Raw genomic sequence first — 72,089 nt, 5'->3', positions numbered from 1 at the left:
AGTCGGCCTGGGGACTTCATTAACCCAGCAAGCGGTTGTTGACTCCAACCCGCCGCCTCCCAGCCCAACTGCCCTCGTCCAAGTTGCAGTTCTGCAGGTCAAAGAAATAGCAGCACCCTCATGGGCCCAGCCCATCCTCAAATTCCTAGTGAACAAAGAGCTGCCGACTGATGAGACCTCAGCTCGGCAAATACAACGCCGGGCAGCAGCCTACACCATAGTCAACAGAGAGCTGGTCAGGCGCAGTGTCACTGGTGTCTACCAGCGCTGCGTAGAGCGAGAGCAAGGCCAAGCGATTCTCAAAGACATCCATCAAGGCGAGTGCGGACACCATGCGGCTTCAAGAGCACTCGTCGCCAAAGCCTTTCGACACGGTTTCTTCTGGCCAACTACCTTGGAAGAGGCCAAAGAGTTGGTCCAAAAATGCAAAGGGTGCCAGAAGTTCAGCTCCAAGCCACACCAGCCGGCTTTTGCACTCAAGACCATCCCCATTCCCTGGCCTTTTGCAGTTTGGGGTCTAGACATGGTGGGACCATTCAAGACAGCACGAGGTGGCTTAAATCACTTACTTGTCGCAGTGGACAAGTTCACCAAGTGGATAGAAGCGAAGCCAATCAAGAAGCTGAACGGTCTGACTACCATGACTTTCATAGCCGATATCACAATTCGGTACGGCATACCACACAGCATCATCACCAACAACGGCACAAATTTCGCCAAAGGTGCCTTGGCCCGTTTCTGCGCAACACAGGGCATCCGATTGGACCTAGCGTCCATCGCCCATCCACAGTCAAATGGCCAGGTGGAGCGAGCAAACGGCCTCATCCTGTCCGGCATCAAGCCCCGGCTGATCGAGCCTCTGGAGCGCTCGGCTGGCTGCTGGCTTGATGAGCTACCAGCCGTCCTCTGGAGTCTGCGCACGACTCCAAACAAGTCAACCGGCTTCACATCTTTCTTCCTCGTCTATGGTGCTGAAGCCGTCATCCCAACGGACATAGAGTTCAACTCCCCACGAGTCACCATGTACACCGAGGAGGAAGCAGAAGAAGCACGACAAGACGGCGTCGATCTGCTGGAAGAGGGCCGGCTGTTGGCACTCAGCCGGTCCAGCATCTACCAGCAGAGCCTGCGCCGATACCACAACAGGAAGGTCAGGCCAAGATCTTTCCAAGAAGGCGACCTTGTGATCCGGCTGATCCAGCGAACAGCCGGCCAGCAAAAGCTGTCGGCGCCTTGGGAAGTCCCTTTCATCATCAGCAAAGTACTGGGCAACGACTCCTACTACCTGATTGATGCTCAAAAGCCCCGAGCACGCAAGAGGGACGACTCCGGCAAGGAGACAGAGCGGCCATGGAATGCAAATCTCCTCCGAAGATTTTACAGTTGATGCAGTATGTACCATGCTACCTTTTGTATTAAAGTACCAAGACTTCGGGCCCCCCGAGATGAGCTCGGGGACTGCCCTCTTTTGTCTGTATGATAAAAATTATGCCTGCAAGTGTGTTACTCCTTTTTATGCCATTTGGCACCGGGCTCGACAAGTCGGCCCGAGGACTTGCCGCCTTGCACTATGAAATGCTTCCTGCAGTCGGACAAGTAGTGTGTAAACGCCTAAACCGTCTCCTGTCAGAAGCCGCAGCTCGCAGAGCGACTGTACGGTGGGCAGAAGTAAGGTAGAATGGGCATTCGCATGAAAAATGGCTAAGGACTCAAAGCATAAAACATAGCTCAAGACGGCTTCCAGCCTTTTTGCAAACCGACTCTCGAGTAGTCGGATTGCCGCCTCCTATTCAACTTGCTCAAAAACTCTTAAAAATGGCTAAGTACTTGCCATCCCAAAGTAGCCAAGCATTTGATCCAGCGGCAGTCCGCAGAGCGGCTGTCCGATTGGCAAGGCAGGCAACTAAGAGAAAGCAGCAAAGGAAAAAAGCCAAAAGAGCAATGAGCAAGAAAAGATAGAACTCAGATAAATATATTTACATAGCATAGGCCCTTGGCCGAATCTTCGAGCAGAAGTTCAAAATACACCCTGCGGGTGGAATTGTGCGAATTAACAAGTTCTTCAAAGACTACTGAAGCAGATAAAATAAAGGTAAAGCGGCAGCTTAGGAAGCAGCTGACGGATTCGGAGGGTCGGACGAGGCGGCAGCATCAGGCATCGGGGCGGCTGGCTGGCTAGTCTCGGCTTGACCGCCTCCGCAGTCGGGTCGGTTGCACACGGCTCGTTGCTGGAGGCGCGATCGAGCTGAGGCTGGCCGTCTGCACCGTCTTCCGGTGCCTCCGTCTCGCCTCCGTCCTCCGCCTCACCTTCCTCCTCGACGCTGGAGCCAATCACCTCCGCTGAGTCCTCGCCGTAGTCTGGGTTCATCCCAAACCACTCCGGCGGTACCTCCTCGCCGTCTTCAGACCGCTCGGGGACGAAGATGCTGGTGTCGGTGTACTCGGCGATCGCCGCAGCATGCTTGACGAGGGCGTCTTCCGCAGCTGCCAACTCCGGTTGGGCCTCCGACCGAAGCGTGGCCAGCCGGTCTAGATCCAGCCCCAAATACCATGCCTTGACGAACTCCAAGGCCCGGCGCGCTCCAGCTCGGGCCGAAGAGCCCTTCCAAACCTCAAGACGACCAGCCGCGACCTCTAGCCAGTCGGTCGTCAAGCTGGGGGTGCACGGAGCCTGCATATCCGGCCACAGGGCGGCAATCGCCTGGGCACCGACATGCTGAAGCCGGTGCAGCATCCGGTGACCCGGCCGAAGGCGAGCCTCGATGCTCAGGATGTGCTCGTCAAGAGTTCGGGGGGCGTCGGCGGCATTCTCTACGCCCTCCGCCCTCCGACCTTCACGGTCAGCCTCGATGGCTTGGATGGCGGCCTGCGAGTGCCCAGGAAAGAAGTCTGCAAAGACAGGAAGAAACGAAGAAGCAAGTCAAAAACCAGGAGTCGGCACGACTTATAATCGGCAGCTCGAAGAAAGAAAGTAAAGAAACTCACCATCAACGATGTCTTCAATCTCATGGAAACCGGAGGCCAGCATCGCCTCCTTGTCAGACCAGGAGGAGCGCTCGCTCGCGAACTTGGCCAGGAGGGCGGTCTCCGTCTCTTCCGCCTCCCTCTGCGTCTTCACAAGCAGTGCCTTCTGCTCTGCCAGTTGAGTGGCCAGCAGATCGCGCTCCGTGGCAAGCTTGCTGCACTCCTCCCCTTTGGCGCGCAATGCGGAGTTGGCTTCGCTCAACTGCTGTTGAAGAGCAGCATTGGCTCCTGAAAAGAAGAAAGAAAGAAGGCGTTAAGTCATCAATAAAGAAGATCGTCGGGGAGATCCGGCCTGACTGCTCAGCAGTCGGCCCGATTCTTGGGGACTACAGCCCGCGGGTGCGCCAGCGCGCCCCCGCAAAGAAGGAAAAAGACTTACTCCGGCTCTCCGTCAAATCGGCGGTCCGCTTGCCCAGCTCTTCAATGTTACGGTTGAAGGCGGTGACGCGGAGGTTGTGGTAATCCTGCGTCAAGCATTTCAGAGAAAAAATTAATACCCAGAGTTCATCAATTGGAGTTCCGGGCCGCCTGCTCAGTAGCCATCCCGAAACTCGGGGACTACACCCAGTGGGTGCGCTGGCGCGCCCCCACAGAGAGGAACAAGGACCAAAGGAAAAAACATACCCGGACGGCTGCCCATGACGCCAGGTGCGCCTTCGTGCAATTCTGGAGAGCGTCGCCCTCGGCACGAAGCTTCGCCTGGACGTCCAGAAGAGCCTGGTTCAGCGGCCCTGTGACGCCTCCTCACACCCACCCAATGGGCGCGGCGCTTGTCGCTTCGGCGTCTGGGATCGCCGAGTTGGCGGTGCCGGCTTCCAGGGGGCGGGGTGCCGAAGTCGCCTTCTCCAGACGGCGGCGCGTTGGCGAGCCGACTTGGAGGAGTAGCCTCGCCACGGCCTCATCTTCGGTCGGCGGCACCAGAGGGTCCGCTGGCTGCTTGCCTTGCGCACCTTCAGACGGCGGCGGAGGCGGCGGCGGAACGTTCACGTCCGGCGTAGAGGGGTCGCCGCCTTCCCTCTCCATGACGGGGTTCTCCCCGCCGGCTTCCCCAGTCTGCCCCATGAACTCCGGAGGCGGTGGCGCAGAGTTCAACGGGGTGACGAACACCGCCAATTGGCGGCGTGCGGCTTCCTCAGCCTGCCGCTTCGTCGCGGCGGCGGCTTCGGCCTCCGCCAGTTTTTTCTTGGCGGAGGCCTCCACCCTGTCGGCCTCCGCCTTCTCCAGGCGAACGGCCTCTTCTTCGTTGCGCTTCTCCTGCGCATTCTGCTCTGTCGCCTCCCGGAGGTCAGCAACGGGGTCAATCCGCCGAGTGATGGCGGACGTCTCTGCTAACCCCATGACGGAGGCGGCGGTGACCCTCTCAAGAGTGAGGGGAGCCCTGAAGTAAGGGAGGCAAGCAAAGACTCAGACAAAGTCACAAAGAAAGAATAAAGCATTAAGACAGAATACTCACGCGGAGACCAATGGCGGCTTCTTCACTTCCTTACGGAAGCGGATGGCCTTCGCGGCCGCCTCGTCCCGCCGGGTCGCCGCAGCCGATCCCTTGGGTTTCTTTGGCCGACTGCCGAATAAGGTCGGCATGGCCCTGCGTTTCTTCCCGCCGCCTGGAGCACCCGGCGCGGCAGAAGAGCCTGCGCCAGGCTGGCTGGCTCCTGGCCGATGGCGGGGAGTGACTTCCCCCTCGGCGTCGTCGTCAGGCCAGTCGGCAAAAGTGGCCGAAGGCCTGAAGTCGCCCGTTGTTCCTCCTCCTCCCTCGGCGTCGTCCTCCAGAGCCGCCGCCCCCATATCGGGGTCATCGACGTCGCTCTCCGCCCGGTCGGCGAGGAACTTGCGGGCCGGCCCCGAGGTGCCAACTGGTGGGTGAAGGAGGGGATTCTGGCCAAAGCCGACTGGTCAAAACAAATTCGGTGAGAAAGAAGACAATCCAAAGAAAGAAACGAAAGGCAACTCACCACAGGCGGGGGGTTGGCCCGGGAGTACGGCACCTTGCCGAACCGCCAATCCTCCAGGAGCTTGCTGTCCGAGAGGTAGCGCACCATGTCCTTGGTGCACATCCGACTCGGGTCGCGGTGCCTGCTCATCTGGCATATCATGTGGGGGCGGCCTTGGAGTGGGAGAACTCAGCGTGCCACAAAGGCGGCCAGCAGGTCTGGACCGGTCAAACCCTCCGACTGCGTCAGCACTCGGAGTCGCGCGATGGCACCGGCTCCCGCAGGCGTCAGCGACTTGGCCCGATACGACCAGTTGGGCAGTCGCCCAGCCGGCGGGCCGGCTTCGAAAGCCGGCAGGTTGACCCAGTCCCCCCTCACGGAGACGCTCCTGACGTAAAAGTAGGATCTCTGCCACATCTTCACCGACTTTATCAGCGAGATGGAGGGGAAGGGATTGTCGGTCCCCGACCTTCGCACGGCGATGAAAGTGCCACACTGAGCCGGCACGCCCGTAGCCTGGGTGCCAAGCTTGGAAAAGAAGAACTCCCCCCAGAGCTCGAGGGTGGGGAGGACTTCGAGGAAGCCTTCGCACAAAGCCACGAAGGCGGACAACAGCACCACTATGTTGGGGGTAAGGTGGTGCGGCTGGAGGCCGTAGAACTCCAGGAAAGATCGGAAGAAACTGCTCACCGGCATCCCCAACCCGCGCAAGCAGTGCGAGCGGAAGATGACCCGCTCGCCCTCCGGCGGCGCGGGGGAAATCTCCCCCTTCGGCGCAAGGCGCACCCGCACGTGATCCTCGCCGAGGAGCCGACGAGTCCGGAAAAGGAACTCGATGTGGTCGTCGTGAACTTCGGAACCGTCCCAAGTGCTGGAGCGCACCGGGGGAGGCGCGGCGGCGGAGGAAGAACTCATCGCGAGCTGATCGCCGCGGTGTTCGCCAGAGCTTGGGCGCGCGGCGGAGCGAAGAAGAAGAAGAAGGAGGAGAGCGAGGAGCAGTGAGAAGGAAGAGAACGAGGAGTGGTGGGAAGGAGGGGCGCGCGTGCCCCCCTCTTCCCCCTACTTATAGCCCCGTGGGCTGCGAAGCCGAGGCGGCGGTCGTGGGGATTTACTGCGCCAACGGCCCCACGACCCCCACGTTCCACGATAAAGTTACTGCGCACAGTAACTCCACGGGAATCCCAACCGTCCGCCGGGGACGCAGCGGATCCGCTCGGGCGCCGAGGCGCAGTAGTGGCGGGCCCCGCCTATGGGCATGTCCCGTCGTGCGCGTAGGCTGGCAGGATAGCCCAGCCACATGTCATCACGTGACAGGCCTAGAACGGGTGGCGGCCTAGAGGCTTAGCTAGCACGCCACTTGGATCCCGCCGCGAGTTCGAAATGTTGTGCGAGTCAGAATTGAGTGAGTCCGAATCGAGCGAGTCCGACTCCTCCTAGTAGGCCCGGCAGAAGTCAATCAAAGACCATGTGTTGAGCACCCGGAAAGAGAAACTGCTGAGGCTTCTCGACCGATCGTCCGCAGCGCCTCACCAGCTTCGGGGACTACTGTCGGAGTAATGGGCCACGGGTAGGCCAACCCGAGCCCCAAAACCTTTCAAGACATCGGGGCAGGCTGCGCCCCTCAAGACCCCAGGACGAAGAGCCGCCTTGAGGAAGTCAACGGCAAGACGGCCGACTGACCACTCACGGCCGAGTCCCAGGGACAACTTCAGGGAAAGCCGACTCCTGACTGGCAACTTCCAGAGAAGCCGGCTTTGGGGAGTCGGCCTGCAACTCCAACACCCCTCACGACCTCATCAAGTGGGACGGGGCAGGGGAGTGGCAACAATGAAGCCCGCTCCTGCCCCTTACCAAGGGCAGGCATGGCCACAGCACGCAGTACCCCGGAAGATCTCCGTGCGGCGTGGCACTGTTGCCATGCCGGCCCTGACATCAGCACCGCAGGACCGAATCCTGCACCCAGGACGGCTTGTCTGTACGGCCTAGAGGCAGTAGGTCCCACCAGTCGGTGAGACCCCAGGAGACGGCAAGAGGACCACCAGTCGGACCCGTCGGGAGTCGGCCCGGGGGAGTCGGCCGAGCCCTCCCCCGGGGCCCACGCGCCATTAATCAAGATGTGATGGGGAGTGGCGACAAAGATCGCCCGCCAGGCGGCGGGACTGTTGCCACGACCTCATGATCAAGCACGCGCCATCAGAAGCACGGCTATAGTAATCAGCAGCCGACAAGACCCGCCCACGGCGAACGCGGCCTGTCGGCTCCGTACCAGGCCAGTCGGCAGGGCCCGCCAGTTGGCGGGCCCCAGCGGTCGGCAGAGAAGACGGAGGCCAGAGGCACTGACGGCTGGGCCTGCGTCCAGCCAGATTACCATTGTACCCCTGGGGGTAGGCCTATATAAACCCCCCAGGGCACCCATGCAAAGGGTTGGAACCCATTAGCTCTAGACCAGATCATATAGAAGGGAGAGAGCTAGCCTCGCCCTCTCCTACCACCAGAAAACAGCTCAAGGAGCAATCGTGTAGACACTTTGCCATAGTGACCAGGCGGAGACCCCGCAGAGCAGCAGTAGGGGTATTATCTCCCCGGAGAGCCCTGGAGCTGGGTAAGATTCGCCGGCGTGCATGTCTTCGCCTCATCCCGTTTCCAGGCACCGGCGACGTTCTACTCGCCCCCACCTTGATAAGCCATCCTTTGGCATATGTCGCACCTAACCCCCGACAGATTCCTTGACGGAGTCGGTACCTTCGTGCATATCAATCAAAGTATCCCAAATTTCCTTTGCATTCTCAAGACGGCTGATTTTGTTGAATTCTTCGGGGCACAATCCGTTGAAGAGGATATCACAAGCTTGCGCATTGTATTGTAGCATCTTCAACTCTTCCGCGGTAGCTTCACGGTTCGGTTCTCTCCCATCAAAGAATTCACCTTGCAAGACAACACACACAATACCCCCAACCGGCGGGGTTATGTCCAAGAATATGCATTTTCATCTTATTCTTCCAACTACAAAATTAGTGCCATCAAAGTACGGACCTCTATGGTGGTAATTTCCCTCGCTAGACGACATACTCTCCTAGGTTGTGAAACCAAGGCTGTGAACACCAAAAGCTATGGAAATCAAAGCAAATGGAGACCAAGGCTCTAATACCACTTGTAGGATCGAAAGTATGTCTAGAGGGGGGTGATTAGACTACTTGACCAAATAAAAATCTAGCCTTTTCCCAATTTTAGTTCATGGCAGATTTTAGCAACTTTGGACAAGTCAAGAAATTTTAACACAATTCAAGCAAACATGCAAAGAGTATATGAGCAGCGGAAAGTAAAGCTTCAAATTTGCAAGAAAGTAAAGGGAAGGGTTTGGAGGATTCAAACGCAATTGGAGACATGGATGTTTTTGTCGTAGTTCCGATAGGTGGTGCTATCGTACATCCACGTTGATGGAGACTTCAACCCACGAAGGGTAACGGTTGCGCGAGTCCATGTAGGGCTCCACCCACGAAGGGTCCACGAAGAACCAACCTTGTTTATCCCACCATGGCCATCGCCGACGAAGGACTTGCCTCACTAGCGGTAGATCTTCACGAAGTAGGTGATCTCCTTGCCCTTACAAACTCCTTGGTTCAACTCCACAATCTTGTTGGAGGCTCCCAAGTGACACCTAGCCAATCTAGGAGACACCACTCTCCAAGAAGTAACAAATGGTGTGTTGATGATGAACTCCTTGCTCTTGTGCTTCAAATGATAGTCTCCTCAACACTCAACTCTCTCTCTCACAGGATTTGGATTTGGTGGACAGAAGATTTGAGTGGAAAGCAACTTGGGGAAGGCTAGAGATCAAGATTCATATGGTAGGAATGGAATATCTTGGTCTCAACACAAGTGTAGGTGGTTCTCTCTCAGAAAATATAGGTTGGAAGTGTAGTTTTGTTCTGATGGATCTATCCATGAATGAAGAGGTGGTGGAGGGGTATATATAGCCTCCACACAAAATCTAACCGTTACACATAACTTCCCAAACACGGTGGGACCGAATGGTTAAACTCGGTCAGACTGATTTAGCAAAGCTAGTGACCGTTAGGGTTTTCGATGGGACCGACATGCAACTCGGTAGGACCAATATGATTAGGGTTAGGGCATAACGTAATCTCGGTGAGACCGATTACACAAACTCGATGAGACCGATTTTGGTAATAAGCTAACCATAGAGTTGGTCAGGTAAACTCGGTGGGACCGATCGCTCATTTCGGTGAGACCGAAACGTTACAAATGGAAAACAGAGAGTTTACATTGCAATCTTGGTGGGACCGATCGCTCATCTCGGTGAGACCGAAATGTTACGAAGGGAAACAGAGAGATTACAACCCCATCTCGGTGAGACCGATATCCCTATCGGTGAGACCGATTTGCCTAGGGTTTGTGGCAGTGGCTATGACATTTGAAACTCGGTTGTGCCGGATAGGAAGAATCGGTGGGGCCGAGTTTGACTTTTGGTTTAGGTCATATGTGGATGTGAGAAAGTAGTTGAGGGTTTTGGAGCATATCACTAAGCATTTTGAGCAAGAACCTCATTAAGCAACACCTCATCCCTCCTTGATAGTATTGGCTTTTCCTATAGACTCAATGTGATCTTGGATCACTAAAATGGAAAATGTAGAGTCTTGAGCTTTGAGCTTGAGCCAATCCTTTATCCTTAGCATTTTGAGGGGTCCACTTTTCTCATCCATGCCATGCCAAGCATTGAGCTTTCCTGAGATATTAATCTTGAAATAGCATTAGCTCAATGAGCTATATGTTGTTAGGAATTACCAAAACCACCTACGGATAGTTGCACTTTCATATGCTCAATTCTATCAATTGCTCGACAGTAAGTCGTTTACCCATCGTAATACTTATGCTCTTGAGAGAAGCCACTAGTGAAACCTATGGCCCCCGGGTCTATCTTCCATCATATTAATCTTCCAACACTTAGCTATTTCTATTACCGTTTATTTTACTTTGCATCTTTATTTCTCTTTATCATAAAAATACCAAAAATATTATCTTATCATATCTATCAGATCTCACTCTCGTAAGTGACCGTGAAGGGTTTGACTACCCCTTTATCGCGTTGGTTGCGAGGTTCTTATTTGTTTGTGTAGGTGCGTGGGACTCGAGCGTGATCTCCTACTGGATTGATACCTTGGTTCTCAAAAACTAAGGGAAATACTTATGCTACTTTATTGCATCACCCTTTCCTCTTCAAGGGAAAACCAACGTAGTGCTCAAGAGGTAGCAGCAGGCCATAGAGAATAAATGGATCTTCAAGAAGAAGACTGACGCTGACGGTAATGTTATTGTCTACAAAGCTCGACTTGTTGCAAAAGGTTTTCGACAAGTTCAAGGAGTTGACTATGATGAGACCTTGTCACCCGTAGCGATGCTTAAGTCCGTCCGGATCATGTTAGCAATTGCCGCATTTTATGATTATGAAATTTGGCAAATGGATGTCAAAACTGCATTCCTTAATGTATATCTTAAAGAAGAGTTGTATATGATGCAACTACAAGGTTTTGTCGATCCAAAAGGTGCTAACAAAGTGTGCAAGCTCTAGCGATCCATTTATGGACTGGTGCAAGCCTCTCGGAGTTGGAATATGTGCTTTGATAGTGTGATCAAAGCATATGATTTTATACAGACTTCTGGAGAAGCCTGTATTTACAAGAAAGTGAGTGGGAGCTCCGTAGCATTTCTGATATTATATGTAGATGACATATTGTTGATCGGAAATGATACTGAATTTCTGAATAGCATAAAAGGATAATTGAATAAGAATTTTTCAATGAAAGACCTCGGTGAAGCTGCTTATATATTGGGCATCAAGATCTATAGAGATAGATCAAGATGCTTAATTGGACTTTCACAAAGCAATACATTGATAGAGTTTTGAAGAAGTTCAAAATGGATCAGGCAAAGAAAGGGTTCTTGCCTGTATTACAAGGTGTGAAGTTGAGTCAGACTCAATGCCCGACCACTGCAGAAGATAGAGAGAAAATGAAAGGTGTTCCCTATGCTTCAGCCATAGGCTCTATCATGTATGCAATGCTGTGTACCAGACCTGATGTGTGCCTTGTTATCAGTTTAGCAGGGAGGTACCAAAGTAATCCAGGAGTGTATCACTGGACAGCGGTCAAGAACATCCTGAAATACCTGAAAAGGACTAAGGATATGTTTCTCTTATATGGAGGTGACAAAGAGCTCGTCATAAACGGTTACATCGATGCAAGCTTTGACACTGATCCGGATGACTCTAAGTCAAAAACCGGATATGTGTTTTTAAATGGTGGAGCTGTCAGTTGGTGCAGTTCCAAGCAGAGCGTCATGGCGGGATCTACATGTGAAGCGGAGTACATAGTTGTTTCAGAAGCAGTGAATGAAGGAGTCTGGATGAAGGAGTTCATATCCGATCTAGGTGTCATACCTAGTGCATCGGGTCCAATGAAAATATTTTGTGACAATACTGGTGTAATTGCCTTGGCAAAGGAATCCAGATTTCACAAGAGAACCAAGCACATCAAGAGACGCTTCAATTCATCCGCGATCAAGTCAAGGAGGGAGACATAGAGATTTGCAACATACATACGGATCTGAATGTTGCAGACCCGTTGACTAAGCCTCTCTCACGAGGAAAACATGATCAGCACCAAGACTCCATGGGTGTTAGAATCATTACGATGTAATCTAGATTATTGACTCTAGTGCAAGTGGGAGACTTAAGGAAATATGCCCTAGAGGCAATAATAAAGTTGTTATTTATATTTCCTTATATCATGATAAATGTTTATTATTCAAGCTAGAATTGTATTAACCGGAAACTTAGTACATGTGTGAATACATAGACAAACAGAATGTCCCTAGTATGCATCTACTTAACTAGCTCGTTGAATCAATGATGGTTATGTTTCCTAACCATAGACATGAGTTGTCATTTGATTAACGGGATCACAACATTAGAGAATGATGTGATTGACTTGACCCATCTGTTAGCTTAGCACGATGATCGTTTAGTTTGTTGCTATTGCTTTCTCCATAACTTATACATGTTCCTATGACTATGAGATCTCGCAACTCCCGAATACCGGAGGAACACTTTGTGTGCTACCAAACATCACAATGTAACTGGGTGATTATAAAGGTGCTCTACAGGTGTCTCCGATGGTGTTTGTTGAGTTGGCATAGATCGATATTAGCATTTGTCACTCCGGTTGTTGGAGAGGTATCTCTGGGCCCTCTCGGTAATGTACATCACTATAAGCCTTGCAAGCAATGTAGCTAATGAGTTAGTTACAGGATGTAGCATTACAGAACGAGTAAACAGACTTTTTGATAACGAGATTGAACTAGGTATTGAGATACCGAGGATCGAATCTCGGGCAAGTAGCATACCGATGACAAAGGGAACAACGTATATCGTTATGCGGTTTGACCGATAAATATATTCATAGAATATGTGGGAGCCAATATGAACATCAAGGTTCCACTATTGGTTATTGACCAGAGATGTGTCTCGGTCATGTCTACATAGTTCTCGAACCCGTAGGGTCCGCACGCTTAACGATCGGTATTATGAGTTTATATGTTTTGATGTACCGAAGGTTGTTCGGAGTCCCGGATATGATCACGGACATGACGAGGAGTCTCGAAATGGTCGAGACATAAAGATCGATATATTGGATGACTATGTTTGGACATCGAAATGGTTCCTGGTGAGTTCAGGCATTAACTGGAGTACCGGGGGTTACCCGACCCCCCCCCCCCGGGGGGAGTATATGGGCCCTAATGGGCTTTAGGGGAGAGAGGGAGGGGCTTCCTAGGGCAGCCCCCCCCCAAGGCCTAGTCCGAATTAGACTATGGGGGAGGGGCGGCGCCCCCTCCTTCCTTCCGTTCTCTCTTCCCTTTCCTTCTCTCCTACTCCTACTACATGGAAGGGGGGAATCCTACTCCCGGTGGGAGTAGGACTCCCCAGGGCGCGCCATAGTAGACGTCTAGCCCTCCCCCTCCTCCACTCCTTTATATACGGGGGAGAAGGGCACCCCATAGACACACAAGTTGATCATTGATCTCTTAGCCGTGTGCGATGCCCCCCTCCACCATAATCCACATCGGTCATATTGTAGCGGTGCTTAGGCGAAGCCCTGTTCCGGTAGCATCATCATCACCGTCATCACGCCGTCGTGCTGATGAAGCTCTCCCTCGACACTCTGCTGGATCGTGAGTTTGTGGGATGTCACTAAGCCGAACATGTGCAGATCGCGGAGGTGCCGTACTTTCGGTACTAGGATCGGTCGACCGTGAAGACGTATGACTACATCAACCACGTTGTCATAACGCTTCCGCTTACAATCTATGAGGGTAAGTGGACAACAATCACTAGTGCAGAACCGGGCAATAGCACCGGTTCGTAAGGCCCTTTAGTGCCGGTTCGGTAACCGGCACTAAAGTGTGGGCTACAGGTCCCCCCCTTTAGTACCGGTTCAGCACGAACCGTTGCTAAAGGGCAACCACATGGCACAAGCCAGCTCCGGGGGCAGGGAGCCCTTTAGTACCGGTTGATGACACCAACCGGTATTAAAAGGTTGGGGGTTTTGGGTTTATGATTTCTTTTTCATTTAATTTTGTGTTTTCCATTTAATTCTTTTTCGTTTGCTGGTACTTTACGATACTACATATTGTACACGTTATGCATATATATAAATAGAATTTCTAGTAGAACTGATCATATATATACATATATATCATCGAATGTCTCACAACCACCATTAATTAATTCACACATATATACACACATGTATATATATACAATTAGCTAGCTATATACAATTTCTCCTAATTGGTGCCTTCGGAGCCAGTGGCATTAGCCTAATTGGTGCCTTCGGAGCACGATAACAATTGAAAGTGGTTCATGGGGGTGATAGCGGGTAAAAGTATTCTCCTTTGGGATCTATGACCTGGTCGAGCAAAAATCCCTCTATTTCCTCTTGAATTGCTTCTATGCGGTCCTCTGGTAGGAGCTTCTCCCGCACCTCTTTGAACTGTTAAGAAGGAGATCAATATGCATGTGTATTAGTTGTGTGACTAGATATCGATAATGGTGTAAAAATTGTGAATAGTGTTCTGACAAACGTACCCAGTCCTGTCTTTGAGATCTGCTCCTTTCGGACGCCATCATGCGAATGTTCTCGCAAATGTAGTATGCACATAGATTATTCCCCGGCGCCTGCTTCAGGGCCTTTACGAGAATGGAATTTGATCAGATAATAATTAATCAAGCATGATAATTAAAGAGATGGCAGCTAGCTAGTACTACTTAATTACTTACCATGGGTCGATACCATTTCAGATTTTTTTTCCATTGGCCTGGAGTGACGTTGATGAACTTTGCCCAAGCCCTGCCCGCCGACAAAGAAAATGAATAAATGGTTTATTAAATAGTTGTTATCAGGAAATGACGAACTAATTAAACATGCCGAGATATAGTTAATAATGATTGAAATTGCCTGTTGACTATCCCCTTCACGATGGTGTAGTCAGTTGGTTTCTTAAGTAGTGAGTCTAGAACTTCAACTGTTCCTTCATCAAATTTAATGATTAACAAGATCCAGTGAAATGTGCATGCACACACGTTTGCATGTCTTAATTAAGTGGGCATATGTAAGCAAAAACATGTAGCTAGCTAGTAGGCAAAAATAGAATTTGTAGTACAAGACAGTGTGACTCACTCGAAGTTGTAAGGAAGTAGTATATCATCATTGTATTTGAGGCGCTTGAAGAACTCTAGCATGCTTTCCTCTACACTTTTTTCGTAATATGGATCTAATTTCCATGTGTATTCATTAATGATATTTGGGTCAACGAACCCAATGCCATAGCGTCCACCTTTTTTCATTTCATAAATCTTCATCCTGCATAATACCACGGAAAAGAATATAGTGAGGATAATTACAGGTAATGATTGATCAAAATGATCAGCTAGCTTGAGACTTAAATTACAGAAAGAAATCACTTACAGACAATAGCAACTGATGATAGATTTGTCGAGTGCGTCTTTATTGTATAGCTGAAAAAGTTCTGAATACTCAACGGTCACAACTTTCTTATGGTAGTAATGCTCCTCGTTGACATTCACCATGAGGGACTCTCGATTGGAAATCTTGGTAATGTCCATGTACCATTGATGCAATGCATACATTCTCGTTGGGAGCTTATTGACCTCCTCTGGCTCGACCAAAGGTTGGCCCCGGGCATATTTCCGTTTTATTTCCTCCTCTCTAGTCGGAGACATGGGCTCGATATCGAGGAGTTGTCCAACAGTGATCCCGATCGATTCAGCCTACGCAATATGCTCCTCGGTTATTACCACATCGCCCACCCCGGGAACGTTAACGGTTTGCCCACAATAATATTGGGCGCGCCCACTCTCATGTGTTGTTGGCACAACAAGCGGGGGGATTGATTGCGCCGCCTGTTCTCCCAGGTTGGGAACGGTTTTACCACAAAAAAGAATATAGTGAGGATAATTATAGGTAATGATTGATCAAAATGATCACTACAGCTAGCTTGAGACTTAAATTATAGAAAGAAATCACTTACAAACAATAGCAACTGACGATAGATTTGTCGAGTGCGTCTTGATTGTATAACTGAAATAGTTCTGAATACTCAACGGACACAGCTTTCTCATGGTAGTAATGATCCTTCTTGACATTCACCATGAGGGACTCTCGATTGGAATTCTTGGTAATGTCCATGTACCATTGATGCAATTCATACATTCTCGTTGGGAGCTTCTTGACCTCGTCTGGCTCGACCAAAGGTTGGCCCCGGACATATTTCCATTTTATTTCCTCCTCTCTAGTTGGAGACATGGGCTCGATATCGAGGAGTTGTCCAACAGTGATCATGACGCTTTTAGCCTGCTCAATATGCTCCTCGGTTATTACCATATCGCCCAGCCCGGGAACGTTAACGGTTTTCCCACAATAATATTGGGCATGCCTACTCTCATGTGTTGTTGGCACAACAAGCGGGGGGATTGATTGCGCCGCCTGTTCTCCCAGCTGGGGAACGGTTTTACCGCATGTTTTGCCAGCTGATTTGCTTGAGCTCGAGCTCGCCTCTTTCTGTAGATGTGCTCGATTTAACTTCCTGAGGTGGCGCTCATAGTCTGTGTCAACAGGCTTGGGAGCTGGTGCTCTAGCCATACGAATGAAGTGGTCAATCTTTTCCTCAGGCACTTTCTCCCTTGGCGGCAGTGGCGGTTTCGGTGCAAAATGGGCTTCCACCTCGGCCTTCGATATGGCTGCGTTTTCCTCCTAGGACTTGTCGTAAGGCCTCTATGGAAGAGGCGCGAGGCTTGGACCATATTGAAATCACTTGCCTCTGCCTGTACCTCTAGTACTACCTCGACTTGTAACGCTATGCACCATAGCTGAGGCGGCTCTCTTCCATGATTGCTGAGGCGGCGAAGACGGTTGACGTGGCTGAGTTGGAGGAGGAGTGGCCTGAAGCTATGCCGGACTTGGAGGAGGAGTGGCCTGACGCTTTGCCGGACTTGCAGGAGGAGTGGCCTGAAGCTGTGCCGGACTTGGAGGAGTGGCCTGACGCGTTGGTGGACTTGGAGGAGCGGGAGTCTGCTAACTCGATGGCGGACTTCGCCGAGGAGTCGGATGACGCAGTGTCGGTGGCCTTCGAAAGATGATGCAATCCTTTCTCCATAGGATGATACGATGGTTGGCCTCTCCTAGTGTGTGCTCCTCGTCACCTCCAGGAATGTCAAGCTCTAGCCCCGAATATTGGTCCACCACCTCATCAACCAAGACACGAGCATAGCCCGCTGGAATCGGGTTGCAATGGAAGGTTGCCTCAGGGGGATTTGTAAAAGCAAGGGCGTCCGCCACCTTCATGGATATGTTGTTCATTTTGAAGTGTAGCTCGCAGTTAGTGTTCTCCATGATGTCATCCACTGGATAGCTATCCATCAATGCGTCGCCCGGGGCGGAACCCACGCTGCTTCTCGGCATGGATGGGACGGTGCTATCCAATGCTGGATCGTCCGCTAGCTGCTGCAGCTGCTGAGACCCCCTTTGCTGGCTAAGTGAGTCGATCTGCTCCAGCTGCCGCTGGAATTTGACTGCCAAGTCCGCGTGCGCTGATTCTAGGCCTTGAAGGCGTTCATAGTCCAGCTTCCTCTGCTCCTCCTCCATCTTCCTCTTCTTCTCCTCCGCAATCTTCTTTCTCGCACGGGTTCTGTAGTCGGCGTTCCAATCCGAAAACCCCTCGTACCATGGAATAGCGCCCATGCCTCGTGTTCTTCCCGGGTGTTCAGGATTTCCAAGGGCACGCATAAGCTCGTCGTTCTCTCTGTTGGGCTGGAACACCCTCGATCGAGCCTCTTCTATTGCAACAAGTAGCTTATCTTCGGCTCCATCCAGACATGCCTTCTTTGAAACTTTGCCTATCTTCGGGTCCAACTCCCCCCCATGCGCATAGAACCAAGTCCTGCACCTAGGGGGCCAGCTCAATGTTTCTGGAGTGACACCTGCATCCTCCATCTCTTTCTCAGACTTATCCCACTTAGGCATTCCCACCGCATAGCCACCTGGCCCTAGCTTATGGAACTTATCCTTTTTTGCGGCATTGGCCTTGTTTATTCTCGACCATTCCTTAGATAATTCCGAATCCTTGAATTTCATGAAATTGTCCCAATGAGCACTTTGCTTCTCTAGTGTTCCCTCGAATACTAGAGTCTTCCTTCCTCCCTTGACGTACTTGGCCCATTCACGATTCTTGTGGTTGTTGAATGCAACCGCCATCTTTCTAAGAGCAGCGTCCTTGACTTTCTCCACATCTGCATCTGTGAAATGATCTGGTAGGGTGAAATGTTCCATGAGCGTTTCCCAAAGCAGAAGTTTTTGTCTATCGTCGACAAAAGTAACTCCTGGACATGGCTTTGTTGGCTCTCTCCATTCTTGAAGGGAGATCGGGAGTTGGTCCTTCACAAGAACTCCGCACTGACGAATGAACTTGTCTGCAATCTTCTTAGGCGCTAATGGTTCGCCATTAGGTTTGATGGCCTCGATATTGTACTTTACGCCCTCCTTCAACTTTTTGTTCGGGCCTCGTTTCCTATTGCCTAAAGATTTGCTCGATCCGGATGGCTGAAAGAAGAAAGATCGATTCGTTAATATATCTTCAAGTCATTTAAAACATGTGATGATCACCAGATGCCTGCTTATATAAATATATATACCTCGCCGGTCTTTGTTGTTTCAAGATCAACATTTTCTTCATCATGTTCATAGTTCATGACTTCATCAATTCGGTCGTCGCGGTCGAATATCATATCACCCTCCCCGGTGTTGTTTAGATATTCGGAGCCGTCATAATCTTCTTCATTCTGATCATCATTTGGCCCGCGAGGATTGCGTATGATATTGAACAGGGCCTCTTCTCCCTCTCTGCCGGTATTGTCCGCCATAGGTTTTATTTAACTAATCCAAAAGAAATATATTCAAATTACAATGCATGGATGCAATCAATTAATAAGGAAAAACTGAATCAATCATAGTACATAATAAGCATCATCGAATATAATCTCAAATACGTCGTCTCGAATAATAGATATAATCTCGAATACATCGTCTCTAATAATATATATAATCTCGAATAAATCATCTCGAATATTATATATCGAATACATCACTAGCTAGCTAGCTAGCTAATAAAGATCGAATACTAGAGAGTAATCTAGGCGGTGGACAACCAAAGTGAAGGAACCATCACTGGATCATAGCTCGGGTGATCTCCCCAAAGAACCTGCCAGGTATTGGGGAACCCGATGTCCATAGCAGCCATGTAGCGATGGACGTGCTCGTCCTCCTCCCTGACACGGCGACGTACCACCTCCGGCGGGTCCGGCTCCCTCCGCACCAAAAGTGGCCCACGCGAACGCCACCAAAGAAGATGAGGGTCGACGACGGGACCCGGGGCCGGGTTCCTCACCAAGCGTTGCGCCCCTGAAGGTAGCACCTCCCAGTGCCAGCCCGGCGGAGCCCAGTCCCATACATGGGTCCTCTGAAGCAGGACGTCGTCGTGAACGGGTCGACGGCGAGGATGCGGGCCGGCATCGTCGACAACAAATACTATATGCCGCAAAAGTAAAGTAACATTTTTTAAATGATGGATTGTGATTTCATATATGCAAATTCTAAATTTTATAACTAACACTAACATTTCTAATATTTCTATAACTAAAACTAACATTTCTAATATTTCTATAACTAAAAAACATTTCTATATAACTAACATTTCTATATAACTAACATTTCTAATATTTCTATAAAACTAACATTTCTATATAACTAACATTTCTAATAATTCTATAACTAAAAAACAGAAAGATTGCTAATAATTCTATAACAATGTGTGTGTGTGTGACTGGCGGCCGGGGCAGGAGCTCACCGGTGGGGCGCGATGACGGGGGGCGGCGATGGGGATGGGGCGGCGACGACGGGGACGGGGTGGCGATGACGGGGACGGGGCAGCGACGACGGGGACGAAGACGGGCCGGGTGGGGACGACGGGAGGACGGGGTGGGGCGCGGCGACGAGGCGCGGCGCGGCGACGGGGACGACGGGGACGGCGACGGCGACGGGGACGGCGACGGACGGCGACGGGGGCGGCGACGAGGGGCGGCGGCGACGGGGCAGAGGAGAAAGAAGTAGAGGGAGAGATGAGAAACTGACAAATTTTTTCAAGTGTTTTCTTATATAGAACCCACCTTTAGTACCGGTTGGAGCCACCAACCGGTACTAAAGGTCTGTTTTGGCCAGGCGAAGCGGCGGGAACCGCACCCCCTTTAGTACCGGGGCGTGGCTCCAACCGGTACTAAAGGCCCCCTTTAGTACCGGTTGGAGCCACGACCCGGTAGTAAAGGGTGTGCGCTGCCAGGCGAGGGGCGCAGAAGTTTAGTCCCACCTCGCTAGCCAAGAGGCACTCGCACCTGCTTATAAGCCCCGCCATCGCTGCTGTCTCGAGCTCCTCTCTTAAGCAGGCCTTCTGGGCCTACCTCTGCTGCGATGCCCTGTTGGGCCTACTGGGCTAGTGGGACTGCATCCTGGCCCAACTAGAATTTTGATTTCTAGTCGTATGCAGGCCACTGTGGCCCAGTAGGTGGGCTTTTTTTCTTTTTTTTTGCTTTATTTATTTTGTTTTATTTATTTTTGAGTTGTTTTTTGCTGTATTTAGAGTTTCTTTGTGAATATTTTTGCTTTAGGTACACAAAATTACAAACTTTCTGTTAATACAGGTAGTTTACAAATTTGAATAGTTTAAATTTTGAATTATTTGAAATTTGTGTGAATCACTAGTTTGTGAATAACTTAACTTTGAAAATAGATTTTCCAGTGATTCTTTTTTTTATGTTTAATATTAGTGTGTTTTATCATTATATTCAATTTGGTAATGCTTAGGTTATTTAAAAAAATGAAATGCCTTTGTAACGGATGAGTTTTCATCCGAAACCCTGATACTTCAAAAGAGATTGTCCATTTTGTATACGAAGTGCATCCAGTTTTTGCGGTAACCCTCTCTACTTTTTTGCACATGCTATGTGGGTGAAATTATGATACCATGCCAACTTTCAACCTTTTCTGAGTTCATTTGAAATGCTTTTCAATTTCATGGTCATTTAGCTGAAAAAATCGGTAAATGCATGAAAGAATTTGCTTGCACATAAAATTTCTTCGTGTTTCAAATGCCAAAACACATAACTAGCTACCCTAACAATTACAGAGATTCCCTCCTGGGTGTGAAACACAGAAGAAAGTGATGATAGTGAAGCCGATCACATCCCAGATCTTTGGGTGTGAAACTTTTTCTTCGCGTGTGTCCCTTTGCGCCGTAGCCATGGAAAATCTTCATCAATTAGCTGGATGCTCGGGTCAATATTCACTATGAATGGAGCAATTTCATCAAACTTTTCATAATCTCCTGACATATCTGTCTTGTCATCCACTCCCACGATGTGTCTCTTCCCTAAAAGAACTATGTGCCGCTTTGGCTCGTCGTACGATGCATTCGCTTCCTTATCTTTTCTTTTTCTCAGCTTGGTTGACATGTCCTTCACATAGCAAACTTGTGCCACATCATTGGCTAGGACGAATGGTTCGTCTGCATACGCAAGATTGTTGAGATCCACTGTTGTCGGAGTAATTGGACACGGATACCCCGAAGACGGCAAGATGATATTTCAAGACATCGGGGCTGGCAAAGCCCCTCAGTCCGACTGCCTGGCCGCTTCCGCCGGCTCCCCAGCCGGCTGCCGACTACGCCTACCAGCCGGCTGCCGACTGCGCCAACCAGCCAGCTGCCGACTGCGCCAACCAGCCGGCTGCCGACTGCATCCCGACACCGACAAGACCCCGACGTGGCGGCCATACCGCGGACGAGACGGCTGTACCTCGATGCCATCATGTATAGTGTCACTTGTCCCCTGGCACTATTTATGAAGTGACCCAGGGGACAAGCATGACACCCACCATGCCTTTGCCCATGCCACTAGCTACCTAGCTACCATACCTACATAGCTTCCATACTAAGCTACCTCACACTATAAAAGGAGGCCTCATCCATCCATCCAGGATGATGGACTCTCTCACACATGCACCCACGCATGCATACATGCCCACGGGCACACACCCATTTAGGAGGAACATGCCATTCGGCCACTGGAGCGTGCATGCTCACCCGACCACCCGCATATATACGAAGTCAGATACCCATGGTACTGATCCCAGATACAGCTCTAGGAGCGACTCTGTACTAGATATACCAGATACACTCAGACATGCAGCAGTAGGAGTATTATCTCTCCAGAGAGCTCCGAAGCTGGGTAAACTACCGCGTGCTACTCGCATACCCGCTCCCGGGCCTATCAGCAGCAGTCTTACCCACACACTAAGCCCTTGTGGCATCTGTCGACTCGCAAGCCCCCCGTAAGAAATACCACGACAGTTGGCGCCCATCGTGGGGCGGTACTTTGCTACCATGCTGCAGCTGGTTTCGTTGTCCGGGCGGGACCCCTTTTTCTTCATCGCCTCCGCCGCGGCGTCGCGCCGTCTCCCCGGTAGCGCTCGGGGGCTCGACATCGACCCGCCCCCGGAGCGGCCGTGAGGGGTGGCGCGTCCTCGCCGTCGGCCTCTTCATCTTCACCACCGCGGGGTCGCGCCGTCTCTCCGATAGCGGTCGGGGGCTCGACATTGACATGCCCCCGGAATGGCCGTGAGGGGCGGCGTGACCTCGCCATCGGCCTCGCCTTCTTCACCACCACCGTTGCGACGCCGGCTGCCCGTCCGCGCGCGCGCTGCGCGCGGGGCCTCGTCTCGGTCGACCGTGGCCGTCCACGCGCCGCTCGCGCCTGCTTTCTTCCGCATTGCGCCTTGCTCCGGCCTCCATATATCATCTACAAGCTAGCTAGATGCATCAGTCAACAATGGTCAAACCATTGGCCATGCACAAGCCTGAAAACCTCCCAGATACATGATATACATCGTATATATACTACCCAGACAATGGCTTGGTCTGTACTCTGCAGCGAGCACGCTCAACAGATGCTCGCGCCGACGGCCTCCACCGCGTTCGGCCTCCCTCGCTCGTCTCCGGGCTGCGGCTCCCCCGGCCACCCCGTACGCTGCTCCACGACCATGGTCGTGGCTACCTCAACAGTCAACGCCATGGCCCCAAGCTCCCTCCTCACCATCTTCGCCCCATCTTGCTGTTGCTGCAGTCCATGGTGTGCCTCATCCAGGTCCGCCCCGACGCGGATTGGCTCCCCTGCTTCGACTACACCCGGCCCTCGCCCGTGGCCCCCCCTCCGGCCAGCTCCCGCGTGCCCTGCCAGCTTCGCCCGCGCACCCCCGCCGGGTTCGCCGCGTCCGTCAGCCGACTTCCGCGCCCCCGCCTGCGCCGTGTCCGGCCCTCCCGCCGGGTCATCGCGCCTGGCTGGCCGACTCCGCGCGCCACCAGGCTCCGTGCCGGCTCGGCCTCGCCGCTGCATCCGGCCGTCTCGCCGGGTCCGTCCCGCCCGCTGGCTCCGCGCCCGGCCCTGCTATGCTCCTCCACGCCTGCCGGGTCGCCGCGTCCGCCAGTCGACTCCCGCACCCCGGCCGGCTCCGCCCGCCTTTGCTCCGACCTCCCGCAAGCCGGCCTCCCCCGTGCCGGCTGCTCCTCCGCCCGTCGCCGGCTGCCCCGGGCCGGCTCCGCTCGTCGCCGGCTCCCCTGACCACGCTGCCGCGCGTCCGCACCGCACCGGCTCCCGCGGTGCCGCCTGCCGCGGCCGGCTGCCCTGGCACCTCCGCCCTGCGCCGGTTCCCGCGTCGCCGCCTGCCGTCCGCCTGCTGGACACGGCCGGCTCCTGCGTCCGCCTGCTGGGCCCGGCCGGCTCCTGCCCTGTGCGCCCACCAGGTGGCCGCCCCGCGCCTCCGGTTCCTCCTACGAACGCACCCGCCTGTCGGCCCGGTGCCCCGCCTCCTTCCGGCCAGCTCTGTTCGCTGCTCCGGCCACCTCCGACTTTGCCTCGCGCGCGCCCCATGCCAGCTCCGCCTCGCCGCTGCTGGCCAGCTCCGCTTCGCCGAGCCGCTTCCTGCGCCGCCCCTACGGGTTCTCGAGCAACCGGCCTCCGCCCCACTCCGGCTGCGTCCGGCCTTCGCTGCCACCACGGTTGGCATCCGGCGCCTCCGCGCACCCGGCCCGGGCCGGCTCCGGATGGCCGGCTCGCTGCCCTGCCTTCGGCCGCGCCTGGCGCCCCAGTCGGCCCCTACTGTTCCTTGCTGCAGTCTGCTGCCGGTTGGGAGAAAGAAAAAGAAGTAAGAAGAGGTCAGCCGGGGGAGAAAGAAAAGTCAAGAGATGCTGCTGGCTGAAAAAGAAAAAGCGCGTATGGATTCACCTGGTACATGCATGCATGCTTGGCCAGGTGCGCATGCATGTCCGGTTATACCAAAGGCCGGGTACATACGCATGCACTTCCGCCTGTGTGGCCGACTTCAAAAAAAAAGGGAGAGAAGTCAGCTGAAAAGACACTGCCGGCTGCCTATCTGGGCGGACAAAGAAGACAAAGTAGTCACCGGGAGATCCGGCCCGACTGCTCAGCAGTCGGCCCGAATCTCGGGGGCTACACCCAGCAGGTGCGCTGCCGCGCCCCCGCGAGAGAAGAAGACAAAGTAGTCGCCGGGAGATCCGGCCCGACTGCTCAGCAGTCGGCCCGAATCTCGGGGGCTACACCCAGCGGGTGCGCTGACGCGCCCCCGCGAGAGAAGAAGACAAAGTAGTCGCCGGGAGATCCGGCCCGACTGCTCAGTAGTCGGCCCGAATCTCGGGGGCTACACCCAGCAGGTGCGCTGCCGTGCCCCCGCGAGAGAAGAAGACAAAGTAGTCGCCCGGAGATCCGGCCCGACTGCTCAGCAGTCGGCCCGAATCTCGGGGGCTACACCCAGCGGGTGCGCTGACGCGCCCCCGCGAGAGAAGAAGACAAAGTAGTCGCCGGGAGATCCGGCCCGACTGCTCAGCAGTCCGCCCGAATCTCGGGGGCTACACCCAGCGGGTGCGCTGACGCGCCCCCGCGAGAGAAGAAGACAAAGTAGTCGCCGGGAGATCCGGCCCGACTGCTCAGCAATCGGCCCGAATCTCGGGGGCTACACCCAGCGGGTGCGCTGACGCGCCCCCGCGAGAGAAGAAGACAAAGTAGCTGCCGGAAGATCCGGCCCGACTGCTCAGCAGTCGGCCCGAATCTCAGGGGCTACACCCAGCGGGTGCGCTGACGCGCCCCCGCGAGAGAAGAAGACAAAGTAGCTGCCGGAAGATCCGGCCCGGCTGCTCAGCAGTCGGCCTGAATCTCGGGGGCTACACCTAGCGGGTGCGCTGGCGCGCCCCCGCGAAGATTGCAGACAAGATAAAAGTTTTGTCCGGCTGCCAGCAGCCGGCAGAAGAGAAAAAGAAGAAAAAGGGCGTTGCAAGACGCCTCGCCGCCTGGCCGGTCGAGCCTGACCGGCCGGGACCCCCTTCGAGCACCCCGGGGCTCGAAGGCTGCACCCAGCGGGTGCGCCGACGCGCTTCGCGAGCGCCGAGTCGCGCCGGCTATCTCCGACGACCGCGACTACACGAAAATCAATGTGAGCTCCTCACCCGCATATTTTTGCACTACGCAAGCACGGATAACCCCGAGCGATGCTCGGGGGTTGTCTCCGCATTTTATTACAGTAGCATCACTGTTTGCCCCGGCGCCAGCCAGAGTTGGCCCGGGGGCTGGCCGCTTGGCCTGAGACGTTAGTTCCCACAGATGGCTTAGTACCGTGCGTGGTACCAAAGGCCCACTCTTAGTCACAGACCGCAGAGCGGCTGCCGACTAGCAAGAGTGAACGCTGGAGGCCACCCACGCGAAAAACGCCCGGGAAGAAAAACGTTCAGGCGACCCGGCCGTTTTCCTTTACAAGTATCTACTCGGTTGAATCTGCTCCCAGACTCTGAGTACTGTACACTCCACTTCGCGGCTCACTCTCAGCCACAGATTGCAGAGCGGCTGTCCGGCAAGCAAGAGCACAAGCCAAAGAGTGGAGGGAACATGAAAAAGATCGAAGGGGGCTCGGACGAAACCGAGTCGGCACCCTCCGCATAAAACTTGCAATACTAAAAGCAAGCATATGATATATTTGCGTGGACTAACTTTGTCCTTTTTTATGATCATTTTCATGAACATTTGCCAAAAAACCTCCGCCCAACTTTGCCAAGTTACCCGGAGGCTTGGGGGCTACTGTCGGAGTAATTGGACACGGATACCCCGAAGACAGCAAGATGATATTTCAAGACATCGGGGCTGGCAAAGCCCCTCAGTCCGACTGCCCGGCTGCTTCCGCCGGCTCCCCAGCCGGCTGCCGACTGCGCCTACCAGCCGGCTGCCGACTGCGCCAACCAGCCAGCTGCCGACTGCGCCAACCAGCCGGCTGCCGACTGCAGCCCGACACCGACAAGACCCCGACGTGGCGGCCATACCGTGGACGAGACGGCTGTACCTCGATGCCATCATGTATAGTGTCACTTGTCCCCTGGCACTATTTATGAAGTGACCCAGGGGACAAGCATGACACCCACCATGCCTTTGCCCATGCCACTAGCTACCTAGCTACCATACCTACATAGCTTACATACTAAGCTACCTCACACTATAAAAGGAGGCCTCATCCATCCATCCAGGATGATGGACTCTCTCACACATGCACCCACGCATGCATACATGCCCACGGGCACACACCCATTTAGGAGGAACATGCCATTCGGCCACTGGAGCTTGCATGCTCACCCGACCACCCGCATATATACGAAGTCAGATACCCATGGTACTGATCCCAGATACAGCTCTAGGAGCGACTCTGTACTAGATATACCAGATACACTAAGACATGCAGCAGTAGGAGTATTATCTCTCCGGAGAGCTCCGAAGCTGGGTAAACTACCGCGTGCTACTCGCATACCCGCTCCCGGGCCTATCAGCAGCAGTCTTACCCACACACTAAGCCCTTGTGGCATCTGTCGACTCGCAAGCCCCCCGTGAGAAATACCATGACAACTGTTGTCATTCCGTACTGCGGGTCTTCCATTACCCCACCTCGTGTCATATTGACCCATTTGCACCAAAACAAAGGGACCTTCAAACCACGTCGATAGTCAAGTTCCCATATGTCATGTATATAACCACAATATGTTTCCTTTCCCGTCTTGGTTTCTGCATCAAAGCGGACACCACTGTTTTGGTTGGTGCTCTTCTTATCTTGGGCGATCGTGTAAAATGTATTACCATTTATCTCGTACCCTTTGAAAGTCATTATATTCGAAGATGGTAACTGGGACAGCAAGTATAGGTCATCTTCAATAGAGGCGTCATGCATGGTACATGTCTGCAACCAGCTGGCGAAACTCCTGGTTTGTTCACGTGTAATCCAGTCATCAGACCGCTCCGGGTGTTTGGAGCGTAGAAAATTCTTGTGTTCATCCATATACGGAGCCACCAAGGCGGAATTCTGTAGAACTGTGTAGTGTGCTTCAGTGAGAGAATGTCCGTCCATACATATTATTTGTTCCCCTCCTAGCATGCCTTTTCCATCCAGTCTGCCCTTATGCCGCGATTCAGGAACACCAATTGGCTTAAGGTCAGGAATAAAGTCAATACAAAACTCAATGACCTCCTCATTTTCATGGCCCTTTGGAGATGCTTCCTTCTGGCCTAGCACGGTTATGAACATATTTCTTTAAGACTCCCATGAACCTCTCAAAGGGGAACATATTGTGTAGAAATACAGGACCCAAAACGTTAATCTCTTCGCATAGGTGAACTAGGACGTGCGTCATGATGTTGAAGAAGGATGGTGGGAACACCAACTCGAAACTGACAAGACATTGCACCAAATCATTCTCTAACCTTGGTATGACTTCTGAATCGATTACCTTCTGAGAGATTGCATTGAGGAATGCACATAGCTTCACAATGGCTAATCGAACGTTTTCCGGTAGAAGCCCCCTCAATGCAACCGGAAGCAGTTGCGTCATAATCACGTGGCAGTCATGAGAGTTTAGGTTCTGGAACTTTTTCTCTGCCATGTTTATTATTCCCTTTATATTCGATGAGAAGCCAGATGGTACCTTAATACTGAGCATGCATTCAACGAAGATTTCCTTCTCTTCTTTGGTAAGAGCGTAGCTTGCATGACCCTGATGTATGCCGTCTTTTCCGTGCATACGTTGCTGGTCCTCCCGTGCCTCAGGTGTATCTTTTGTCTTCCCATACACGCCCAAGAAGCAAAGCAGGGTCACACGAAGATTCTTCGTCATGTGCATCACGTCGATTGCGGAGCGGACCTCTAGGTCTTTCCAATAGGGTAGGTCCCAAAATATAGATTTCTTCTTCCACATGGGTGCGCGTCCGTCAGCGTCATTCGGAACAGGTTTTCCACGAGGACCCTTTCCAAAGACCACCTTCAAATCCTTGACCATATCATGTACATCAGCACCAGTATGGTGGCGAGGCTTCGTCCGGTGATCCGCCTCACCTTTGAAATGCTTGCCTTTCTTTCTTACGGGATGCCTGGTCAGAAGAAATCGACGATGTCCCGGGTACACATTCTTCTTACAATTAGCCAAATATATACAGTCGGTATCGTCCAAACAGTGCGTGCATGCGTGGTATCCCTTGTTTGTCTGTCCTGAAAGGTTACTGAGAGCAGGCGAATTATTGATGGTCATGAACAGCAACGCCTTTAGGTCAAATTCTTCCCCCATGTGCTCATCCCACGCACGTACACCTGTTCCATTCCACAGTTGTAAGAGTTCTTCAACTAATGGCCTTAGGTACACATCAATGTCGTTGCCGGGTTGCTTAGGGCCTTGGATGAGCACTGGCATCATAATGAACTTCCGCTTCATGCACAACCAAGGAGGAAGGTTATACAAACATAGAGTCACAGGCCAGGTGCTATGGTTGCTGCTCTGCTCCCCAAAAGGATTAATGCCATCTGCGCTTAGACCAAACCATACATTCCTTGCGTCATCTGCAAACTCCTTCCCATACTTTCTTTCGATTTTTCTCCACTGCGACCCATCAGCGGGTACTCTCAACTTTCCGTCTTTCTTACGGTCTTCTCTGTGCCATCGCATCGCCTTGGCATGCTCTTTGCTTTGGAACAAACGTTTCAACTGTGGTATTATAGGAGCATACCACATCACCTTGGCAGGAATCTTCTTCCTGGGGCGCTCGCCCTCGACATCACCAGGGTCATCGCGGCTGATCTTATAGCGCAGTGCACCTCATACCGGGCAAGCGTTCAAATCCTCATACTCACCGCGGTAGAGGATGCAATCATTAGGGCATGCATGTATCTTCTGCACCTCTAAGCCTAGAGGGCAGACAACCTTCTTTGCTTCGTACGTACTCTCGGGAAATTCGTTGTCCTTTGGAAGCATATTCTTTATCATTACCAGCAACTTTCCAAATCCCTTGTCAGATACACCATTCTCTGCCTTCCATTGTAGCAATTCCAGTGTGGTGCCCAGCTTTTTCTTGTCACCTACGCAATTCGGGTACAACAATTTTTTGTGATCCTCTAACATGCGCTGCAACTTCTTCTTCTCCAAATCACTTGTACGGTTTCTCTTTGCATCGGCAATGGCCCGACCTAGATCATCAACGGGCTCATCCGATGCCTCTTCTTCAGCTTCTTCCCGCATTGCCGGCTCAGCTTCTTCCCGCATTACCGGCTCAGCTTCTTCCCTCATTGTTGTATCATCGTATTCAGGGAACCCATGGCTAGGATAGCTGTCGTCGTCCTCTTCTTCTTCATTGTCTTCCATCATAACCCCTCTTTCTCCATGCTTGGTCCAAACATTATAGTGGGGCATGAAACCGGACTCAAACAGGTGGACGTGAATGGTTCTTGATGTAGAGTAATTGTGACCATTCTTATAGCCAGCACATGGGCAAGGCATAAAACCATCCGCCCGCTTGTTTGCCTCAACCGCAAGCAGAAAAGTACGCACGCCATTAATGAACTCGGGAGAGCATCGGTCATCGTACATCCATTGCCGGCTCATCTTCAATACACAGCACCGAAAACACCAAATTAATACAATACATAAAGTTCATACATAAAGATCATACAATACTTAAATGCAACAAACAAATAACTCTCTAGCTAAAGAATTTAAATGCAACAACAAATGCGATCAAGATCGCAACTAAGGTAACAATTGATCCAACAGCATAATGATACCAAGCCTCACTATGAATGGCATATTTTCTAATCTTTCTAATCTTCAAGCGCATTTTCTCAATCTTAATCTTGTGATCATCGACGACATCGGCAACATGCAACTCCAATTCCATCTTCCCCCCTCCCTCAATTCTTTTCAATTTTTCCTTCAAATCCTCGTTTTCTCTTTCAACTAAATTTAACCTCTCGACAATAGGGTCGGTTGGAATTTCCGGTTCAACTACCTCCTACATACAAATATCTATGTCAACTTGATGGGCATAATTTGTCATAAACACAAAATGCAATGAATAGTTTTAAAAGAGAATATACCACATCCGAATCATAACCCGGATGAGGGCCGATGGGGACGGATATCAAAACCATGGCACTATGTATAACAAACAATGTATGGGTAAGATAATTATACGAGTAACTATATATCCAAATCACAAAAACATCAATTTTTTATATAAAACTTCATGAACAAGAGGCTCACCACAAGGTGGTGCCGGCGACGGGACGTTGCGGGCGATCGATGGTGGTTACGACGGAGATTTAGAAGGCACTAAGTAAACCACACCTACATGTGCAAACTAAGTGTTATTTTTGACCTCAAATTGCATATAAATCAAATACTAGCACATATATATAATTCCTCCCAAATTACTAAACTCAAAAATCAATCACTATATAAAGCATTGCACGAGCTAATCTAGCAATGAGAGATGAAAGGACAAAGTTGCTAACCTTTGTGATCATTTGAATGGATGGGGGCCTTCAAATCTTGACAAATTTTGGGCAAAATGTGTGATGAGCTTGAGGGGAAGAGGGAAAAGAACAGAGAGGAGAGGGGAAAGGGGAAGAACAGAGCGAGCTCGGGTGGACGAAGGGTCTATTTAGGACGTCCTTTAGTACCGGTTCGTGATACGACCCGGTACTGAAGGTGCTGGAGGGGCCTCGGACTGACAACATCCTGCCACCACTCACTTTAGTACCGGTTCGTGGCACGAACCGGTGCTAAAGGTTCGCCATGAACCGGTACTAATGAGAGCAGCCGGCTAGCCGTTGGAACCGGCACTAATGCACACATTAGTGCCGGCTCAAATTCAAACCGGCACTAATGTGCTTCACATTTGACCCTTTTTCTACTAGTGAATCTTCCCTATCGTTGCTATGCATCACCATGATCTTGCATGTGCGTAGGAATTTTTTTGGAAATACTCCGTTCCCCAACAGGTCGGCCCTCTATGGCGCGCCCTAGGGGAGTCCTACTCCCACCGGGAGTAGGATTCCCCCCCCCCTTCCAAGTAGTAGGAGTAGGAGAGAAGGAAGGAGAGGAGAGGGGAAAGGAAGGGGGGCAGCCCCCACCCAATTCGGATTGGGCTAGGGGGCGCGCCTCCCACCTTTTCCCTTCCTCTCCTCTATTCCACTAAGGCCCAATAAGGCCCATATACTCCCCGGGGGGTTCCGGTAACCTCCCGGTACTCCAGAAAATGCCCGAACTCATCTGGAACCATTCCGATGTCCAAACATAGGCTTCCAATATATCGATCTTTACGTCTCGACCATTTCAAGACTCCTCGCCATGTTCGTGATCAAATCTGGGACTCTGAACTACCTTCGGTACATCAAAACACATAAACTCATAATACCGATCGTCACTGAACGTTAAGCGTGCGGACCCTGCAGGTTCGAGAACTATGTAGACATGACCGAGACACGTCTCTGGTCAATAACCAATAGCGAAAACTGGATGTCCATATTGGCTCCCACATATTCTACAAAGATCTTTATCGGTCAAACTGCATAACGATATACGTTGTTCCCTTTGTGATTGGTATGTTACTTGCCCAAGATTCGGTCGTCAGTAACTAAATACCTAGTTCAATCTTGTTACCAGCAAGTCTCTTTACTCGTTCCGTAATGCATCATCCCGTAACTAACTCATTAGTCACATTGCTTGCAAGGCTTATATTGATGTGCATTACCTAGAGGGCCCAGAGATACCTCTCCAACAATCGGAGTGACAAATCCTAATCTCGATCTATGCCAACTCAACAAACACCATCAAAGACACCTGTAGAGCACATTTATAATCACCCAGTTATGTTGTGACGTTTGGTAGCACACAAAGTGTTCCTCCGGTATTCGGGAGTTGCATGATCTCATAGTAATAGGAACATGTATAAGTTATGGAGAAAGCAATAGCAACAAACTAAACGATCATCGTGCTAAGCTAACGGATGGGTTAAGTCAATCACATCATTCTCTAATGCTATGATCTCGTTAATCAAATGACAACTCATGTCTATGGTCAGGAAACATAAACATCATTGATTCAACGAGCTAGTCAAGTAGAGGCATACTAGTGACACTCTGTTTGTCTATGTATTCACACATGTACTAAGTTTCCGGTTAATACAATTCTAGCATGAATAATAAACATTTATCATGATATAAGGAAATATAAATAACAACTTTATTATTGCGTCTAGGGCATATTTCCTTCACATACTACACTTGTATCACCATCTCTTCGCCGAACTAGTGCACCTATACAATTTACCATTGTATTGGGTGTGTTGGGGACATAAGAGATTTCTTGTATTCGATTGGAGGGTTGTTTGAGAGAGACCATCTTCATCATACGCCTTCAACAGATTGATAAACCTTAGGTCATCCATTTGAGGGAAATTTGTTGTCGTCCTACAAAACTCTGCACTTGGAGCCCCAATAACGTCTACAAGAATAAAAGTTGGATAGTAGACATCAACCACAAACCGGATTATCTCACATTCCTTGTCGCATAGCCATGCTTATCTTGGTCAGATCACATGAGGGGCCCAGAGTATATCTCTCCTGATTGGAGGGGCAAATCCAGTCTAGCTCGACCATCTCTCACAGCATGGGTCTGCACAAGCCCGAAACCTACATTTATAACTACCTAGTCACAAAGTAGCATTTGGTCGGCCGAAAGCAGATTTGTCACCATGTGTCGGCTCAAGTCTAAGGACATGAAACACATGTTATACTAAAGACTCATAGATGACTTATCGTTGTGTCTCATAGTAGGTTCTGCCCAACTTGGTCCTTTTCTTGACTCGGATCCGACTATGTCGAATCCAACCCGATTCTTCCTAGTCCATATTATCCGGCTAGCATTCAATGCTCCATGGATAGTGAGACCGATCCATCCACCATGTCATATGCTAGTCTAGTCGGCTGCTCGTCCACACAACCCTTTCGACTATGGACCCTTTAGGGTAGTCATCATAAAATGCATGGTCCCACAAACAGATCACGTACTTGCTGATACACATCATTGATAATGTCCATGGACTATCTTTATTCATAAACACATAGAAAATATCATCATACATGATTGCCTCTAAGCAATACCTTCAACATCAATAACTTCTAGCGACGGCGGATCCATCAAGCCATGAATGGCCAATATGGAAGAGCCCAAGTAAACGTCATCACGGTCCTGACACACAACAGCAGCCATGCCCACATTAGGATAAATGTGAATTGCAGCGTCAACATTTTTCTTTATTGAACCCTTAGCCGGTTGGATCCATTTGAAGTTCTGGCTTGCTTGTTCAGGAGCCGAAGGTTCTGGCTGCACATTTAGTTGATCCAAATCAACTTGGAAGTTGACAACAAAATTTTGTGGTGCCTAAATCTTGTTGAGTCGTCGTGCTAAGGCCCTATAGAACCAGCTGAAAGCACAAGTGCTCCCTAGGTGGTTTTGATAATTGATGACAACATATCTCTTGTTGGACTAACACTTCTATCTAGCATGTTTCAGATAAGTTCAACAATGGAGTGGCATGGACTAAAGGTTGTGGGAACTCCTTCAAGATGCTAAGGACAAGGGATTGGCTAAAGCTTCAAGCTCAAGACTCTTCACTTTTACATTTTAGTGATCCAAGATCACATTGAGTCCATAGGAAAAGCCAATACTATCAAGGAGGGATGAGGTGTTGCTTAATGAGCCTCTTGCTTCATGTGCTTAATGATATGCTCCAAAATCCTCAGCTACTTTCCCACTTCCACATATGACCTAAACCCTAAGCCAAACTCAGTCCTACTGATTCTTCCTATCCGGCGCCACCGAGTTTCACTTGTCATTAGCCACTGCCAAACCCTAGCAATTCGGTCCTACCGATAGGGATCTCGGTCTCACCGAGATGGGGTTGCAAACTCTCTGTTTCCCTTTCGTAACTTTTCGGTCTCACCGAAAGAGCAAATCGGTCCCACCGAGTTTGCCTGACCAACTCTCTGGTTAGCTAATTACCAAATTCGGTCTCACTGAGTTTGTGTAATCGGTCTCACCGAGATTACGTTATGCCCAAACCCTAACCGAATCGGTCCTACCGAGTTGCATGTCAGTCCCACCGAAATTCCTAACGGTCACTAGGTTTACTATTTCGGTCAGACCGAGTTTTCTGATTCGGTCCCACCGAGATTAGTAAATTGTGTGTAACGGTTGGATTTTGTGTGGAGGCTATATATACCCCTCCACCTCTTTCTCATTCGATGAGAGAGCTATCAGAACACACACATCATTCCAACTCATATGTTCTGAGAGAGAACCACCTACTCATGTGTTGAGACCAAGACATTCCATTCCTACCATATGAATCTTGATCTCTAGCCTTCCCAAGTTGCTTTCCACTCAAATCTTCTTTCCACCAAATCCAAATCCTATGAGAGAGAGTTGAGTGTTGGGGAGACTATCATTTGAAGCACAAGAGCAAGGAGTTCATTACCTACACACCATTTGTTACTTCTTGGAGAGTGGTGTCTCCTAGATTGGCTAGGTGTCACTTGGGAGCCTCCAACAAGATTGTGGAGTTGAACCAAGGAGTTTGTAAGGGCAAGGAGATCGCCTACTTCGTGAAGATCTACCGCTAGTGAGGCAAGTCCTTCGTGGGCGATGGCCATGGTGGGATAGACAAGGTTGCTTCTTCGTGGACCCTTTGTGGGTGGTTGCTTCTTCGTGGACCCTTCATGGGTGGAGCCCTGTGTGGACTCGCGCAACCGTTGCCCTTGGGTGGAGCCCTGTGTGGACTCGCGCAACCGTTACCCTTCGTGGGTTGAAGTCTCCATCAACGTGGATGTAGGATAGCACCACCTATCCGAACCACGGGAAAAACATCTGTGTCTCCAATTGCGTTTGATCTCTCCAAACCCTTCCCTTTACATTCTTGCAAGTTGCATGCTTTACATTCCGCTGCTCATATACTCTTTGCATGCCTGCTTGATATGTATTGTGTGTGTTGAAATTGTGCCTAAACCCCACTTAAACCGAAAAAGCTTAAAAATTGCAACTTTAGCACTAAGTGTCTAATCACCCCCCCTTTAGACACATCTACTTCTAGATCCTACAAACCAGCGCAATAGAACATTAAAGATATGTATCTTAGTTGATTGTTTTTTTTGTTGCAAGGAAACTTTCAATCTATTCATCATCAATCATGATAGTACAATGAATACTAGAATAAATAAAAATTACATCCAGACTCGTAGATCACCTAGCGATGACTACAAGCACTGAAATGAGCTGAGGGCACGCCGATATGATCGCCCCTCCCTCTCTGGAGCCGGATAAAACATGTTGTAGTAGACGTCGGGAAGTCGTCGTGCTAAGACCCTATAGGACCAGCACATCAGAACAACAACTGCCGCCGTTGTAGAAAAGCTTATGCCTTGTACAATGCAAGACGCTTAGAGAAGGTACTTAGGCCTTGTACAATGAGAGGTGCTTAGGGAGATGCTTCGTAAAATAAACCGAATTCTTCTTAAGCATTGGTGCTTATTTCTACAGGACGGACGTTTAATTAAGCGTCTACCCTCTATAAATAAGCACCGATGCTTAGAGAAAAACTGGTTTATTTCTCTAAGCACCTACCCCAAGCATCTTGCATTGTACAGGGCCTTAGAGGAATAAACCAGCATTTCTTTAAGCACCGGTGCTTATTTGTAGAGAATAGACACTTAATTAGGCGTCTCTCTTGTAGAAATATATATTGATGGTTTAGAAAACCCGGTTTATTTTTTTAAGCACCTCTCTAAGCACCTAACATTAAACAAGGCCTTATATTGGAAGGATCCAACCTGCAGGCACACGAACAAAGACCAGATCCACGTGGATCCACTAAAGATAAACGCCGACCAAATCCTGCGAGCTCCACCAGAGACAAACCTCCACATGCCCTCCAATGACTCTAGAAGCTTCACCGGAACGGGGGCTAGACGGGGCAGAATCTTATTCCATCTTTAGAGAGCATCAACTATTTCATTTCTCTAAGCAGAACATAAACCCTAAGAAATTTAAAAAAACATCCAAAAAATGAAGCCATCCCGCTGATAAGGGCTAAGATCCACTACACCTCCGTGGCCCTAAAGCCATAGGAGACGAGCTATACCGACACCAGCACCGGCGGGAGGCAGGAAGAACGCTGGCGGCGGCCAGGTATGAGTGCTCTTTCACTACCGGAATAACCTTATATGCCTACGGCCATATCTATGCCGACGGCTGCCGTAGGCATAGATGGAGCTATGCCGACGGCCTGGCGAATACCGTCGGCATAGAAAAGCCGTCGGCATAGCTTCATCTATTCCTACGGTAGCCGTAGGCATAGTAAGGCCGTCGGCATACATCGATCTATGCCTACGGCAGCCGTAGGCATAGTTAGGCTGTCGGCATAGAGGTGGCCCTGGTGGCTCGGGGACAGACGGCGGGCTGACGCCGTCAAATCTATGCCGACGGCCCTGACGGCGGCCGTCGGCATAAATATCATCTGTTTTTTTATTAGGAGCTGCCACGCGGCAGAGCTATGCCGACAGCAAAGCCGTAGGCATAGTTATCCATCTATGCCTACGGCAAGGCCGTAGGCATAGCCCCGCCACATGGCGCCTCCTGGTAGCCCCGAGAACTATGCCTAGGCATGGCCCTAGGCATAGATATCATCTGTTTTTTATTTTATATTATTTTTATTTTTTTAAAAGTTAAAATTTGAATATTTTAAATCTAACTTATCTAAACTTAAACATACACAAATTATACATCGACTTGGGGTAGAATTTTCCATAGATTATTAATATCCAGTTTTTTTTTATTTTTGAGTATGTTAGAAATGTGACCTCGTGTACTTTTGCATATATGTCCTTATACTTTGTTAAAAACATAAGTAATTGATACTTGGATCGATTTTGACAAATTTTATATAGTTTTTTATCAGAATCTTGAAAGGATTATGTTGCTATACTATGTTTCAAATTTGAACTAACTTAAATCATGTTTGCTTCAAATTTACAGGAAACACCATTTTGTTTTGATTTTTTTTGTATATTTTGAGAAAAAACCCTTCGGGGGGTAGCAATGCCACCAGAGCATCGCGTCGGGTCCTCATACATGTCTTAAGGTGTGGTGGCACGTATAAAGAGGCAATACGCGGCTCCGGTGTGAGGTCCTCCCCCTCACGGACGGCAATGAAATCGAAGTAATCCCTCTACGGTTTTGGCGTTGCATGAAATAGTTCTGAACACTCAGAGTGTGACCAATTCATGAGATTTTTACACAGTGCAGACACATGTGATATAATAGGTGTGGCAATTTCTTATATTTTTTAAAGATGCAAGAGTATGTGAAAAAAACCCCACTACGGATTGTTCTTCGCGTGTCTACGAGTGTGGCCAGGGGCCTTCGGGGGCTAGCCATGCCACCAAATCTTGCGTTGGCTCCTCTTACATGTCTGGAAGTGTGTTGTCAGGTGCAAACACCCGTCATGCGGCTCCGGAGTGTGACCCATTTCACGGAAGGCGCTGTCGCCAGCACTTGGACGGGGGAAACAGCCGTGCCGGGTCGACACGAGGGGGATCCGATGGTGGGTCGGGCCCAGACCTTGTTTTATGAAATGTTCCTATGGGCTGACCTATCACAATCAGGTGGAAAAGTCCGTTGGTCAAAGGCCGTCCGGTGTAAGTCAAAGGCCTAGATCTCCGGGTCAACGGGGCTAGGTAAGGCCGGTCGGGGGCCTTCGGGGGTAGCAATGCCACCAAAACTTGCATTGTGTCTTAACATATATATACAAGTGTGATGGAGGGTTGAAATAGCCAACAGAGCAACAGGCAGCACACTTCCTTCACAAAATCACACGCGTTCTTTCTCGATAACCAGATACTACCTTGGAGATGGTGTAGTTTACAAGCGGCCTCCTGTCAGGCTTCTATGAAATATGCTCAAACTTTTACAAGGTCCATATGACTAAACCGTGCCAGGTCCCGAGGATTTCCGGCATCGCATGATTTCCCGTGGATTTTAACGGCTAGATCCGGCATGCTGCCGAGGTACATTCACCCTATGGTGGTGGGCCTACCCCTCCTTTGGTTGCACTAGGCCTACACATACCGCAAAGACATCATATGTGATTTAACAAAACACTTTTGGACATCATTTCAGGTGGTCGCCGTGCAGATCTGCAATTTCCCACGTTGAAACCCTACGGATGCAGTAAATGTCTCAAATATTGCAGGCGGGCCCGAAAAATTCCATGTACTGGCACGTGTCATGCAATTGCCCCCTTTGAGAGCACGAGAAGTTTCGAGGTCAACGGAGCAACGGGCAACGCACTTCCTTCACAAACCGGACACGTTCTCTCTCGATAGCCAGATACTACCTCGGAGATAGTGCAGTTTACATGCAACCTCCGGTCAAGCTTCTACGAAACGCGCTAAAACTTTCACCGCACCCTACAAGGGCCATATGATGACACCATGCCAGGTCCTGAGGATTTCTGGCATCGTATGATTTTTGGTCGATTTTAAGGCTGGATCCGGCATGCCGCCGAGGTACATTCGCCTCTCGGTGGTGGGGCATGCCCCCCTTGGGTTGCACTAGGCCTACACATACCGCAAAGACATCATATATGATTTTAAAAACCACTTCTGGACATCATTTCATGTGGCCGCCGTGCAGATCTGCCATTCCCGCATTGAAACCCTACGGATGCATTAAATGTCTCAAATATTGCAGGCGGGCCCGAAAAATGCCATGTACTGACACGTGTCATGCAATTGCCCCCTTTGAGAGCACGAGAAGTTTTGAGGTCAACGGAGCAACGGGCAATGCACTTCCTTCACAAACTGGACATGTTCTCTCTCGATAGCCAGATAGTACCTCGGAGATGGTGCAGTTTACAAGCGACTTCCGGTCAGGCTTCTACGAAACACGCTAAAACTTTCAGAACACCCTACAAGGGCCATATGACGACACCGTGCCAGGTCCCGAGGATTTCCGGCATCGTATGATTTTCGGTAGATTTTAACCGCTGGATCCGGCATACCGTCGAGGTACATTCGCCCCCCGATGGTGGCGCCTACCCCTCCTTTGGTGCTGTCGTTCGATGCTGAGGGACGTCGCACGTATCTTCGTCGACGGTGACGGGGAAAGCCGAAGAGATGTTCCGTGCGACTGTCCGTAGGTCCCCGTCCGGACTCATAGTCGTCATACCGGACGCACCATTCCCCGATCCATTCCCTCCCCACCTCACCTCACCATCTCCTCCTCGCCGCCCTCCTCTCCCGTCATGGATCGTCGACGGTCGGTCCAAGAGGGTAGAAAACAATAGAAGAAAAACAAAAGGGAGAACACAATTGTATGAGCTTGGTTTCTATTGGTGGAAATGTTTGTGCCACGGATCGATGACGTGGCACAAATCCATCCATCTAGCTGTCCACCCCACAACCATCCATCCATCCATCTAGAGAAAAGGAGAAAAAAAAAAGAAAAAAGAGCCCACCCCTCTGTCTCTCGCACCTCGCTCTCTCCCCACGAACCTCTCTGTCTCTCGCGACTCCTCTCTCCCCCACGAACCCCTCTCCCTCGCCGCCGCCACCACCGACGCCGGCTGGTTCCGGCGAGCTCCGGCGGCGCGCAGCACACCCCCGAGCTCCCCTAGGTCCGCTCCACCCTCCCCTCCGTCCAGAATCGGCGCTCCCGTCCTCCACCGACCCCGTGGCTAGCTAGGGTTTCGACCGCCACCCCTAACATCGCCGGGATCAGCCAGATCCGGCGACGGCGAGGCCAGAGCTCGACAGATCCGTTACGGGCGTGGCGCAGGTACGTCCTTCCCCTCTTTCCTCGCCCGGATCCACCCTCCCCACCTCACCTTCTCCTTTCCTTCCCTTGCTGCAAGTCACCTTGGTGCGGTCTGGACGGTGGCGACGGCAGGAGGGCGCCGTCCTTCCTACTCGAGGAGGCGGAGGACGAGGGGCGCACCTAGCTGGCGGCCCTGTCCTGCTCGAGGAGGCGGGCGCTGCCGAGCTCAAGCACGGCCACGACGACCCACCTCGGCAGGTAGCACCTCCATCTCCTCCGCCTCCTTCCTCTGCTCACTACTGCTGCTGCTAAGTAGAGGAATATGTGATGCACTGCACCACACGAAGCTGGCTATATCCTTCACCGGTAGCTAGTTTGATCTAACCTGATGGACAAGCTAACATACATAGCAGTAGTTGCTTTTTTTATCATCCCCCCACCGGCCAGAGCACAACGTACACATACACACAGAGAGGAAATTTCTAGTTAGCTTTTTTTAGTTTGTCCTCTAATTTGTTATTGGCCATAGGCTCGTGACAATCTCTTTTTTTCTTTGTTGATGCTTACAATCAATTCCATAATTTACCAGTGTATAAGTATATAGCCCCTAGCCGTGTCTACTTCCAGTCCTACTCGGACACACATATTCACATGTATTCTGCACATACGCGTGGAATCACGTTCAAGGGAACTTTAGCACTACTTTACAATGTACATGAAGAATCGGTTTACTCCAATTGACAAGTAAAGTACAGTGGCCTAGTTGGATCCTGTGACAAATCCTGTGACAAATTCACATCCTAGGCTTGATTCCTGGCCGAGCCAGCTTTTACTTCAATTGACTGCATGATCAAAGTATAGATATAGATAGTATATTCGTACTGGTATGATGAACAAGAGCTTCCAGTTAATTACATAATATTGGTGATGTAGTTTTACTTGCTGTGTATGCTTGCTTAGTTGTCCATCGGGCCGCTCTCTTGTATAGTTTGAGTGCGCCAATTAGTTCGGCCAGCCTCTATGATTTATTATGTAGCTTTTGGAGTGCTTCTATCTGTCACGCCCCAAAACATAGCAGTGACAATTGCCACATGCTTATAAATTCAATTCAAATTTATAAGCATGTTAGGCCATCAGGTTAACCAAGGTAGTACACTGGAATCATTTTTATTCATTATCATAGGAACGACTACAAGTGTTCTTGCTAGTACATGCATGCAAGTTTCTTTATTTCATCCCCTCCCGTAGTACTACTTCTACTGTTCACCATCATTTCCATTGCTCATCTCTGCAAAAAAAAATAAGATAGCAAGAATGAGTATGATAACATACTCAGCAAGCACACATGTAGCAGGGAAAAACTGTGACCGGTACAATGTTTTTGCCGTCGTGATGCCTTAGTGTTAGATTTTTCATTAGGACTGGAACATTAGAAGAGGAAATATTATCTCAAAAGATCACCAATATATCATCTCTAGCTTCTGCACAAGATTAGCTAGTCTTGCATGTGCTATTCTTAGCATAACGAGTGTACAGGTCCAACAAGTAAAAATGAGGCGTACTTAGTCAGAACAAGGCATGTGGTACAAGATAGAAAGAAAGAAAAGACAAATTAATCCAGAGGAGTTCTTGGGAGATAGGACGCATGCATCTTTCACAACTAGCATGCAGAACCAAACCACCATGCGTACTGTACAAGGACACACTAGCTGAGGTGAAAGAATTAACAACAAGAATAGTGCTACAGACTAGCCATATAGAGAAGTACTAGCAACAGCGGCATGGCATGAGTAAAGAAAGAGAAGGAGCAGGACATCTAGAGAAGCTAGATGGAACGCATGCTTGCCTTCTCCCGATTCTCTCGACACAGCAGCAAGATTTCTAACGCCTGCTCTGCACCAGCAGCTACGGCTCTACTACTACTACCTCCAGTGAAGAGAGACAATAGTTGTGGTGTGAGGTCCAGCTACCCAGCCCTTGGCCCTTTATATAGGCGTGCAGGAATAGACACTAAGTAAAATTGCTCTAATTGACACGTATGTCTGACAACAGGAATAGATAAGCTTGCTGCCTGTACCTAAGTCAGCAGCATAATCATTTCCATTTACTAAACATTTTATTTTCAGTTGCCTCCTCGACCCTTCCTACAGCCAGCTACTTGTTGAGCAAAATATCTGGTCTAACTCTTCTCACAAATTAAGGGAAAGAAAAAAAGTCTGCCTAGACCAGTACGTGTACATGCATTTGGGTTCTAAGCAACTACTACTAATTCTTAAACAGTGGCATCCATCATATATATTATTAGTGCAAGCTATCAATCCATCCGATAATCACTATAATTGGCTTAAAATATTACTACTATACTACTTTGCATAATTTAATTTCACGGGCGTTACACTATCTATATTTGTGAAAAATTCGACCCAACAAAAAAATGTTAATCAGTCCGCTCTCTCAAAGTTGAGTTTAGGTTGCTGCATATGAATGATTTTTTTTTCTTAGTTTGGGTGCTAGGTACTGATAGAGTTGGTGTATCCATAGATAGCATACACTTGCGCATTTTTCTGAGTTCTTCTGTTGTGAATGAGAACAACCATCATGGACCTCCTCTGTTTTCAAGCAACTTGCTTCTCCATGTATGATTTATGCAGCATATACATCTTGCTCCTCTTTTATCAGTAGCAATGGAAGTTGATGAAATTTAAGTGTCGTGTTGTTCTAGAGATGCAGGGAGGGAGGGACTTCCATGGATTGGACTGCAAGGATTGGATGCAAACCAATGCACATGAGGAGGAGAGATGCAAGCCAGGTCATGACCTAAAGGTCCCTGCCGTGAACCCCTTCCCCTTCCCGTGTATAATCATGCTCAACAAATACTTGATATGATTTTGGTTAATCTTCAATTCAGCCCAGCTAGCTGTTGTAGTACTTGCTTGTCTCCTTCCAAATGTTGCCCTAGTCCGTTGAGTTTCTTATTGCTCCAGGTAGTACTGTTATTTTTCTGCTCCGCGAATTGGTTTGCATGGTTCCAGGCTCCCAGTCTACCGCTTTTGTTGCTGTGATTTCGAGCTCTGTTTTCTTTATTATGACAAGTTGCAAAATTAGTAGTGGGAAGTAAACTTTTGTTAACTTGTTGGCTGAACGAATGGAACTACTGTTATATTTGATTTGTTGCTCAACTAGTGCTGCAATGATGGAACCGATGATTGTGCATGATGCATCCATCCATTCTATCAGAGGCTGTGTTTTTTTCTTCTTGTGCTAAGATTGCCAGCATCACATATCCTATGCTTTTGTTTCTCCAGTAGAGCCTTGTGAGATTGATGTGTCTGCCACCGTCCTCGAATGGTTGTTCAATAATAATGGTCCTAGCTAATTACTAGTATGCGCTGCTGCTAAAACAACTTGCCCCTCGTTTGATTTCAAGGATGTTGTTGCTGCTAAAGTAGCAACAACAACGACAACAACCATGCTTTGGTTCCCCAAAATTCAGATTGCACTTGCATCTCTACATACACACACATATGAACATGCACCTCGGTTTGGTTCAGTTTGCATATTTACATTTGCTTTAACTTTGACTGAAACTATCTTGGTGACACTTGCATCAATGGTGTGTTCTGCCCTTGTAGATGTCCTTGGAGAAGATGGCCATTGGAGTGTAGGGGAGAAACAACCTTGTCCTGCTCGAGGAGGAGTAGGAGGACCACCCGAGCTCGACGACGACATGGCAACAGGTAGCACTCGCCTCTCTCCCAAGGTGAAGGTCTGGTCCGCCTGTTTAGATAGTCTGCTCTCGTCTTATGCATGTGAGGGGAGAAGAAAGCCATTGGACTGAATTATATTTGCATGTCAGGGGGGTGATCCTTTTGGTAGATGCAGGGTATAGATTCACAAAATTCACCACATGAGCGTACTACCTATATCCAAATTCTGGATACCACTTGCATCTTTTGTATGTACACATGAAAAAGCACGACGGTTTGCTTCAGTTTGTATGTATCCAATTGTTTTTTACTTTTGACTGAAACTATCTATCTTGGTGGCACTTGCATCTCCTGTACATACATACATATGAATCAGGACCACACTTTTCTTCAATTTGTATGTGTCAATTTTTTTTGGTTGAACTTTGAGTGAAACCAACTGGCTGGCACCTCAATCTGTACATACACATGAATCAGCACCACCCTTGGTTCAGTTTTGTATGTGTCCATTTGTTTTTACTTTGACTAAAGCGAACTTGATGACACTTGCATCTTCTGTATATACATATATACATATGAATCAGCACCACTCTTTTTCTCTTTGAAGCTTGCCTTGAACAAGAACTGATGCTTGATAGATACAACCGAAACTGGAGCATCTCTGTACTGTATGTATTAGTAGTATTGTTCGGTTCAAGCACCAACATGACAAGTTATCTATAACAAAAGCAATAATTTTTTGCCTTTTTAGTTCTAGGTGATTTTCTTTTGGTAAATTTAATGTATAGATTACATATTCATCCTCATATGTAGGATCTTCTGTTTGTTGTACTGACTGTATGCCACCTCCATCGTTGCAGCCTTGTCTCCCCCACCACCGCCCCTCGGCCTCCTATAATGTTGTTGTGGATTCTTAGAATGGAAATGTTATGTACACAAAAAATATACTATGGTCTGTGTTTGCAAATCCATGGCTGTTGAATCATGTTTGTATAAGCATTTGTAAATAGCTAGCCTTGTTGGCTAATCTTTTTTTTTGGTTCTGGTCAGCAACTATGCCGACGGCAATGCTGTAGGCATAGATGGCTGTCGTGACACCAGGGGCGCGCCACGTGGCAGGGCTATGCCTACGGCAAAGCCGACGGCATAAATATCTATGCCGACGGCTTTGCCGTAGGCATAGTCGTGCCACATGTCGTCCCAGCCCTGCCGCCAGGAGGAACCAGGGGACGACACGTGGCATGGCTATGCCTACGGCAAAGCCGTCGGAATAGATTCCATCTATGCCTACGGCTGTGCCGTAGGCATAGCCCTGCCACCAGGAGGCACCAGGGAATGCCACGTGGCAGAGATATGCTGACGGCTTGGCCGTCGGCATAGATTTCCACCTATGCCGACGGCCAAGCTGTCGGCATACCTCTGCCACGTGGCTTCCCGTGAATCGTCAGCGCTTTTGACGGCGCCGTCCGTTGCGTCAGGCGAAAAACACTGCCGACGGCTAAACTATGCCGACGGCTGACGCCCGGCCGTCGGCATAGGCCCCTATGCCGACGGCTATTCTACGCCGACGGTCTGACAAGACTACGCTGACGTGATCTACGCCGACGGGCCTATACCGACGGCAGCCGTAGGCATAGATCTATGCCGATGGCAGAGGACCTATGCCGATGGCCCTGGGCCGTAGGCATAGGCCGCGAGTCCGGTAGTGTTTCCTGGCGGCTCCTGAGATCGGATCGTAGTGTTCTCAGTTGATTCATCATAGATGTTAACTTATTTTTCACGGTCTCTAAGAGACGTTTAGGCCCAGCAACACAGAGTTACTGGTCCAGAATCAACTAAATATATGTAGGAAACTTTATGAATGGATGTATGAAAATTTTAATTTTTAAATGCATGGACAGACAAAAAATAAAAAAACACATTGTTCTTTATTAATAGGTGTATAGTTCATCCGATTCTTTTTAATCTGCATATAAATTTTATACAATGTCAAAGTATCTATACTTTAACCAAACATATAAAAAAACGTAACAACACTCACAATATGAAACAAATATTGTTAGATTTGTCATGAAATGTGGTTTCATACTATATATATTTGGTATTGTATATATTAATATAAATTTGGTCAAACTTTGTAATGTTTGACTTGGCAAAAATCTAATATGCGACATAAAAAGGGACTATATATAGACGATGCGGCCTTTGAACGGGCCCTTTGTTCATGTCTTCGGGATTCGGGTACCCCAGTTTTTATTATGGGAACAGGGCCGGGGCCGGGGCCGGCTGGGGAGTTGGTGCAGCGGTCTCGAGGACGGTGATCTTGAGCTTCATGCCGTTCTGGCAGTGCTGGCCGACGGCGCAGAAGAACCACCTGCGTCCGGCCTTGTCGAGCGTGAGGCGGTCCTCGCCGGAGGTCAAGACGACGGTGTTGGCCGGCTCGGTGCACGAGAGGAAGTTCGGTCCGCCCACCTCTACCAGATTGTGGGCGGCGCTGTTGTACTTGAATACTGCGATCAATATAGTTAGCACGAAATTAGCTTCCCGTCGCAGAGAAAATGGAGCGATCAAGCGTACGCGTGGACGGAATGGATTAATGTAGGTATGTCATTACCTAGCGTGTCGCCGACGACGAACTGCTTTGTCTCGGCCCAGGCCGTGTAGTTGAAATTGAGTGTCCAGCCCTTGTCGTCGCCGACCATGTGCTCCGTGGCGACGGCGGGCCCCGGGAGGAACGCCAGGGCCAGGGCGGCCGCGGCGACCACGGCGACGAGCATCTGCTTGGAAGCCATCACCGAGCAAGCAGCAAACCTTGCGATCGAGATTATCCAATAGCTACTTCTCCTTGCTTGCTGCTAGATGGATGCAGGTCGATCGTGTGCTGTACTTCTAGTTCTTGCTTTGCATGTATATATAGTAATCAGGTACGTATGTATACATAGTAATCACCGTTGGCACTGGAGCGCGTCTTGTCTCTAACCGGGGCTTGCTGATGGCAGCAATGGTGTCAGGAGTTGAATGCGTCAGTGTGGCGCCAAATGTGATATTGCATTGGCTTCACCGGAACAAAGGATACGCCGCATCAGTCACACAGATGCTCATAGTTTGACGCATGTTTTTGGTGTAGTTTTTCTTTTCTTTTGAGTTTTTTTAACACAAAACAGACGCAAGCGCTCGTATATACGCGCATACACTCACCTCTATAAATATACACACGCATGCTCTAGCCCTGTGAGTAACTTTGAGAGACTGAGTCAGCATATCATCCTGAGATTTACGAAATCATTGTAGACGCCCCAAACCCTCGTGGGCTGGGAATATCACTGTCCACCTAACCATTCAATCACAAGTTGGTTCGCTTTCTTTTCTTTTGAGTTACTAGCATAAATGCATGCTGAGACAACCCCCTTTAATTATGGAAAACGTTTCCGCTCAAGCGTCACGTCTGTCGCATTCGATCCAATTGGATCCTTCGTCTGCCGCGTGTCCTCGCCTTAGTTTTTTTTCTTTTGCCTTATCTTCTTCTTCCTTCCATCACTTGACGGGCCTAACATCACTACTCGGCGACCTCAAGCGCTGTCGTGCACTGTCGCGCGCCCGCGGAACTTTATTTTTTTAGAAAAGGAGGATGTATCACCAGCCTCTGCATCTGGGCGATGCATACAACTATTTTATTAACTATTCACAAAGACCTTACAATGTAATACATCGGTAAGCCTGAAGCCACCATCTTGGCAACACCTGTCGCTACTTCTATCCCTTTGATGAAGGAGTGCCGAATGTCTGAATCTAATACGAAACAGACATCGCACGAAGGACTAACATCTAAAGCCGGATGTCCCAACCAAGCCACAATACCTGGACTGGGGCACACGCGATCTGGCGGCGCACTCTCAGTGGGCACCACATGCGCTCGCTGCAAGGGCTGTCACCTCCATCTTCCATTGATCCATCTTCAGAGCAGATATCGACGCATCGACCTTGCCAGGTCTCTCTGCCATCGGCGCGGCCATGATGCCAGACAACGTCGCCCCCCTGCGCGAGTCCATTGCCACACGTCGGACACCGAGTCTCCACTCCGCCACGCCGCCGACATTCGCCACCCTCAATGTGTAGGATGAAGCACCACTCCACCACCTATGCACTCGAGTGTCGAGTCGGCACCTGCTTCACAACGATGCCTCTAGCAAGGAGCGCGGCGCGAGACGTCGCCATCGTTCGATCCGATAACAGATCTAGGGTTTCCCCCAGAGCAGGCCAAAATGAGCGACGCGACATGCTATGACGATGCCTTCAACAAGGTAACGACGCCAAGGGATGCCGCCATCGTCCTCCATCACCATAGTCGAGGCTTGGTCTTCATCGGTTGTCTTGTCGCTCCAAACTCGCCACCGGACAGATCTAACAACAGACCCGCCGGCACCTCTCCGACCGTCACGACCACGCGAATGCGCAGCCTGGGCGACCGCCGCCTCTGCACCACCCTCCTGGGCGTACCTGACCTGGAAGCTCGACCCAGGGCCAAAGATCGGAGAAGGGATCGCCGGATCCAGGAGACTGAGCCAAGGCCACCGAGCTGGCATAACGCCCAGGCCGCAGCCAGCGTCACACGTCACGATCCGGAGCGCTGCCACACCCATCCCCCGGTGGTAGCCGCCGCCGCCCACAGCTCCAAGCTGCCGCGGAGAGTGCCCCACGCGCCCGCGCCACCATAGGGGCCCCGCCGCCACCCTCCTCGGGGCCGGGCCGGCCTTTGCCAGGAGGTCCCCTCCGGTAGCAGCAAGACTAGAAGGGGAGTGGGATGAACCACGGCGGCTAGGGTTTTTCCCCGAGCCGCCAGGGAGGCGACGCAGAGGGGCCGACCTAATGTTAATCGATGTTGCATCAATAAAGAAAGCAAGTAGACGCGCCCGCGGCACATAACGAATCCGTTTGCTATTCGTGCAGAGAGACGATGGCTGGGAGCGGTCGCCATGGCCGCGCTCGAGGGGGGCGAGCACCGGATGCTGCTACCAGCAAGCAAAGCGAGGCGAGCGGCGATGGCCAGAGCTACGACCGGGAACCCGAGGATTGGAGATGTGGCGCCATGTGCTAGAACAGGGTGGTGTCGGAGCTACAAACATGGTGATTTTTTGCTGGAACCTCCTGATGTCGGGGGTATAACCACTGTGGAATTTTGCTGCAACGACAACACACATCTTTCTTGTTGGAAAGGCAGCAAGGGTTGCAACCGAAGTATCAAGAAGCTACAAGCTTTCTGACCGATGTTATAATCATGGACGATGAATGTTACAACCATAGACGACAGTCGGAGACGACGAATGCTACAACCAAGGACGTGCGTTCGGTCCAGGCGGTGGGGGTTGCAACCGACGTACTGAGGAGCTACAACCAGCTCGTGGGAAGCTGCAATTGGCAATTGTTTCTGATACTACCTCAACGGCAAGGCGCGGCCGTACCTCGACCACTCAATGTTGCAACCATATAGTAACGGAGCTACAACCGTGTCTAATTTTTATTGGAACCGATGACCGCGGTGAGCACGCCGGTCACCATGATGAGCTGGAAACCACAGGGGACTATGAGCTAGGATTGTGGCTGGGCGGGTGCTGCAACGACTCGGCGTGTTGGAACTGCGCCCGCGGCGAGCTGCAATGGCTACCACGGCAGAGTTTCATCCATGGTCGCGGCCATCTGCGACAGTCACCATGCCGAGCTGGAACCACGATTAGAAGAGTTGGAGCTGTAGTTATTTTTTGCTGCAACCTGTAAAGCTAAAAGCTACAACCCTATGTTCTCGCACAATGCTGGAACGGCACAGTTGGCGACGACTCCTGGTGTAGACCGAAGCTAGGGGGATGGGATGTTCAAACCATCAATCGACGGAGCTACCACCATGCCGGAGCTGCAAGCAGGGCAGGGGCAGGGGGTGGGCGAGGGAAGAGCTGCGTCTGGCTGGCGACGGATCTACGCAGTCGGCGGCGGAGCTGCATATGGCGAGCATGAGGGCGGCCGGCGAGCGCCACGGTCGTCCTTTTTTTTTCTCTCCAAGCATGTGTGAGGAGGGACGAAGACGAACACACCTAGCCTGTGCACTAAAAGGGCCCCTTAATGCGCGCTCGATTAAATGCTAGGCAGACGACTGGGGGAAATTTCGACCAGCACGCCGGCGCCTAGCAGTCGCCTTTCATTATGCAAGAAGTTGTTTATTTGCTCATCACTTAATTAGCTCACATAGGACAGCATATTCCTTCCTTCCTTTAACAGGACTCGTTCTCTTCTCCTGTCGTCATCCTCATCCTCTTGCTTATTATTCCTAAGCCAAGTTATTGAGTTGATCAATAAGAGGTAACTCAAAAACGTATATAAATTGGTGGTTTTGGTGTAAGGGGCGAGGTGATACTATTTAATAATGATAGAAAGAGCCGACTTGTTGAGTTGGTGATTCTTTTTTGCAGGTCCGGCAGAGGTCCAATGCAGTTTGCATTATGTAAATTGCAGTCGGCCTACTCGGAGCATAGGTTACAAAAAGAATATTATTATTTTTGCGCATTTATTTTTTCCTAGCTTGCAGCCCAATTAAAAGAAAGAAAATGTGGAGCAGGCCCCTTGGTCCATGTAAGGGACTCACTCTCTGTCCCCAGTCAAAGAGAAAAAAGAATTCGGAGCAGGCCCTTGACTGCACGGTTTGAAGGCCCAACCAAAAAAAATTATGCGTTGACGAACAAAATTTTTAGTACCATCTTAGATAGGTACGGAAGAAAATAATTCCATATGATGAACTGACCAAAAATTCAGGAAATGCACCGTGCTTTATTAGAAGGTATAGATATTTTGGTGTAATTAGACATGGACACTTGGGCTGGCCAGGCTCGTTGATGCTACGATGATCCTCCCCGTGGTAGTAGAACATCGTTAAGGCAGATCTTAGCGGCTCAAGCGAATCCCCTTTTTGTAATCGTGAATTAGACTCGTGCCAGGTCTTGAGTGTTGGTTGTTTCAAAGGTTTCCTAGTGGACGAGACTATCTATTATCTATACCCAATAACTGCATGCGACAAGAAGAGAACAAGATGATCGATGCTTCACCGATCACTTAGGTTGGAGGAGCGATGGTAGCATCCTAGGAAGACATGGTGAGAATTATTGTCATGGTCGATTCACCTGATTTTCATTTGCGAGAATTGGTTTAGGCTAGTCATACTGAAGAATAACTTAACCTAGTGTCATGCATACGACACTAGTTTATGTTACTACCTTCGTAGTACAAAGTAACTTAGAAGTAGTATCATAGATTGTTGCATTTATTAGTGTATAGATTCATTGTTTTTTGAAAGCGCTATGTGATGATAACATGATACCACCTTCCTCTTTTTTCTCATTTAATAGTGTGCCAACTCACCAATTTGCCTAGTTGACATTGCATGTAGATGTATGTTACTATCTATGTTACTCCTACTATAACTAGCCTTAACTCTGTGAAAAGGGAAGGAATCCAATCTGATATTTGGAAAAAAAAAAAGGAAACCAATCTGCAATTCCATCAATAATGATTGGGAAGGTTTCCATGTGTGTGTATTCGCCACCCAGCTATCAGCGATCCAACTTCACAATTTCCTTTATAGTGTCTCATATTTTTTGAAACGCCTTCTTCTCGTGCCCAACTTGCGTACAAAGTGACAAAGACACTTAATTTATTGTACCACTATCATGATTTCGCCTCAAAGATAATAGTAAGCGCTAATGATGACACCATTCCTATCGAGAAGCACAAGTCATCAACTCATCATGCATTAGGGAGCAGATTGATCACCCCAACCCGGAATTCCATGAGCCTGTTTAGGCCGAACGTGGAGTAGCTCGCAAACCATCGCCATGATGGCACCATCCCCTCTCTCAGTTCTCTCACCCTAAAGGAGTTCCTTACTAGAATTAACCTTTGAATGAAGAAATTTCAAGGGCACAAATTCACAATGTTGCAACGAACGATATTTCTTAGCTAATGTAACAAACAAATAGTAAGAGAGAAAAGACAACTACAAAACCATGCACAACTCAACTCTCTCGGTTTCTCACATTGACACACCTAGGCCGACCATGACGGCCTGTAGCATGAAGTCATATCACCCCTTGGAATCAAACGAATGGCCGCTTGGACGCAGGATGAGGAGTCGACAACGATGCAGCCCACGGAGCGGGTGCAGGAGCAGGAGAAGACGCGCCTGCCGCGAGGATGGTGACGTTGAGCTTCATGCCCATCTTGCAATGGTTCCCCACAGTGCAGATAAACCACCTCCTCCCTGCATCGCCGAGGTGGACCTGATCGGTGCCGGAGGTCCAGGCAACGGTGCCCTTGCTGTTCTTACATGCCTTGAAGTCCGGCCCACTCACTTCCACCACATTATGGAAGGCCATTTTGTAATTGAAGACTGCAATCAGTAATGTGGATGAATTAGTCAATTAGCTCGAGCTTTTTACAGTTTTATAGAGGATCACGAGTTTGTTAAGAACTGATGGTAAATGCGGATTAGTTCCTTTTCAATAAAAAAAATGCAGATTAGCGACAATTTAAATTTCTTTGCAAACTTTTTGAAGTAATAAACAGTGTATATGTTTTTGGTGCCATAAGACTTGGAATGATTGATCGATTACCTAGCGCGTCACCGACCGTGAACTGCTTGCTCTCGGACCAGGCAGTGTAGTCAAACCCGAGCGTCCACCCTGTGCCATCCCCCACGGGATGGACGGCGGCCGATGCGGCAAGCAACGGGAGGAAGACCACGGCCAGTGCCACCGCCACGGCAAGCATATGCTTGGAAGCCATGGATATCGCCGAGCACTGAAATTGAAACTTCTTTTTCTTCTACTTACTGAACTGTACTCTGTGCTGGGTGTGACGAGAACAAGTACTCATACATGGTTATATAGAGAGATCGGTTGTTCGGATTCACGTACGCTTGTAGTGCATGGGAGGAGAAATGGTCAAGATGGACGTGGAGCTCTGAATTGCAGTGACCAATGGAACGAAGGGACGCATCGATGGATTATAAGAAGCAGGAAAGGATTCAGCAACTTAATTTTGATTAGTTTGATCCGGTCGTTTCCGGGTCTCGTCCACCTGTGGGCTTGGGAGCATACGAGACGTGCATGCCGGGACAAAGGCGCCGAAGACGGAGTCGCTGCCGGCCACCGCACTTGGCCGGAGCCGGACAAAGGTTTGCTGGTCGTCGGTCCAAAGTCATTTCCCCCTCTTTCAGTGTCTTACATTAGTTTGAAGTCGGCCCATTTAGGCCCGATGTTAGAATTGCGAGATAACTATTCCAGTCAGCCCATTCAAGCCAGATGTAGAATGATAATGCTTTTGGTCGACCAATTTAGCGTGCTATGGATTTGTGGATGGATTTGTCCATGGGAGCATCTCGTTTATGGTCAGATGGAAGCATGTCCTACCTGAAGAATTTCCTACGCACTACACTACTATAACAGCCAATATTTGTCCATCTGTCGCTTGATCGCCATTGCTTCGTTCGTTCGCTGATTTTCTTTTCTTTCCGTTCATTTTCTTCTTCTTTTTCTTTGGTTTCTCTTTGGGTTTTATCTCTTCACCGGTTTTCTTTGGTTCTTCTTTTTTTCTTAGTTAATTTCGGCTTTCTTTATTCTTTCATAATTATTTATTTATTTTCTACTTTCTATCTTCATTATACTTTGTTTCTTTCTCGATTTTCTTCACATTATTTATTTTTATCTGTTTTCATTGGTTTTCTTTTTAACACATGTCTGCATTTTTTAAGTACACAATATATGTTTTTGTAGTACATGCGAAAGATTTTTTTTATACACGTTGAACATTTTTCTTTCAATGCGTGTTGGAACACTTTCTTGAACACATGGCCAACCCAAATACATGTTGAAATATATTTTTAAATGACGTGAACATTTGTTTCACATTTGTATAATTTTTTTGTACATATCACAAATAGTTAAATGCAGGAATTTCTTTCAAAATGTCACATACATTTTTTTAGTGGTCTGAAACATTTTTTATAGTACAGTAAATATATTTTTACATTTTGTAGAGATTTATAGAAATTATCGCATACATTGTTTTGAAACACACGAACATCTTTTAAAAAGTGATCAATACATTTTTAATTGCGTCAATTTTTTCTTACTATGTTAAAATTTTCCATATTCATAGTTTTGAGTTTTTAAAGTAAATTTATATTTTTAAATATATTTATTAAAAACAAATAGAGTAAAAGGATAAAATCAATGTGACGCCATCATGAAGCCAGCGCGATGACACACATGCCTACTGGGCCGGCCCACCACCGGCTCCGTGTAGAGTGTTCGCATTTGCCTCGCTATAAGCAAGACCTAGGCGCGCCTGTCCACGGGTACCCCATTGGGGGGCTTTCAAGGGGATGCACGTGACAGACTCCAGCCGCCAAGTGGTGCGCCCCACCGTTGCCATGCGTCGCGTGTCTCCACACCCGGCGGTTGCATGATTTTTTGTTTTTTTATCTTTTTATGCTTTTTGTTTTTTATTTTTTTCCCGATCTCATTTGGTGTTTTTAGGTTTTCATCTTTTTGGTTTTTTTCTCATTTTTTGTTGTTTTGTCATTTTGAATTTTGCCTTCTTTGTTTTTTAGTTGTTCTTTTCGTGTGAAGCACAAAACATACAGTTGTGCTCACCGTGAAGCATAAATTGTGCTTATGTGCTTCCCTAAAAGAGTGACTAACAGTGTTGTGTTTTGCGTGAAAAGGGAACCAAAGTTGTGCAAAGGGAAAGCATAGTTGTACTTCCCCCAAAGAAAACGTGAAGAAAATTGTGCTTCCCAAAAAAAAGTGAAGCACAGTTGTGCTTACAGTTTTTGTTTAGTGAATTTCCTCCTTTTATGTTTTTTATTTGGTTTCTATTTATGATTTTTTCGCTTCCTTTTTTTCATAAACAAAGTTCGTACAAACATGTTAACATGAGATCTAATTTCGAAGACCTCGACGCGAGAAATGCAACTATGAAGAAGGTTTGTGATTTGGACAAACGGTTCAAGAGATAAAACATGTTCAAAAAACTCAACTATGAAAAAAGCACATGCACACCATTTGTATACAAATTTTTAAAAAGGGAACATTTTTTGAAATGCTGAGAATTTTGTGAAAACAATTTTATTTTAAATTGGCAAAGATTTTTTGAATTTGGGGAAAAATTAAATTATATTTTCTGGAATTCTGAATCAAATGTGAAAACACAAACATCATTGGACATTGTTTTTTGTAAAATAACAAACAATTTTATTTTCTGAAGTTTGAAAAAAAGAGATGACAAAAGCACTAGAAAATGGAAAAAGAAAACAAATATAAATAAATACAAAAAAGAAAACCGAAACAAACCTGTAGAAAAAAAAGGTTAAGAACCCTCCTAAAAGGATCCCAAACCCAATCGGGACCTTCTAGAAGCTTCGCAAAACCGGGTATTATAGCCACTTGTGCTAGGTGAAATGGGCCGACCCAGTTACTTGTTTGCTTCGTCTCTCATGTGTATTTCGACAACACTTTGACGCGGTGAGCACCATATAGGAATTGCCAATAGGTGTTTCTAAGAAAAAGGAATTGCCAATAGTTAGTCATGCAACTAATATTATTATTATTTCTAAATCACTAGTCAAGGGTAGCCCGCGTCATTTTTCAGCGCGGCATGTCGCGCAGCACATGCGCATCATTTGTTGCAATTAGCAAGTTTTGCTGGGCTCTTTCACCACGTGCGGGAGGAATGGAGGGTTGTTTGTGCTTTTACTTTTCGATTCGCTTTTTCAAAACAAATACCTATTAAACTGTGTATCTAAATTATACACCAGTTTTATTGTTGCGTTCCTCGTGTATAGATCTTCAAAACTATATGCCGTATCGTTTGGTTTTGATGTAATATTTTTCGGACACAACTTGTGCTCCTAACATGAACTGACCTGTACTCCCAAGTAGTTATAGTCCATACAAGCTTACCAAGCGGGGCCTTAAGGCCTCGCCACGGAGGCACGAACCACTGCGAGTTACAGTTCAAGGAGTTTCAGTTAACAAGCAACTCGTGCAGACTAACTCCCAGAATTCTTTCGTTTCTTTATGAGGAATTAACACCAAGAGATTAACTCGATACGGTACTGCTAACATGATCCGTTTTGATCAAATTAACTCCATCTGAGAGAAACTCCAACGCAATTAAGCTCTTGTCGACTGTTAGCCCATGCGCTCCACATATGGCCATCCTTCCACCGTACCCGGCCCCTATATAACACTTGAGCATTTCCCTCGATTCCGACATCTCTCCACACGCCATTGTTCACTTTGATCCATAGAGCAACATAAGCAGAGAGTGTAGCTGACGTTGAGCAAACAGCAATGGCCTCCAAGACCGCGGTCGTCGCCTTCACGCTCATCGCAGCCCAGCTCCACCTCCTCGCATGCAGTCCAACCACGGCGATATCGATCCCTCCGGCCACCACGACCGGTACTACCACCGTGCCTTCAGGACCCGCGACGGACGTCCCGGCGCTCCCGTTCCCCGGGGAGGGCGAGGTGGCCAAGGCCGCGGCTGACTGCTGGAAGGTAGTGCTGCAGGCGGAGAGCTGCGCGGTCGACGTCCTCAAGTGGCTCGCGTCGCGGCAGCTCGCCGGTCGCGTGAGCCCGGCGTGCTGCGGTGTGCTCCAGAGGTTCGGCGACAGGTGCCTCCGCGACCTCTTCCCCCGCTCTGCGGTCGGCCGACTCTACGCTCCCTTTGTCAGTCACGCGTGCGGTATCCCCAAACGGGCAACGGCCCCCAGCGGCCGCCAGTGATAGCCGGTCGTGTTCTGCCATGTGGCATCTGAAGACTGAGAATAATTCAGGCTCCATTTCAGAAAACAACAATTATTAAGGCTGAGAGATTTCAACTTCTTTTCCTTTTTTCTAAATATAGTTCTTTCTTTCATTTTTAAAGAAATTAAAAGACGCAATACAATAAGGAAATGAAGCCGGCCATGCGGTATGTATGATCGAATACAAGAGCCCTTGATTGAAATTTTTGTATTTCATTCCTGAGTGTATGAGATTATGATTGCATATGAGATTATGATTGCATGATGTATTGCTCTCGTGCATAGGCACGCATATATGATATACAAAGGTGCACCACGGACCTCAACTATACAAGACCTAGGAGGCGAACCCAATAACAATGTACACATAACACACATACTCAACACCCCCTCTCCCCCGCGCAATCGAAGCGGCATCGCGGCTGACGCAAAGACTGGACCGGAACTCCTCAAATGAAACCGTAGGCAAGCCCTTGATTGAATTTCTGTATTTCGTTCCTAAGAGCCAACATGGCATGGGCCAGTTCTTTTGACAACTTAAAAAATAAGCCGCATCAGCTTTTCTCATAAGCTGCCTTCCTCATTCGTTGAAGCTTCTGAACTAATTATGAAATTAATTTAAAAGCCTCAACAAATTTAGAGAATGATTTATTTTTTAAGCTGAGGAGAGGCAGCTTATTTTTTTTAGCCTCAGTTAGTTAGCATGCAAAAAATAATAATTGGTATGCTTTAGTTTTAATTTATCATATTGTGCTAAGAAAGAAAGAATGTATCATATTGTTCTGCTATGGCTTATAGTGTGAGAGACCTCCTGACCAGAGCCTTTTGCGCTAGCCAGGGAAAGTGGCGCTCATTCGCAAATCCCGGTTGTGCCGGCCCAGTGAAGCATCTCTTCACCCATCGATCCCTTCACCAGCTCACTGCCTCGCTCAAACTTCGCTTTCGTGTCGGACGATCGTTCAACCCTTTGACCGTTTTGGCCCTATTAACCATTGACTTATAATTTTTGGGAACAAGTTCAAATTTTTGAAAAGGATGATGATTTTTTTTAAAAGAAACACAAACTTGGAAAAATGCTTGAATAAAAAATATTCATTAATTCAAAAATATAAATTTGGAAAAAGCTCCGCGTACTTGAAAACAATTCATGAATTTGAAAAAAAAACAAATTGGTAAAGAGAAAAGTTCTTGAAAATTAAAATGGAAAAAGAAAACAAAAATAAACAAAAACCGGTCTAAAACAGACAGAAACAAAACATAAAAGAACCGGCCACAAAAAAATGCGAGAAGAACCAGACTATCACTACAGTGCTAAATGGATTGGCCCGGTTGGGGGGGGGGGGGGGGGGGGGGGGGTTGGGGATGGTCCACACTAACTCGGCCATAACTAGGAGATACAACCCTGCCTGGGTCGTTACCCGCCAAGGTCCAGGAGGCTCACACTGGGTAATATTATGATGGGCTTCGAGAGAAGACCCGACCCATTGGAGCCGGCTTACGAACAAGTCCATAGTCGGCTTACGGCCAAGCACGGGGCAGGCAAGAGTTCTCCTAACTTGGAGGACAAGGAAGTTCAACAAGACTTAGAGTAGGATTCATATTATGGGTACAACCCGGAATATACGGTACACAAGGGACCAGAGGACAGGTTAGAATCTCTCGAAAGCTAGGTAGCGCAACAACACCCATGTAATTGAGATCATCATCAATAGCAATCAAACAGGAGTAGACTTTTACCTCCACTGTGAGAGACCGAAGTTGGGTAGACTCGCGTTTCTCATTTCCGATCAACTTCATCAATAGCAATCAAGCAAGAGTAGACTTTTACCTCCACTGTGAAGGACCGAACTTGGGTAGACTCGCGTTTCTCGTTTCCGATCAACCCCGTCCAAGCTTCCACCTTGCAGTGATGGCCTCATAACTTAATTTTCATAGGAGGACATCTACCGTGACAAAACCACGTAAGAGGATGTGGCCGCGTACGATTTATACTCTATTTGGCACTTAAGAATTTGAGGTAAAATTCTCATCCCGGCCCTGTCCATCCGTCCCAAAATAGAGCCAGGGCATGCCAAGAAGGGCGGTTACCCATGGCCCGGGTGTGACGCCCCCGATTCAACCATACACTAATCATACACGCAAACGTGTATGATCAAAATCAGGGACTCACGGGAAGATATCACAACACAACTCTACAAATAAAATAAGTCATACAAGCATCATATTACAAGCCAGGGGCCTCGAAGGCTCGAATACAAGAGCTCGATCATAGACGAGTTAGCGGAAGCAACAATATCTGAGTACAGACATAAGTTAAATAAGTTTGCCTTAAGAAGGCTAGCACAAACTGGGATACAGATCGAAAGAGGCGCATGCCTCCTGCCTGGGATCCTCCTAAACTACTCCTGGTCGTCGTCAGCGGGCTGCACGTAGTAGTAGGCACCTCCCGAGTAGTAGTAGTCGTCATCGACAGTGGCGTCTGGCTCCTGGGCTCCAACGTCTGGTCGCAGCAATCGGGTATAGAAAGGGGGAAAAGAGGGAGCACTACAAGAAACCTGTTAATCTGTGACGGATTTGTGGTGATGTTCCTATAAACTGTCATGAAAATCGTCACATATTAGCAAGCGGTGCATGGGCCTCAATACAGTACTGCCTTTATGACGGACATCGAGGGACCGTCATGAAAATTGTCATGGATCGACTAGCTAGGCCTAGCCTTTTACTTCTTGATCCATGATTGGACCGTCATGGATGGCTCCTGATGATGTGTCGTGCATGCCCTTTGTCTGACCCACATGTCAGTTGAAAGCAATCAACATGTAGAAAAAAAAAGAGCGAAACTGTGAAGGAGCGCGCGCGAAGGAAAATTTTAAGTCACGAGCGCGGGGAGTGAAATTGTAAGCCAGCCCATTTAACTACAGAGTCCCCACCAGCCTAACCCTAGTTACCTTTCTCCCATCTCCCGTACCAACCATAGCCGCCGCCACTTCACCTTCCTCCTCTCGCCGTTCCATGTCGGCGCCGGCGCCGACAGCGCCGGACCTGAACCACACCGCGTCGAGCCCCTCCACATCTATCCCGCCCGGGACCCCTCCCCATTCCACGCCTCTCCCCATTCAGATCGGCCCCTCGAGTTATTGCATCCCAGTCATACCCCTCGATCTGAGGCGGCAGCGGTGGCGGGGGGACCAACTGCCGGATTTGGACGGCCCTGAGGTCGCTGGCGGCGTGCATTGATCCAGCTCCATCTGGCGGCGAGCTGAGGTGAGGTACAGTCGTACAGGAGGTGGCAACACAGCCACGGATGCAGAGTACATCGGCGACCTGTGGCTCGGTCCAATTGTCCGTCAGCCGCCCAGTCGTCGCTCCCCTCATCGTCGCGGTCGTCTTCTCCATCCGTGGTGCGCAGCCTCCTCTATGCGTCGCCGTTCACCTTCTCCAGCCGGAAAGACCCAGTACGTACCTCTGCACCAGTCCCGTACCCTACCGTTCCCCTCTGCTCGTCTCCGCTAATATAAGGTTTATTGGAGCTCTGCAGAGGAGTACAGAGTACCACCAGGACGAGCAAAACACTTGGGGCAGAACACCGGCCATGGATTGATCTAGCCGTACCTGTTAAAGGATGGCTGGAGGCCTCGTTGGCCATGTTGAACCAGTACAGAGAACATCTGGGCGTCTGCCTTGTTCGACATTAAAACGAACAGCAAGGGCAGGAGCACCACTGAGGGTTACTCGTTCGTTACTGATTGTTTGTGCTTTGTTCCTTCCTAGTCACATTGTGAAGCACATTCATTTTTTGTACTGCAAACAAAAAGTATTAGGCAAATCTCCGTTCTTGTTGCAGTTCAAGCATTGTTTTGTAGCTGTACACTTATAATTCAGAGTAATGGCCCGCAAGATTTATCCTATCAGCTTTTAGTATTAAGAAACTCATACCATTTTATATTTAACTGAAGAAAACCTCATATTTGCAGATTCTGTAGGTACATTTTACTGCAGTGTCCATTGTTTCTGCATGCACATAATGGTGATGGATCCCACACCGGTCAGTGCATCTAATGGTCTTTGTACAACTAAAAACATTTTTCACTTGGTGATGATATCTGCACTGCCCTTGCCTGCATAATTTGAATATCTCACATGGACTAGAAACATTTTTTTTACTTGGTGATGATATCTGCACAGCCCTTTCCTGAACATGCCCTTTATGTTATTCATACACTTTACTCAAGCATCTATTTGCCCTTATGTTCTGCTAGGGCTCAATGTTTTCTGGAAGTAAGCTTGACTGAAAATACACGTAATTCAATGCTTGTTCTTCTAACTAAAAATTCAGTTCATGATTCTGGTCCTATACTTACTGAAATGATTACTATAGAGGTCAAAAAGCTTTCAAATTCAAGAATAAGGAGAGTATTTTCTGTTTTCTTTCCGCCAATTTCTTTTCATATAAATATGACATTTATTGTTTATAGTTAATGGGCTTGTTTTAGCTATGTAGTTTTCAACCTATATGATTTCTGGTTATTGGATAATAAACTTTCATGTAGCTCTCGACTGCCCACACATATGTAGCTGTACAATTTAATCTCTAGATACATCATACATGCAAATTATATCTCCTGTCTCCTTCTATAGGTACCTAAAATACTTGACAAAGAAGCGAAATGACAAACAAGCCGCTTGAAGTTCCATGTGCTGTGTAAAATCTTTTTTTTTTGTACAATGAATCAAAACTCTTAGTGCTCTAATTCCTGTGCAATGCTTTGTGCCAAAATCATATAATTTTCATAGCTTCTTGGTCAGTTCGTCTTTTATCTTCTTGGTCAGTTCGTCTTTTATCTTCCGTGACCACGAGATAATTTTCACGAATTAGTATCTTAATTGATTTTGGTCTGTGGCTACCTAATTCTAGAGATGGAATAGAATAGAATAGGTTGAGGGGATCGATCTGAAACTGAGTAGGCACATATGTCAGTGTAGGTTAGTTGGTGGTTTTGGAGCAAAATTGTACACCCCGAAAGAAATATCTACACACGGAAGAAAAAAATAAAATGGTATTTCGAAACATCTGAACGACATTTCAATGCAACGGGAGCACCATATCTGTAGAGTGCTAAAGCTGCACTTGTTGTTTTTCATTTCCTGCTATTCGATTTGCTATTAATCTTACTTTCTCAATGTACAGATGTGCTTCACAAATTTTAAAATATCTTGATGATTAACACTTTAACTTAAGGAGATATTTCCATAAGCAAGTTTAGTTTCTTCCTGTGCTGGGTTCTATTAGCTTATTCTGAATCTGAACATGACATGACGAACCACTGAGACGTGATCAGATCAATTTGTTTTGTGTGTGTATAACAAGTTCCTTTGATTGATTGGCATACATCTTAGGCACACATACTGGAACACGGCGGTCCAGCCAACCTCTGGCCTCCGCTTCTTCCTCCCCGATGGTGCTGTGGAACCAACGCTGGGTTCCGCTACCCCTGACCATGGCCTAACACGCACGGACTGAAGATAAGTTATTCTATTTCTTCCTTAAAGTGAGATCGTTTGCTTCTCTGATCCAGTTCTAGTAATTTGTATAAGGCCTTAGCTTGTTGTCAGGGAGGAACTTTCATCTCATTGCTAAAACTTGGGTAAACTGTGGGCATACAAAATACATCTTTGTTTTTGTTGCCTTACAAACATGGCTGTGAACAAACCGAATGTTGGCAAACAATTGTATATCCATTTTCACTTATTATGATATTTCTGAAAGTGAAAGGGACTAAGGATAGCACAGAGAGCAGAGAGCACACGGGTTATGTTGGAAAAATTGGTCGAAGTTACAATGCATTAGCTGGCATAAATATAGCACAACTAGCATGCCTAGATGCACACAACGTTGATGGTAAGATATGCTTGACAACTACCTAACAGGATCAGATTATTCATTTTGTAAATGTAAAAAAAATATTATTGTCTTCACAACGTCCACCACTGAATATCTCTATGTATTTCTAGACCTTGATTTGATATTAAAAAGACAATCCAATTTATCTTCTCGCTTATGTCCTGGAAGGTTTCAGGATCTGTATCTATATTCGTGATTGCTACTGCATGTGTTCTGACTCGGCTTGTACCTTCATTAAAATGAAGTAATACTTAAGCTATGTATGAGTCTGATTTGTGCAAGCCTTGTTCCTACTGCTGCCACCTTGTATAAATATATACTGGTTCGTGCAATACTTGCTCCTACTTCAAATTTTTAGTCTGAACGTACCTATATACACTTGCATCAGATTAAATTTGTAGTCTGATTCGTGAAGTAGGAGCAAGGGTTGTTCCTACTGCTGCCACCATGTATAAATATATACTGGTTAATTTCATTTAACTATTTTTTCTGTCACAAATAATAGTACTATGCTGGTCAAGTGGGCAGCGTATAGAATCGTCTTGCACAGAAGTAACACGGATAATATAATCAATGGGTTTATGATAGAAAATCATTTCTGTATATCTTGAATGAATATAAACGATGCATGATTATTTCAAGTTGCACTTTCCTATCTATTATCTCATTGTTTATCAAGTATTTTCATGTTTCATTGTCCACTACATTACAATGGGTTTATATGGCCTCAACTACTGCTGCTATAGTAGGAGTTCTGTGATGTGTGTTTCGTCACTTTGTCATTTGACACACTTTTTTTGGGTTAATTTTAAGCAACCTCATGTTTAATCTTGTTTTATAGTAGATACAATGTTATTCTCATTTGTAGGCACTACAAGATTTAAGAATTCTGGACATGTAATTCATTTTTATATTTGTTGCAATTTTCTTATTTCTACTATCTATCCATATGTGCAAATATCTAATATTCTTGTTAATATGCTAGGTAAGATTGGATACTGTGCTACTTGGTGCTGCCCATCACGGCATGATCGTTGCCATCAAGAACGTCGATGGCAAGAGCTTGAATAACAGCCTCGATAGTTTATATGTTTTGTTGATGTAAAATGGATTGTACTGGTTCATAACTCTGTTATGTGATATATTTTGTCAATCTATGTTGTATGTCATCACTTTGTAGATGATTTTTTAAACTGCTGTGTTGTAGATACATACAGATGGCTGTGTTAAACTTTGTAATGTTTCACACCTTGTAAATATTTTTTGTTGGGAAAATTTGGCATTAGGATTTGTGTAACGCCCTTTAAATTGGCCCTTAAAAACATAGTCAAATTCTGGCCAAAAGAAACGGGATAATGGGCTAAGCCAAATTTAAACCGCCCATTAAATTGTGCCTAAATTCATGACGAATTTCGTGACGGAAAATAGTATCCACGTAGGCAGCCACGTAATTCAAATTACTCAATTGAAAATCCTATGTGGCGTTATTCCATGACAGATTGTTCCGTCACAAAGGTTTGGGCCTGGGTGGGCCGGGGGCAGATCCATGACAGCCAAGAACCGTCATGGTAGGTACGATATCAAATTATGACGCGATATACATGACGGATTTCAAATCCGTCAAGGATGGACACCCATGACAGTTTTTCACTAATTTGTGACGGACTAGATCCGTCATGTATTAACAGATTTCTTGTAGTGGAGCAAAGCAACCGTGAGTACTCATCCAAAGTACCCGCAAGCAAGGATCTACACTACATATGTATGCATTGGTATCAAATGGAATAAGGGTATCATATGTGGACTGAACTGCAGAATGCCGGAATAAGAGGGGGATAGCTAGTCCTATCGAAGACTACGCTTTTGGTAACCTCCATCTTGCAGGAGAAGGAGAGAGTAGATGGTAAGTTCACCAAGTAACATCGCATAGCAATAATCCTAACCGATGATCCTCCCTTCATCGCCCTGTGAGAGAGCGATCACTGGTTGTATCTGACACTTGGAAAGGTGTGTTTTATTAAGTATCCGGTTCTAGTTGTCATAAGGTCAAGGTACAACTCCAAGTCGTCCTGTTACCGAAGATCACGGCTATTCGAATAGATAAACTTCCATGCAGGGGTGCACCACATAACCCAACACGCTCGATCCCATTTGGCCGGACACACTTTCCTGGGTCATGCCCGGCCTCGGAAGATCAACACGTCGCAGCCCTACCTAGGCACAACAGAGAGGTCAGCACGCCAGTCTAAATCCTATGTCGCAGGGGTCTGGGCCCATCGCCCATTGCACACCTGCACGTTGCGTACGCGGCCAGAGAGCAGACCTAGCAACCTCCATTACAAAGGAAGTTGCGTGACGCGGTCCAACCCGGTGCGCGCCACTCAGTCGCTGACGTCACGAAGGCTTCGGCTGATACCACGATGTCGAGTGCCCATAACTGTCCCCGCGTAGATGGTTAGTGCGTATAGGCCAGTAGCCAGACTCAGATCAAATACCAAGATCTCGTTAAGCGTGTTAAGTATCCGCAAACACCGACCAGGGCCAAGCCCACCTCTCTCCTAGGTGGTCTCAACCTGCCCTGTCGCTCCGCCTCAAAGTAACAGTCGGGGGCCGTCGGGAACTCAGGCCCACCACTACCTGGATGGAGCCACCTGCCCCTTCAGCCCCCATCTCTGAACAGTATCATAAATAATGTAACAGTATAAAGTATACAACATATGCCCGTGATCACCTCCCGAAGTGATCACGGCCCAGTAGTATAGCATGGTAGACGGACAAGAGTGTAGGGCCACTGATGGAACACTAGCATCCTACACTAAGCATTTAGGATTGCAGGTAAGATATCAACAGTTGTAACAACAATGACAGGCTATGCATCAGAATAGGATTAACGGAAAGCAGTAACATGCTACACTACTATAATGCAAGAAGTAGAGAGAAGAGTAGGCGATATCTGGTGATCAAAGGGGGGGCTTGCCTGGTTGCTCTTGCAAGAGAGAGGGGTCGTCAACTCCGTAGTCATACTGGGTAGCAGCGGCGTCGGTCTCGATGTCTAGCGAGAGAAGAGGGGGAAGAAACAATAAATATAATGCAAACAAATGCATGACGATGCATGACATGACAAAGCGTGATGCCAGGCGTGCCCTAACGCGGTACGAGGTGGTACCGGTGAAGGGGGGAAACATTCGAGAAAGTATTCCCGGTGTTTCACGTTTTCGGATAGATGAACCGGAGGGGGAAAGTTGCGTGTTCGGTATGCTAGGGATGCGCGGCGGACGAACGGGTTGCGTATCCGGATTCGTCTCGTCGTTCTGAGCAACTTTCATGTAGAAAGTATTTTCATCCGAGTTACGGATTAAAAGATATGATTTTCTAAAGATTTAAATTATTTTTTGATTTTAATTAGTTATTTAATTCTAACATTATCCAAAACAGTGAATGATGACGCAGGCATGACATCAGAGTGATGTCAGCAGGTCAACTGGTCGGTTGACCAGTCAAACCAGACATGTGGGTCCATTGTCTGGGCCACTAACAGGGGGTTTAGTCTAACTAATTTGGGTTAATTAGCAGGTGGGGCCCGTAGTCAGTGAGAGATTAGTGTTTAATTAATTAATTTAACTAATTAGCAAATTACCTATTTATTTTTATTCGTTGATTAAGGTGGGGCCCATAGGTTAGTGAGACAGGGGCGGCCCAGTCAGTAGTTGACCCAGTCATCTGGTCAACAGGGAGCCCTGGGTCCACCAGTCAGTGGCCCAGGTGGTGGGACCTGCGGCGCCAGGTCAGCAGGGCTGGCTCTCGCCGTCGGCGACCAAAGGCACGGCGCAGACCCGTCGGAGTTCGCCGGAATTTGCGCATATGGCACGGATCAGGGCACGCATGGGTTCGTTCGAACAAGCGCGAAGAGGCGCATCTAGTGGCGTGGGCGGTTCGTCCCGAGGTCGCCGGAGCTGTCGCCGGCGTCGAGCTGAGCGGCGGCCGGAGCTCGGAATCCGCCGGAAAATGGCCATAGGCCATCATTTTGGACGCGGATGGCTGCGTTCGAACGATCACGAGCCGGCGCATCCAGCGGTGGCACTAGCATGACCGGAGATGGGCAAGGATGACGGCAGCGAGCAGCAAGGCGGACGGCGGAGTTCGGTCGTCGTCGGGTTTGAAGTTGTGGTGCGCTAAACGAGCAGCGCGAGGCGTCTACGGCGTCTACTTGACGCGAGAAGCGGAACGATGGCACGCACGGGACCAAATGGTCACCGTGGCCACGCCGGTGATGAGGCCAGGTGGCGGCGCGTTCTGGTGAGCGTGGAACGGGTGCTACCAGTGTTCAGAGAAGGCAGGGGAGGGCGCATCCGGCGCGGAGGCTCACCGGGGGAGCGTGGGGTCTGGGCAGAGGGCTCGGGGAGGACCGGCGGCATAGATCTAAGGCGAGGGCGACGCAGTGGCCGAGCCGGAGAAGAAGAAGAATGCGGCGGCGCGAGGGGGTCCGGGGCTCGATCCAACGATGTTGTGGAAGTAGAGGACCACGGCGGAGCTGCAGGACTTGCCGGGGCGACAAACGGACGACGGCGGCCGCGTCTTCTACGGTGGCGAGTCCATGGCGGCGTTCGGCCGTGGTGGGGAACGAGGGGGAGAGTGAGGTGGATCTGAGGGGGGGGGAACGCAGGCACCGAGAGAGAGAGAGCGGGGTGAGTGGGAGGAGGGATCGAGGAGGCGGGGGCGTGGCAATCTTATCCCCTCCTCGACGCCAGCGAGGGGGTCAGGCGGGGACGCGCCCCTGTTCTGACCCGCGCCGGGGGAACAGGGGAAGGGGACGCGGCAGGGGAGCTGGGCCGGGTGTGGCCAGCTGGGCCAAGTGGGCCGGCCTGGCTGCGAGCTGGGCCGTCTGGTCCAGGGGGGCTTCTCCTTTTCTTTTGTTTCTGTTTTGTATTTTCTTTTATTTATTTCTTTTTTTCCTTTTAATTTAATTTAGGGCATTTAGGCATTTTATAAAATTGTGACTTCTACACCATAATTACATATGCCATTTTTGGCACTGTCCGAACATTTTTGTTAACTTTTAAAAACTTTTGGTTGTTTGCCATTTTTTGAATTGATTTTTGAAACGGTTTGAACTAACGAAAGTTTAGCAACCATAATCAAAGATGACATGGTATCATTAGGAGAGTTTTAATATAGCCTAATTATCCGGGCGTTACAAATCTCCTCCGCTACAAGAAATCTCGTCCCGAGATTTAGGAGGTAGAAGGAAACAGTGAGGGGTATTCGTCACGCAGGCGGTCCTCGCGTTCCCAAGTGGCTTCGTCTTGGGAGTGATTCGACCACTGGACTTTGAGGAACTTGATCGCCTTCTGACGTGTGCGGCGTTCAGCTTGGTCGAGAATGCGGACCGGATGCTCTTTATAGGAGAGGTCCTGTTGGAATTCAAGCACTTCATGATCCACTGCTCGGATTGGATCCTTGAAGCAACGACGGAGTTGTGACACATGGAACACATCGTGAACCTGAGAAAGGTTCGGCAGAAGCTCCAGTTGATATGCCCTTTTTCCACGCCTTTCGAGAATAGTGAAGGGACCGATATAGCGAGGAGCTAGCTTGCCCTTTATCCCGAAGCGGTGAGCACCCTTCATTGGTGTAACTCGAAGATAAGCATTTTCGCCAGGTTGATAGACCATGTCTTTGTGATGACGGTCATACTGACTCTTCTGACGTGACTGAGCAGTCTTGAGATTCTCGCGAATAATGCAGACTTGCTCTTGGGCCTGTTGGATAATATCCTGACCGAAGAGTGGACATTCCCCAGTTTCTAACCAGTTCAGAGGGGTTCGACACTTTCGTCCATATAGCACTTCGAAGGGGGACATCTTCAGACTAGCTTGATAGCTATTATTATAAGAGAACTCAGCATATGGAAGAGATTCCTCCCATTTCTTGTCGAATGAAATTACACAAGCTCGAAGCATGTCTTCAAGAACTTGGTTGACACGTTCAACCTGTCCTTGCGACTGAGGATGAAACGCCGTACTAAACGATAGGTGAGTTCCCATAGCTTCTTGGAAACTTGCCCAAAATCTTGAAGTGAATAAGCTGCCACGGTCTGAACCGATAACCAGTGGAATACCGTGAAGCGAAACAATTCTGGACATGTAGAGAGTAGCAAGCTGACTAGCAGTGATTGTCTCTTTGACCGCCAGAAAATGTGCAACTTTAGAAAGCCGGTCAATGACGACAAGAATAGCATCATTACCTTTCTGCGATTTGGGAAATCCAGTGACGAAGTCCATTTCAACATGGTCCCATTTCCATTCAGGAATAGAGATAGGTTGCAGAGTTCCAGCAGGCCTTTGATGCTCTGCTTTGATACGGCGACAAACGTCACACTCAGCAACATAACGAGCAATGTCCTGCTTCATATTAGACCACCAGAATCTTTGACGAATATCCTGGTACATCTTTGTACTACTAGGATGGATGGACAGAGGCGTATCATGAGCTTCTTGCATAACCCTTTTAGTCTTATCCAGGTTTTTCTTCGAACATGGTACCACTAGGCGGCCTTTAAAGAACAAGGCGCCATCATCGGCGATAGTGAAGAATGAGGGCTTTCCTTTTGCTAGATGGCGTTTAATCTTATGGACTTCAGAGTCATAACCTTGAATAGTCTTTATACCAGCTACGAGATCTGGTACGACAGCCAGGGTATTTAGAGAACCCTTAGTAACAACAAGAAGATTCATCTTGCAGAACTCCGGGGGAGGGGGAGCGAGTGCTCCAGGAGGAACAATATGAAGGTTCAGCTTTCTAAATTCTTCGACAAGCGAGGGATGAACTTTGTGAACCTGGAGGTGGTTGCAGTAAGACTTGCGGCTCAAGGCATCAGCCATTACATTAGCCTTGCCAGGGGTATAGGATATACCCATGTCAAAGTCTGCAATAGTCTCCATCCATCTCTGCTGACGGAGGTTCAGATCTGGCTGAGTAAACAGATACTTCAGACTTTGGTGGTCGGTGAAGATTTCGCAACGATTACCGAGAAGATAATGTCGCCACTGCTTCAGTGCATGAATGACAGCAGCAAGCTCGAGGTCGTGAACTGGGTAGTTTTCTTCGTGAGGGCGCAGTTGACGAGAGGCATAAGCAATCACTCTGCGTTCTTGCATTAGGACACAGCCTAATCCTTGACGGGAAGCGTCGCAGTAAATGACGAAGTCCTTAGTATCAGGTGGAGCAAGCACTGGGGCAGAAGTCAACTTGTCTTTGAGCGCCTGGAAACTTTCCTGACACTTGTCTGTCCATTCGAACTTGATACCCTTATGCAACAGATTAGTCAGAGGCCTGGCAATCTTGGAGAAGTTCTCGACGAATCGACGGCAATAGCTGGCGAGACCGAGAAAACTTCGGACTTGCTTAACATTCTTCGGAGGAGTCCAATCGAGAATAGCCTGAACTCGTTCAGGGTTGACGGCAATACCATCCTTGGAGATGACATGCCCAAGATAGCTTACTTCGGGGAGCCAGAATTCATACTTGGAATACTTAGCATACAGTTGATGCTCTTGAAGCTTTTCCAGCACAAGACGAAGATGTTCAGCATGTTCTTCTTTGTTCTTGGAAAATACAAGGATATCATCCAGATAAACCACGACGAACTTTTCGAGGTAATCCATGAATATATAGTTCATCAGACGGGAGAAGGTGGCGGGAGCATTCGTTAAGCCGAATGACATGATGGTGTACTCGTATGATCCATACCGAGTCATGAAGGCGGTTTTTGGGATGTCCTCTTCACGAACACGAATCTGGTGGTAACCCAACCTCAAGTCGAGTTTGGAGAACACTGATGAGCCAGCCAGTTGATCATAAAGATCATTGATCCGAGGAAGAGGATATTTATTCTGAATGGTAGCTTGGTTTATAGGACGGTAGTCTTGGACTAATCGGTTTGTCCCATCCTTCTTCTTAACAAAGAGAGAAGGTGCTCCCCAAGGAGAGCAACTTGGGCGAATGAAACCTTTGACAAGAGATTTGTCGATTTCCTCCTTAAGCTCAATGAGTTCATGCGGTGGCATCTTGTAGGGTCGTTTAGCTATAGGGGTGGTGCCGGGTTTCAAGTCGATGATGAATTCGACAGCTCTAGCAGGGGGAATCCCTGGAAGTTCTTCTGGGAAGACATCTTGGAATTCACGAATGACGGGAATGTTTTCAATGCCCTCGAGTGGTGCAGCGTTCAACGCATTCAAGGCATAAAGCCGTGCCTCGGTGTTCTGAACTAGATGAGCTTGGTAAGCAATTATTTCATCAGAAGGGTGTAGCAGATGGACGACCTTAGTGGCGCAAACTATAGAAGCAATATGCGCTTTCAACCAATCCATCCCCAGAATGAGGTCGATGTTAGACGACTTCAGGATAATGGGAGAGGCATAGAATTCCAGCCCTTCGATTTACACGGGGACGTCGATGCCAACCAGTGAGGTTTGACATTGTCCCACGGGAGTTTTTACCAATACCGAAGTGTTCATCTCCTCACATTTAACGTCATGCTTGTATGCAAAATCTTCTGACATGAATGAATGCGATGCTCCTAAATCGAATAAAACAAATGCAGGTACTGAATTTACGAGGAGTGTACCCATCACGGTAGCAGGCTGGTCTAGAACTTCATTGAGATCAACGTGGTTGGCATGAACATGACCATAAGACTTGGCATTGTTATTGCGAGGCTGGTTGCTTCCACGGCCAGCTGTGGGAAGGGCCAGTTGATTCTGGTTCTGATTCTGATAGCAGTTCCTGGCAAGGTGACCAGGTTGGCCACACTTGTAGCACAAACCATTATTGGGAGTGGGAACAGGAGCTTGGGGTGGTGGAGCTGGAAGCCTTGGCTGCCTAGTTGGTGGAGCAGGCAGACGAGGTGCAGCATAGGACTGCCTTGGGCAGGTGCAGTTGGCTGGTACATGCTGTTGGGAATCCATATCTTACGCTTTTGTGAGGACGGGCCCGAAGATGAGCCCGTGTCATGGTTGCGCCTGTGAGAGCTCTGTATTCCTGCAGACCAGTTTCGACATTGATGGCCTTGTTCACCAGGGTGGCGAAATCAACAAAGTCATGCACTAGAAGTGCGAGCTTGATGTCAGCTTGAAGGCCATCATGGAACTTCTCCTGTCTGTGTGCATCAGTTGCAATGTCTTCTTCAGCATAGCGGGACAGATCCAGAAACTCCCACTGATAAGCTTCCACAGTTTTGTTGCCTTGGGTGAGGTTGCGGAACTCACGCTTCTTCCGGTCCATGACTCCCTGAGGAATGAAGCGAGCACGGAAGGCAGCTTGTTAGTCTGGCCAGGTGATGATTGTTCCAGCTAGCAGAGTATGCCTCTGGCTGTCCCACCATTGAGCTGCGGGTCCTTTCAGGAAGAAAGAAGCAAAGGTGACGTAGCTGGCAGGGGCTACATCAGCAGACTCCATCTCATAGGTGATGTCACGGAGCCAGTCATCAGCATCGAGAGGCTGAGTTGAGCTGCGGTACACGGTTGGGTTGAGGCGCATGAAATCCTGCAGAGTCACTTGGGTTGGCTGCTGGTTCATATTGGGGCGAGGAAACTGAGCCATAATATTCTCCATGAACTGACGATTCAGCTCAAACTGTTGCATCATCCCAGCCATATACTCAGGCGGTGGTGGGGCGTTGCCACCACGACCACGACCACCTAGTCTAACCATCCTGCTAATATATAACAGGGGTAGTTCAG

At 48.7% G+C, this 72,089-nt stretch overlaps 2 protein-coding genes and 2 long non-coding RNA genes across 6 annotated transcripts; 2 read left to right on the top strand and 2 right to left on the bottom strand.

Annotated features, from left to right (window-relative positions):
* Positions 1–39,988: 39,988 nt before the first annotated feature.
* LOC125506097 lies at positions 39,989–44,606 on the top strand. 2 transcript variants are annotated; one of them, XR_007282582.1, is made up of 4 exons: positions 39,989–40,148; positions 42,613–42,713; positions 43,523–43,627; positions 44,458–44,606. It is a non-coding gene; the product is annotated as an uncharacterized LOC125506097 (long non-coding RNA). The 2 variants fall into 2 exon arrangements; XR_007282583.1 differs by having other exon boundaries at positions 44,411–44,606.
* A 1,247-nt stretch (positions 44,607–45,853) lies between these two features.
* Positions 45,854–46,389, bottom strand: LOC125507437 (blue copper protein 1a-like). The gene is made up of 2 exons (XM_048672014.1): positions 46,212–46,389; positions 45,854–46,107 (listed from the first exon to the last, which is right to left on the bottom strand). The coding sequence occupies exons 1-2, from the start codon at positions 46,387–46,389 to the stop codon at positions 45,854–45,856; spliced, it is 432 nt and encodes a 143-aa protein (XP_048527971.1).
* Positions 46,390–51,706: 5,317 nt separating this feature from the next.
* On the bottom strand, positions 51,707–52,420 carry LOC125506096 (mavicyanin-like). The gene is made up of 2 exons (XM_048670971.1): positions 52,249–52,420; positions 51,707–52,025 (listed from the first exon to the last, which is right to left on the bottom strand). The coding sequence occupies exons 1-2, from the start codon at positions 52,418–52,420 to the stop codon at positions 51,733–51,735; spliced, it is 465 nt and encodes a 154-aa protein (XP_048526928.1). The 3' UTR covers positions 51,707–51,732.
* Positions 52,421–59,362: 6,942 nt separating this feature from the next.
* On the top strand, positions 59,363–63,547 carry LOC125510906. Of its 2 annotated transcripts, XR_007284804.1 has the most exons (3): positions 59,363–59,902; positions 59,986–60,492; positions 61,845–63,547. It is a non-coding gene; the product is annotated as an uncharacterized LOC125510906 (long non-coding RNA). The 2 variants fall into 2 exon arrangements; XR_007284803.1 differs by having other exon boundaries at positions 59,986–63,547.
* The last annotated feature ends 8,542 nt before the right edge of the window (positions 63,548–72,089 follow it).

The sequence above is a fragment of the Triticum urartu genome, chromosome 5 (genome assembly GCF_003073215.2).
Source record: "Triticum urartu cultivar G1812 chromosome 5, Tu2.1, whole genome shotgun sequence".
NCBI lineage: Eukaryota > Viridiplantae > Streptophyta > Magnoliopsida > Poales > Poaceae > Triticum > Triticum urartu.
The sequence above is the reverse complement of the archived record's forward strand: the minus strand, read 5'-3'. Positions and strand labels throughout refer to the sequence as shown.

Excerpts from the sequence above, each read along its gene's own strand:
- LOC125507437 (XM_048672014.1), bottom strand. The coding sequence starts at position 46,389 with ATGGCTTCCAAGCAGATGCTCGTCGCCGTGGTCGCCGCGGCCGCCCTG. Across the intron at positions 46,108-46,211 it reads CGTCGTCGGCGACACGCTAG|TATTCAAGTACAACAGCGCC; the intron begins GTAATGACATAC and ends TATTGATCGCAG.
- LOC125506096 (XM_048670971.1), bottom strand. The coding sequence starts at position 52,420 with ATGGCTTCCAAGCATATGCTTGCCGTGGCGGTGGCACTGGCCGTGGTC. Across the intron at positions 52,026-52,248 it reads CACGGTCGGTGACGCGCTAG|TCTTCAATTACAAAATGGCC; the intron begins GTAATCGATCAA and ends TACTGATTGCAG.